The 72,089-nt window shown below is 45.2% G+C and overlaps 1 protein-coding gene across 1 annotated transcript; it reads left to right on the top strand.

Annotated features, from left to right (window-relative positions):
* Positions 1-14,918: 14,918 nt before the first annotated feature.
* On the top strand, positions 14,919-42,226 carry TFPI2 (tissue factor pathway inhibitor 2). The gene is made up of 5 exons (XM_086941877.1): positions 14,919-15,247; positions 16,893-17,072; positions 30,536-30,715; positions 36,156-36,329; positions 41,912-42,226. Exons 1-5 carry the CDS (start codon positions 15,172-15,174, stop codon positions 41,983-41,985), a joined length of 684 nt encoding a protein of 227 aa, XP_086798003.1. The 5' UTR covers positions 14,919-15,171; the 3' UTR covers positions 41,986-42,226.
* Positions 42,227-72,089: the final 29,863 nt, after the last annotated feature.

The following is a 72,089-nucleotide window of genomic DNA, read 5'->3' as shown; positions in this document are numbered from 1 at the left end:
AACAAGCCTCCGAGGACCGGTTTCTGGCCTTCCAGCCGTCTTCAGCCCGGCTTGCTTGAATCCAGTGGTGTGGAGAGCATGGGACTCACGTCTGAGCATACCCATCCCACTCGGGGTGACAAATGCAAAAACCACAGTTGATGGACAGAATGCAGAACAATGTCACACATTCACCCCAGTACAGAGATCTGGTCCTAAATCCATCATTTTTTTGCACTCCACACCACCCCAGTTCAGACATGGCCATATGCAAATCAGTCTGACCCTGTGCCTCATGGGAACAGTCCAGCCCGAAATTGCAAAGCCATGCCCTCCCTGGACCGGAAACTAGCCTCCGAGGACCGGTTTCTGGCCTTCCAGCCGTCTTCAGCCCGGCTTGCTTGAATCCAGTGGTGTGGAGAGCATGGGACTCACGTCTGAGCATACCCATCCCACTCGGGGTGACAAATGCAAAAACCACAGTTGATGGACAGAATGCAGAACAATGTCACACATTCACCCCAGTACAGAGATATGGGCCTAAATCATTCGTTTTTTTGCACTCCACACCACCCCAGTTCAGACATGGCCATATGCAAATCAGTCTGACCCTGTCCCTCATGGGAACAGTCCAGCCCGAACTGCCAAGCCATGCCCTCCCTGGACCGGAAACAAGCCTCCGAGGACCGGTTTCTGGCCTTCCAGCCGTCTTCAGCCCGGCTTGCTTGAATCCAGTGGTGTGGAGAGCATGGGACTCACGTCTGAGCATACCCATCCCACTCGGGTGACAAATGCAAAAACCACAGTTGATGGACAGAATGCAGAACAATGTCACACATTCACCCCAGTACAGAGATCTGGGCCTAAATCCATCATTTTTTTGCACTCCACACCACCCCAGTTCAGACATGGCCATATCTCGGAAGCTTGTTTCCGGTCCAGGGAAGACATGGCTTGGCAGTTCGGGCTGGACTGTTCCCACGAGGAACACCGTCAGACTGATTTGCATATAGCCATGTCTGAACTGGGGTGGCAGAGTGGGCTAAAGAACGGTGATGGATTAAACCCAGATCTTTTGACTGAGTGTGAGTGTTTGATTGATTCAGATGCTCCTTCCATCACCACCCCCTTTTGTACCGCTTTTGGCCGCCATATGTGTGGCAGTGTATGCTCAGACGTGAGTCCCTTGCTCACTTTGCCACTGGATTCAAGCAAGCCGGGCTGAAGACGGCTGGAATGCCAGAAACCGGTCCTCGGAAGCTTGTTTCCGGTCCAGGGAAGACATGGCTTGGCAGTTCGGGCTGGACTGTTCCCATGAGGCACAGGGTCAGACTGATTTGCATATAGCCATGTCTGAACTGGGGTGGCAGAGTGAGATAAAGAACGGTGATGGATTAAACCCAGATCTTTTGACTGGGTGTGAGTGTTTGATTGATTCAGATGCTCCGTCCATCACCACCCCCTTTTGTACTGTTTTTTAACTAAGCCTCATTCCCAGCACCAGAAAGAGAGCTTTTAACAGCTGCTCACGTTGTCTGTCCGAAGGAATCTGTCTGTCAGAGCAGTGGTCATAAAATACAGCTGAATAAATAATATACGCTTTACCAAGGCACAAGCTATAAATAAACGCAGTGGCAACTAGGTTTTAAGTTAGTACAAAATGGCATAAAAACACATGCATTAAAGACTACTAATTTTGAAAGTTAGAAATACAGCTTCATTATTGTGGATAAAAGAGAAAGGATAAAAGTAAGGACTTTCTTTCTTGTTGCTTTCCAAAAAAGCACACCTGTGGATCTGATGGCAAATAATTAGTGCTTTTTTAAAAAGTGAAAGAAACATTCTGTGTTTCAGTAAAGCTTCTGTGCTCAGTTTCAAAATAAATTTTGTAAGTGTTATAAATAAATGCATTTAAAGATAAAAGGAAAAGAATGAGGCTTGCTTTTCATATGTAGAAACAACAAAAGGGTTAGTTATCATTATTCAAAAAATGACTACATGAAAAAAAATATTAAAAGTCATTGCAATAAAATCGTTTTTGCATTACCATGATCTTTATAATGTCTAATAATGTCACTGTGAAAATTTAGTGATATTTAGCACTGTAGAAAATAACCCCGTGCAAATTGTACATTAAGATTTCAATGTTTAAATGGTTAAATACAAGTTGTACACTTAGTCTATAGCCCTTGTAATAATAATACAAATAAATAAATAAACACAGCTGTATTTGATTGAACGGGGAACATATTCCTTTTCTGCAGATTTGCTTCTATTTTGGTCTACAGCAAATAACATGTGTTAAGCAAACACACACTCCATTGCCACTTGTTCTAAATAGGAAAAACATAGATATTATACCTGCTTGTAATGTTAAAGAGTAGTTTAACAAATGAATTCCTTTGTATTAATTAAATTTCCTGATTCAAACATTGTAGGATAAAACACTACAGGTAATGAAAAATTTGTTCTAATGATGTCTGAGGCTATAATGTGTCTAGGAAAATTAGGGTCAAAATTAATTCACAATTCATGTTAATAATAGTTAGGATATCGTCATTAGTAATTTAACTACATTTAAGAAATGGAAGAATTTACTTAGTTGTTTCAATAAACTTATGTCCTTGATCTAGACTTCCTTGGAACAAGATTGGACACCACATATCAGTTTTAGGTAACATTGGCTAAAGGAAATATTGCATATTCTGTTAGGAGCAGATGGGGATATCACTGTTTTCTTGATAAATAATACAAGTGTAGGAGAAATGCAGGGTGGGGTTTATCCTATTGAATAGCATTATCAAGGGGCAGCAGTGTCTGTGGGCCATGTGCAGAGAACAGCTCTGCCATGCATACAGAAATAATGGTTTTAACTTAAGATTACTGTGCCAGGGCTAAGATAAGGAGGCAATAAAATTAAGCTTGCATTCATGCGCCATCATGTTAAAACAGTACAATAGCTAAAGAAATTATTAGCTGGTTATTGGATTAATGTTTTTTAGTTAGCTCATTGTGCTTGTATAGTCAAATTTACAAAGTGGTACAGTCCAATAGTGTTGAATATGGCCTCCTTTTTTTTAATTAATATTTTTATTGAACAAGGCAGTAGAAAGACATTGGTACAGAATTGAAAAAAGGGCATTGTTCACATCAAATTTTTAACAGTTAGACAATTTTTAACACAATTTACAAGAGACAAACTGGAGTAAAAAGAGAGGATTAAAAAGGAAAGAGACCATTATAAAAACTTACAATGATCCTTGTGCAAAAACCGCAATTTTAAGTACACAATACCACTGCAAACGTGCAAAAACTGCAATATGGCCTCCTTGATATAGATTCCCCTAGCTATTTACCTCCTACAAGTCTGTTTGTGCCCAGCTGCCAAAGGGGGTAAATATTGTCAACAGGAGATCACCTGCTTAGGTTACCTACTGTCAAAGGGGGGTTGGAGAGTAGCTCTTGGGCAAATTAAGGGTAAGCACAATTAAGTAACACACTGTATTTTTTTGTTTTTTGTTTGTTATTGTGTTCTTTATCTCTTTCTCTCGCTCTTCCCCTCGCTCTCTCTCTCTCAGGCCTGTCTAAGCTGTCTAGGAACGGCCATGAGACAATTGGTTGAGCTCGCTTTAGTCATTCATTTCACAGGATGCTGTGAATATGTTCTTTAATAAATAGAGACAAAGCACCTCACCAGTGCACGTCTAATTGGCTATTAAATAATACTGTTTGAACAAATTGTTAAAATTTTAAAAATGAATAAATAAATACGCCATGTTACTGCCCATCCTGTCTGTAAACTCATAAAATTAAAATTAGATAAGGATGAAAGGATGGGTAGATTAGACTGCTGTTCCCTTATTTGACCTTTAAGGGGAACTATATGACTGTTTTTTTTCCCAAAATTTCCAGGTGGCAACACCATTATTGTTGATGTTATTACAGCACTAAATAAGTCGCAGAAGCATCACGAGTCCCTCATTAGTTAGTCTATATAATAGGGCTGACAACCCTTGCTAGAGCTGTTGAATAGGTTTCTCCCCTGAATATGATATTACATGGCCCAGATTGGAAAAAAGTATGATACATATGGTTTACAATGCAGGAAAGAAGCCCATATGCCCTTAGCACACATTTTTAAGAACAACATCTTCTTTTGCTTGTTTTCTTGTCTGCCACAAACAAAATCTGCTGAAAAATTAATGTACCTACTAGGTTATGTTTAATTGATCAGTTATTCATGTAATATGGATCTCTGTTACATTCATAATTTTAGAGTTTCCAGCTACACCTATAATATGAGACCATGATCATAAGGGCAAAATATGGTTGTTCTTATGCAGGGAAAATAATGTTGGAGGTGTCTGCAGTTTTGCACAATAGTGAAGGTTCAGCTGTATCGGGATGACTTATAAGTCCAAGTTTGTTAAAAGAATAGTTGTTTTTAAATTCCTTTTCTAGGAGGTTCTTCAGAAAAATAATATAAGGGTATTTTTTAAATAGAATATCCTCTTTTGATTGATTATTTGTATGTTTTGTCTAACGATAGCTGTTCTGTTCACTAACAGATATCTGCTGCCCTACAACCATTGCCAAAAGGGCCCACCTGGGCATCAGATCCAGCCTGAGGATTCAGCGCAAGTCCAGCTTGGAGCCGAGGTGAAGGGAACCAGCACAGTCATTGCTGGCAACTATAACAGCGGTGAAGGTGGAAGATGGGGTCACAAATCAGGACGAGCAGATTCCTTGCTTTGTTCCTTTTTTCCTAATACCCAGCTGAAAGAGGCACAGACTGACAAGGACGGCAAGGAGGCTTTGCTTGAGGTGACTGTTATTCTGTGCATCAGGTCTCTGAGTTCTGGTCCCCAACTGAAAGTGAGCCTGCACCTTTGTTTGTTGATCAAGAGGTGCCTGGGCACACAGTACAATCTCTGGCCCCGACGAAAGAGCAGAGCGGAGCAACACAGGAGTTAGGGAAGGACTTAAGTTCAGGGTACAGGTGATGTGCCTCTGGTGTCTGTTAGATTGAACGAAGAATACTGGTGCACTGGGTGAGACACTGGACAGGATCATTGAGGGTATTTGCCCCAGAGGGTGATTGCCATATCCTGAAAGAAAGTTTTTTTCTTCAGCCTGAGCCGTGATTGTTTTCCTGAGTTGCAAGTTGAGAAGTGCACCGTATGAGAAGTGAATATTTGATGAATGATAGGAGCCTTCCTGTGAGGCTCAGACGGACACTGGTTGTGCAGCGGCTTCTATTCTCCAAGTACCTTTTAGCAATGTACCCCTTTGGTTGTCCCATTACTGAGGAGGAGTAGCCCTTTACGGCCCCTCATCCTAATTCCATTGGCCCCGTTTTGTCCTTTGTGCAGTCTTTGATAAATACTACTTCGCCCCTGAACATGTCATTGGTACGCTAGCCTTCCTACATCCGAACCCTTGAACTTGGAGTTGGATTGGGTGGTTTGGGGATTTACTTTCTGCTTGGGGTTGGAAAATATGGACAGTTCTGTTTGTGATAATAGCCATTATTTTCTCCTGCTATCTGTGTGTTCATTATGGCCCAATGCTCTGTTCCCTTTGTGCTCCTACCTATACTTTATATATACCCGCTTAACTAAATGTTTAGAATATAAATGCCCACCTAGCAATGGATCAGGACATTAATGAATTTTTGAGGATAGATGTGCAGGATAACTTCAATGCTCCTATTAATTCATAGCGGATGTCTTTAGCTAATGCTAAAAGGGCTATCTGTGGAAATCAGCAGAAATTACCATTAGCATAAGCTGAAGCCATTTTGTTTGTGGCATCCATTTGCATTAGCCATGTGATTCTGCCATCTTCACTGTTGCTTGCCTTTCTATTTCGCTTGAGTCATCAACTGTAGTTACCTCCTTCGGTACTGAACCAGAGCACTGTGTATGCTCAAAAAGGCCTGGAGCTGCTAGCATGCACTTGTCTCAGACTGTAACTGTCAGGCTGTTTCAACTGATGTAAGCAGAAATGTTTCCCCACCATTCTTCTGAGCAAGTGATTTCTGCATGCCCATGTTAGTCAATAACTATTCCTTTATATGCCTGTCCCTCCTCTTTCAGTCTCCATGCTTACTCAGTGGTAAATAGGGTATAAAAGACCCTTGGTCCTGTATTCTATGGACTACCTCATACAGTGCCCCAGGGTATTGTATTGATCTAGTCCCACTCATGAGTAATTAATATACCTGTTGTTTTGATATTCCAGCCTCTGTGCCAATTTCTATATGTTGGTTTACGGACCAGTGGACAGATAAGGGTGAACCCCTACACCACTGAGCCCCTAAAAAGGCTAATTTTTTCCACAACAGGAGTGCTTAAGAACTGGTGTGGATATCTTTTGTGATTTACGAGTGAAAGATAAGCATTCTTGAAATGAGAAGGTGAAAGGAGTGAGTTCTCACGGTCAACCCATAATGGGGAGTCTAATGAGGTGTCAGACATCCATTTGGATAATTGTCTTAATAGGAATGCCTCATGATATTTCGAAAAATCAGGGAAATTTAAACATCCTTCCGATTTTGGGCATGATAATTGTAATAATGACATTCTGGATTTTTTGTTATTCCATAAAAAGATAAAAGAATGGAATTAATCTTATGAAAGAACTACGTTGGTGTAGATAGTGGGATATTAGATATGGTGTAAAGTATGAAAGGGGCCAGCATAATTTTGCTAGGAAACTCCACCAGGACAAGTACAGAGGGTACCATTTTGTTGTAAGTGTAGTAAATTTATCCAAGCATTTATCAAAATGTGGGGAAATTTATGTTTTAATAGAAGGGGTGAACCATAAGGCAAAGCATTTCATATGTTGGGGACTCATTGTAAAATTAGAGATAGAAAATTCCTCTTTAGAAGTATCTGGTCAGAGGCAGTATTTCACCTTTCTTATTGCTTAATTCATAACCGGATACCACCTTATAGGAGTCAACCTCATTCAAAAATGCGGGGAGCCTGGATTGAGGTTGAGAAAGGAACAGTAGGTCATCATCTGCATAGGCCTCCAATTTGATCTGATGGGTGGTTGATGTGAATCTAGTTATGGATTTATTTTGTTGTATTTTAGATAAAAATGGGTCTAGTGCCAAAATAAAAAGAAAAGGGCATAGAAGACAACCTTGGCGCACTCCTCTGTGTAAAGTAAAATAGACTATTAAAGAAAATAGCAGCTGTGGGTTCAGTGTATAGTAAAGCAATTAGCGAAATGATTTTTGGGCCAAATCCAAACTACTAAAGTGTGTGAAAAGTAAATGGTCAATAAACTCAATCAAAAGCCTTTTTCGGCATCCAAGGAAATTGCCGCAAGGGATTCCAAATAATGTGATGTTTTGGACAAAATATAAAAAAATAAACGTGTGTTGTCAGTGATGCAACGCCCTTTGGCAAAGCCTGACTGTTTCTTGCCAAGTATTTGTGGAAGATAGGATTCAAGTCAGAGAGCTAAAACTTTGGAGAAAATGTTATAGTCAACATTGACTAGGGAAATGGGTCTATAGTTTTTTAAGTATCTCAAATCTTTTCCCTCTTTTGGGATGAGATTCTTGCAATAAGGCTATATTGACTTCCAATTTAGATAAATATAATAAAACAAACTGCCTTTTGATGAGAGTTTAAGCCTCTGACATTCCATGAAACAAGGTTTTTAAAGACATAAAATGCTCATACAAAAGAATGCATGTATTAATATATTAACATTGAAAAACAATACGCTGAGAGAAGAAAAAGAAAGAGGATAAAAGATATAAAGATGGAGGTAAGAGGTAGGGTAGAAAAAAGACTCGAAAAAAAGAAACAAAGATTTTGAAGAAGAAAAGAGTGATGTTAGAGTTAAAAGAAGAAAGTAGATCATATCTACAAAAACTCCAAAACACAGAGGGTTGACGGGGATGAGGAAACATGGAATAGATGACATGTCCAGACTCCATGGGGAAAGGCGGGAGGGACTGCAGCACATACAACATGAACAAGGGAAAGTCATATAATGAGGAGATGGTACCTGTAGGGGAGAGAAAAAGTGTATTATCACCTACTAACTTTTGTAAAGAAAAACATTTTCAATATTCCTATATAAGGGATCATTGAAAGATATCAGATATGACTTTAAGAGATAAAGGAGAATTGAACAATATTTAGTGTGTGCTAGAGAGGTGTCCATTGTGTCTATCCTGCAAGAGGTGAGAAAGCTTCTTAGTCTGACAATGTCTTCATAGGTAGTTGTCTTGGTATTGTCGGTTACTTTGAATAATCAGGGATGAAAGAGTCCAAAGTGTGCACCAATAGAGCGAAGATCCAGTCTCATAGCTAGGAACTCTCTGCGCCTGTCAGCCGTATCTTTGCGTAATCCTGTGAGAAGAATAAAGGATTGCCCGACCATGTAACCTGTTTTATAGATCTGACTGCTGACAAAATTTTATGCAGGTCGGTATATTCTAGTGAAAACATTATTACCCCTCTCAGTTTCCTCTTGTTGGAAGCAGCTCCATGTATAGGACCTAATCTGTGGGTGCACTGAATATTAAAAAGAGTACCTACTGTAAATTTAGAACTTTTCGAAGGAATGATTTTAAAAAGGTGATGAGATCAGAGCTTTCTGAGCCTTCTATTACGCCATATATTCAAAGATTGTTTCTTCAGTTCCTGTTTTCAAGGTTCTTGACCTGTTTCTGAAGAGATGATACCTGGGATTGAGGAGCCTCGACTAACGTCAACTCTGCAGCCAATGAACTACATAGATGGATCACCGACTGTGTAGACAAGCTCGCCCCCCTCCGTAACTCCGACAGACAGTGCCCCATGAAAGCCACCTGGTTCACCACTGACCTCCAAGAATCCAGACGCACCTGCTGATGTCTTGAGAAAGTATGACGAAACAGCAAAACCCTGGAAGCTCAGACCACCTACAAGAACACTATGACAAAATACCACCAATGCATCAAATCCACCAAAAGGACCTTCATCCAGGACAAAATCCTAGCCAATTCCAGCAACTCGAAGGAACTCTTCAGCATCATTCAGGAATTCACCAAACCTCCCAGCAAAGCCTCAGAAGTCACACCTTCCCAAGACCTCTGCAACAAACTTGACATGTTTTTCCATCTCAAGATCAAGTCCCTCTACAACAACTTCAACGACAGGCACCAGACACCGAAACCACTCCTACCTCCCTCAACGCCAGCCATCCTACCATCTCCACCTCGACCACAGTCATCACCGAAGACACTGCCACAACCATGAGGAGCATTCATTCAGGAGCCCCCACAGACCCCTGCCCGCTGCCATCTTCCACAGAACCGCCGCTGCCATAGCACCCGAGCTATGACGCACCATCAGCACCACCTTCGAATCCAGCTCATTCCCCAACAATTGGAAATGTGCAGAAGTCAAGCCACTTCTCAAAAAGCCCGCTGCAGACCCAACGAACCTCAAAAACTTCAGACCGATCTCTCTCCTCCCCGTAGCGGCTAAAGGCGCTGAGAAGATTGTCAACATCCAGCTCACGATCTTCATCGAAGCCAAGTCCATCCTCGACTCTTCCCAATCCGGATTCGGCAGCAACCACAGCAACGAGATCGCCCTCCTCACTGCCACTGACGACATCTGTACTCTTCTCGACCAGGGCCAGACTGCGGCCCTCATCTTACTAAACCTCTCTGCAGCCTTCAACACCGTCTCCCACCGCACTCTCACTGCCAAACTCCATCATGCAGGCATACAGGGAACCGCCCTTGACTGGATCCACTCTTTCCTCACCAGCCAAACCCAAAGAATCAGACTTCGACCTTTCCTCACCAAACCCACAGAGATCAACTGTAGAGTACCCCAAGGACCATCACTCAGCCCCACGCTCTTCAACATCTACATGGCCCCCTCACCACCATTGTCAGGCAGCATGAACTCAGCATAGTATCCCACGCTGATGACACCCAGCTCATTCTCTCCCTCACAAAGGAACCCAACACCACCAGACTCAGCTTCGAGGAAGGAATGAAAAACGTTGCATCCTGGATGAGAAGTAGCTGTCTGATGCTCAACTCAGAGAAGACAGAAGTCCTCATCCTCGGACCCACCTCCTCAGCATGGGACAACACCTGGTGGCTCACCACCTTCGGCGATCCCCCAGACCCACGGACCACGTCCTGAGCTTCAGCATCATACTCGACTCCTCCCTCACCATGACTAATCAAATCAATGCTGTCTCCTCCACGTGCTTCAACACCCTCCGCATCCTTCACAAGACCTTCAAATGGATCCCCCCGAATCCAAAAAGACCATCACCCACGAACTCATAACAAGCAGACTGGTCTACAGAAATGCCCTCTACATCCGAATCATCAAATCCCTGCTCCGAAAACTCCGACCATCCAGAATACCGCTGCCAGGCTCGCCCTCGGCATCCCACAACATGACCACATCACCCAACACCTATGTGACCTCCAATGGCTCCCAGTAGAGAAGAGAGTAACCTTCAAGCTACTGAGCCTCAAGACCTGGCTCTTTGTCTGATTCAGAGCTGCACGTCCTCAACTCCCCCAGTGCCTTGAGACCCTCACCGGTGTGTAGCGCGCTTCACAAATCTCTGATTGATTGATTGATTGAATGTTTTGCTCGGCTGTACTGATTCTTTCTTCCATCCATGTCCATCTGTGAGAATTTGTGATTTAGTATTGGTCTCTTCTACAAAGGGTAGTAGAGAACGAATCTCTTCCAAAAGAAAATCCATAGAGACGGTCGGGATCTGTTTAGGAGGGGAAGGAGGATCTTTTTTCAGGCGTTTAGTGGGTGACTTGACAGGCATAGGAGGTATATTAACATTGGATGAGGAAGCACCTTTAGGCAAGGAGGTCATAGAGTCCCCCATTGAGGTAAGATGTGTAAGAAAATGTGAGCGATTTCTAAATTTGTGAGTAGAAGGCGTCAGCATTTTTTTGTTTTTGTCAGCCTTCCCATATGAGGAGGAAATAAGAAGCAGGTTAGAATACTTTTAGAATACATATCACCTTATAATATTCTTACGTAGTAACTTAGTTGTAATATCACGTATATATTTAAGTTTCATAAAGAAAGTCTGTGAAATCCCTTATTCAGATAAGTGAAGAGAAACGACATATCAGCACTTAATTTGAGGAGGTGCGCCGTAGAATATAACTGCAAAAACCACAGGTGATGGACAGAATGCAGAACAATGTCATACATTTACCCCAGTACAGAGATCTGGGTCTAAATCCATCGTTTTTTTGCACTCCACACCACCCCAGTTCAGACATGGCCATATGCAAATCAGTCTGACCCGGTGCCTCATGGGAACGATCCAGCCCGAACTGCAAAGCCATGCCTTCCCTGGACCGGAAACAAGCTTCCGAGGACCGGTTTCGGATTCATAATCCTCATCAGCCATGTTCAGACATTGTTCTGAATGACTGATTTGCATATGGCCATGCCTGAACTGGGGTGGCTGAGTGAGCTAAAGAATGGTGATGGATTAAACCCAGATCAGTTGACTGGGGGAGAGTGTTTGATTTGCTCAAACGCTCCGTCCATCATCCCCTTTTGTAGAATATAACTGAACAGCGTCAATGTGAGCAAGCAGAAATTTGGAATGTTGTTAGTTCAAGCCGCTCTTTAGCAAGCAGTCGTTACCTCATAAAATGCAGCGTGTGAGAAGTCTCGCCAAAAAGGAGAGCCACTTTCCTCTTAATCCCTGGTAAATTACATGAAAAAGAATAATTTACGTTTTTTCCTTGCAGGGCCACTTTCAATTTCTAAACCTTCAGACGAATGTACAGACAAGCTGACACTTCTTTATTTAGTCGTGCAGCTCCTCAAGATGGCGGTCTGCGCCATGCTGAGGAGGATCCCTCGGATGCCGCCATCTTCCTTGGGCGCTAGCCACGCACCCTCAGCTGTACATCTGACTTACACCGGAGGGATTCTGACATATGTAATGCAGAAAGTGCAGGAAGGAGTTAAAATATTTGCAGCTTTTCAGTGCATGTAGGAAAATCAACAATTTAAAGAAGTTTAATGAAAATTAAAATGCTAGTCAAAAGAAATTACTCAAATGTATATCGGGAATTGGACAAAGCTGTTTATAATTCACAGCACAAGATCTGTAAGACAAAATGAAACAGGCTAAAACAAACGTGTATGCGACTGCATCAGTCCAGTGTCCTCATAGCAACGTCTCACTCTTCATCTGGGTTCGAAATGGGACTTTCTTTTGATTGAGCTACCACCACAGGACTATGTAGATGACTGGAGCTTCCCATGCACTCCACGGAATACTTCCTATTCAGACCATACTGCAAACACACGTCAAACTATCCACACAGAAACACAGGGATAGCCAGTGCTTTAAATGAGCCGGTACTCACTGGTACTGAGTACCGGCACTTGTTCATTTTCTCGCATTGAGTATCGGCACTTTTCCTTGAATAAGGAGAGTACTGGTACTCACGAGGGCCTGGTTTTGATGCAGATGGCGCTCCTGTGATCAATCACCTCGTACGTCGGCAGCCCCTTCCACTCTTAATCACAGTGGAAGCCTGGGCCGGGCTCATACAAGAGTGATCTGCATATGCTGCTCTGGAAGCCATTAGAGCAGAGGTGTGGCTGCAGGGAGGTTCGATTAGCCTTTGTTTTTACACAGCAGGGGCAGAGATGTGGCTATTAAATCTAATGGGCAAGGGTGTGAGAGGCATTGTTCAGGGTAACACGGTGCTACAATGACGCTTCTGAATAAGAAAGCCTATTTTTAAACTGCTACCTTTAGACTTTTTAACACAAATTCGCCAGTAGATCTAACACAAGACAATATGTTGAGCACTATGTAAAAGTCAATGGCTTGAGATTGTGCACTTTTAAAACACATACAAGCATTTTTCCAGTTAATGATGCCTGTGGTGGGCCAAGAATGATATGAGTGTCTGATAAATTGCTAGCTTTTTTGCAGCTAAGCATTTACTAATCGTATGACACAGGAAGACAGTGCCTTTCTCTTAAGTAAGATTGGGGCACAATAAGTAGCAAGAAAGTGGATAACTCTGGTGGTTAATGTGCTTGCTAGAAAATATCTGTGTGCATTCTAATCTAAGGTTCAACTCACAATAAAATTGCATTGAGGGACATTGTGCCTGCTGGAAAGCACAGCATGCAACATGTAGTTCAGAGATTTTTTTTATATATATATAGCTCAGTAGGATACTGTTTTTGTTGCATAGATCCTTGTCTTCCTTGTAGGTCACAAGTTAAAATCCTTGGCATATATCTTAGTGAATTATGTCCCTGCAGCACGGACCTGCATGCAAAAACAAGGCATATAAATGTATAGAACCTTACTGTTTTTTTCTCAATCTTTTCATTTTTTAAGGTTGCTAAAAAGGGGTTACTTTGGGTAGTAATAAACACTTAGTACGTGCTATATAAATGGTTATTAATGTAAAAAGCTAATGGACAGATGCATCTGATATTCTAACAATGCATCCATATTTATTGCATAAAAACCTTAGAAAGGTAAAAAATTGTAGCCCGCCCCTTGTTCCGCCTTTAGCACCACCCTTATGCCCGCCCCAAGCCCCACCACCAGTCTATCCCTCCTTTTGATGAGTACCTGCACTTATTTTTGTCCATTTAAACCACTGGGGATAGCCCCTTGCCAATCAGCTAAGGATAGTAGGTATGGTACATATGTGCAAATGTGGGACTCTATCTTACATCTCTCTGTCTTACATCATGCTTATGTACAGTTATGTGTTCACTGCACCCCTCCAAACCACACCCATGACACCAAATCCATTTCCACAGGGCCACGCTATAGACACACAACCTACAAGTCCTGCAACGCAAAGTAGCTTCTTACTCGAAGATGGTAAGAATACACAAATATGGCCCTCTCTGTTAGATATTTATGTTTCATGCCATACGTGAAAGCAATTACTAGCCCATTACAACATGTCCGGTGTATCTCTCTGAACTGCATGCCTTACACCAAACTGGTTCACACACAGGCCACTACACAAACACACACTCAACCAGTAATGCACAGAAAGTAGAAGCCCTTCTCGACCACCGAAAGCTCTTCGGAGACCTATCAAAGGTGTGAGGTGCAAGTGCTACCAGGGCCGGCTTTAGAGCAGTGCAACCGGTGCAGCCGGTGCAGCCGCACTGGGGCTGACAAGTGGAGGGAGCGCTGTGTTTAGCAATAACTTATGCTTGGAGAGTTGAGGGGCACTTTAGCCTGGTGGTAGGTAGTGCGATGAGGCGGTCATGGAATTGTGGCATCGCCAAAAATGATTGTGGCACCAGGCACCACCAGCACTTAAGGCGGCCCTGAGTGCTACAGTACAACTTGGGGGGTCTCTATGTTTATGGACAAAAGGGACATCTTGGTAGAAAGCACTCCAGATATAGTTCACCCTGCACCTTCCTTCGAAAAACTGTCAACGTGAAATATGGGAATGGGAATTAGGATAGGTGAGTAATAAATGTGACAATGGATTAGTATAGCGCCAGGTGGTAACTGGGTAGTGGGTACAGTTTGCCCCTCAAACCCCTGGGCTCCAGTGCCACTGCACCTGCTGCACTGATGATGTCTTCGCCCCTGAAGTGAGTAAGTCATTAGTAAGGACTGTATGGATGAAGACAGGTGAGGGGGGGTACTGGAACATTTTGAAATCCTGTGTTTTCGGGATTTTCCGGTGGTTTGCACACAATTATGGCGCAGGTTTTTCCATCCCTTTGGTGGGCTCCAGCAGCAGCCCTGTGCCGGCCGTACCAGCCCCCTGCTGGGGTGCTTCCCGAGTTCCCCCTGGTGTATCATAGCGCTAACACCCAGTCGTCATGGAGCGACCAGTGCCCCGCACAGGCACCGCGCGGTGTCTTAGCGGGCGTGGCCTCTTTGGGGGTGCAGCGTGCTCACGTAGGGACCCCCGCGCTGACCATTTCTGTAGAAATTCCTCCAGCTCACTCACTCACTCAGTGGGAGCCAGCAGTGCCCAGAAGTGAGAGTGAGTCACGGGCGCCCTCCCACGCATTGCGCACACGGGAAGGTGCGGCCGGGGCTCTCCCGGGCCCTTTCCCTCGATAAAAGAGCGGGCGGAGAGCGGAGTTTGTGTCTGCACTGAGCCTTCCGCAGCCAGCACCTCCCGTCGGACCGAAGATGTGCGCATCACTGGCTCCTGCTGGCGTCTGCCTCCTGCTCCTCGGGCTGTCCGCGTCCGGGACACCGCTGAAAGGTAAGGATGGAAACTTACGCGACTCTCATTGGGCCTCGTAAGAGATCGGCGCGAAGCACGGCGTAGTGCCGAAAGAGTAGTGATACATAATTTAGCACTGGTTCACAGGCTTAATGGTTTTTAGAACTTTCATCTTTCACAGACGACGAGAAAGGCGCTTTACGAACAGCTCTGCCTGTGATGTGTGCAACCGCTCTGGCTGCCAGGCGGGAAAAGATACACTTTTGAGTTCTTGAGTCTGTCTTGTGACAGGTTACATTTCTTACGTTATTAGACATAGGTATTTTGTACGCATTTTCTGAGTTGGTAAGCACTATATCAATGCAAAGCACAATAAAATACAACACAAGTATGTGCGTTCTTCACACTATGTGAAAAGTCAAATTTTGAGGCTAGCACAAGTGAGGTCTCTGTTATTGCTTCGTGGCCTGCTTTGAGTCAACGGATTCTATGTCAGACACATCTGGGTGAATGACATCGGGGTGAAAAACAATAGGAAACCTCCTTAAAGGAAGGGGAGTGTTTTTTTAGGCTTCAGTCAGAGGGATGTGACGGACGAAGCAGATAGATCTCTGTCCCCTTGTTTTCCTCACATTGCTGTCAGAGCCGGCCCTTCCTGGAATCACCCCTGAACAGAAATATCCTTATTTTTCTTGGCACTTTCCTTTTTTCTAACACGTGATGATTTTTTTCCCAATCGAACACTGCCATCTAATTGAACATGTGTATTGTGGTCCACACGTTCGATATTAGGAATGTTACCTCGGCGCCCTTTAACTACTGTCGTTTTTAAAATATCTAACCTAAAACAGCGCCAAGTTATGATTTTTGTTTGTCCAAATCTATGGGAGCCTGTGGGAGTAAAGCTCAAACCAGTACCGTGCTTACATTAAAAAAACTGCACAATAATTGTTATCATCGTGCTAATAACTTTTCATGCCTCGCGTTTGCAGTTTCTAAGCGCTGTAAACCTTTACTGACCTCAAAAGAATAACAGGGCGAGTGTACTCGGCAGATTGCCACATCTGCCTGTAGCAAGGCGCTCGGCTGCTTGAACCATACTGAAATTTAAAGAAACTTTCAAATGAAATTTAAAGTTCCATTATAGCACGAAGGTAGATTCTTTTAACCAACTTTATAAACATCACTCGTTGCTAAAACTTCTGTCCAATATCAGATATATTTGTTTTTGTACAGCTCTGGGTTCTGCATCAGGAGGATAGGTCTGTATACAGAGGGGTAGGGGTCTGACTATATTCAGAGTGCCTCACTGTCAAGCGCGCAACACCCATTGGGCTCAGGGGGCTTCAGCCCCCCCCCCACCCCCCTCCTCGTGTGAGTCAGCCCGGGCTGACACAGCTTTGTGGGCTGGGGACAATCTAATTGTAGCCGCTCCCAAGTACTTAACAGGTCTTTAAAAGACCATCTACTTGTAAATGAAGCTTTTGTTGTGTTTTCACCCCATCTTACAGCCACTCTGTCTATGGTTCGAAGAATTAGCACCCCCCCCCCCCCGAAATATTTTTCAGTCTCCCCCCCCCACCCCCCGAAATGTAGCTCTAGTTGCCTGCCTGCTCACTGTCGCTGTTGGTAACATCCCCTCTCCGAGGCCTCGGACTATAAAAACTTTTGCCTTTATTTCCAGGCAACAGAGCCACGTGCCTCCTCCCGCCGGACGAGGGGCCCTGCAGGGCGCTCCTTCCTCACTACTATTACGACAGACACACTCAGAGCTGTGAAGAATTCTCCTTCGGCGGCTGCGATGGGAATGACAACAATTTCGAGACGCTCGAGGACTGCGAAAAGGCTTGCTGGATGATCAAGAGTAAGTCACACTTTTCTTGTTACCTTATATAGCGCTAGAAACTCACTGGGGCGAGGAAGCGCTTTACTAGTTTCCCAATTACAGGTCTTAATTTGCAACAGCTTGGTGATGAATTCTCAGAGATATCCATGTAAACTTAGATGCCATCTGCTGAAAATTAATTTATTCGGACATACATTGGAGAAGAACCATAGAATCGTGTGAGTGATTTCCCACCTCTTGGCACTGAGTGATGTAGCATCCCTTCTGCTGGATATTGGTCCCCCTTACTTTCACATTATATAACTTGGCACAATTGTGTCCTTTTGAATTGAGAAGATACCTGAAAGAGAAGGACCACAGACTACACCAAAAGAGTGCAGGGGTACAAACATCTCTTGCTTTCTTTGTCCCAGAGTTCTTTAGGAACCATCTATGCTGTGGTTGCTTTGTGCCTATGCAAAGCCAACTATGCTTCAAGTTTTATTTATTTCAAGTTTTATTTATTTATGATTTGGAATTCCAAGGAATTCCACATAAAATACAGAATAAAAAACAGCTTATACACCACATGTTAGTTAAGAATCATTCTCAGAGTTACACTTATTAGTACAAAAAAGTTAATATCAAAAACCCCATTACAAAAAGAACGAAGAATTTTTTACCCACAATTTTCCTTACTTATATCGCAATTATTACTAATCTATAGTGTCACGATAAGGGGCTTGATATAGCATTAACCTTGATTTTAACAGAACAGGTACACTTATCACCAGAAAAAACAATTTCAAGAGTCCCAGAATGTCAATATTTGATTTGCTTTAGAGGAGACCATTAAAAAGAGAGAACCATGAATAATTTCCAACAGTACTTACTAAAGTACAAGCGCATCAAAAGGAAAAGAAAGAGTGTTTAAAATACATCATAAAAAACATCAAACAGAATCAAACATCATTATTACAGGTACAGTAGAAGTAGTGTAGGCATGATTGGGATATTACTCTTACGGGTCTTTTAAAGTGTCTATAGTGCTTCGGAATAAGTCACCTTAAAAATTACATTCCTTAGAGGTCCCGAACTTCTTACAACCCATACCATTTTCAATAGACATTTAAAAATTCTTTAAAAAAACAAAATATTTTATAACACATTAATTCAGATGGAGGAAACATAAGGAAATTGCGAGCCTGTACTGCCGTAGCGATATTATACTGAAGAAAACCAAGCCTTAAGTATTTGCGACGGACAAAATGGAGTGCCGGACATATAATTAGAACATGATTAAGATCTTGTACACCACAATTACATAGATTACAAAATCTTTCAGTTTTGGGGATATCTTCCCAGGCACCTGTCACAATCCTTAGTGGAAGAATGTTCAGTCTCAATAAAAGAAGCACTCGACGTGCTCCATGATGCACATTCCAAAAAACGTATGGCTGAGGTTTTTTAACAATATAGCTCCCTGAGATGCAATCAAGTCTTCCATTCATATTACATGATTGCTGATCTCTTTTGCATGAGATCATGTATATAGATTTTTTAAGCCAACTAGGAGCAGCATAGAACTAGAATAGAACCAGACCCTGAGCTGAGGCGGATCAAGGCCTCCATGAGTATCACTTTATCCTGTGACCCAATGGGCCTGTTTCACGACGTAAAATAGTAAATCCGCACCCATAGTTGAACTCCTACGAAAGGATGCAGTGTTTCTACTCTTTTTTAGAAGCATTCCCGGCAGTAAACGCAGAAATCAGTGCCAAGTGCAGCTTTTCAGGCCTACCCCATGGAATGCCATTAGACATGGCCTAAGAGCTCCCATTTCCTGAATGCAGAATTTATTTATTTATGTGCAGTCTTACGCAGTGCGAGTCAGAACTAAGGGTGGGCGTAATGCGTAATTCTGTGTGGCATAACCATGTGGAATTACCCCCCAAAAATTTAAGCAATTACACAAAATTACTCAAAAAGAGCAATTCTGCAATTAGCGCTATATTCTTAGTGCAAAAATGCCCCCTCCCATCCCAAATGGACGTAGGCAGCGTCGGATTGGTAACTGGGGCATTTGGGCAATGCCCAAGGGGCCGGGGTCGAAGTTCCAGCTGAAGGCTGCTTTTGAGCAGCCTGGGGGACGATTTGAGCGGTGTTTCTGTTGTTCGACTATATCGCCAGCAGCCCAGTGGGTGTCTAAGTGGCCTTACTGGAGGGAGATGGGCGCTCATTACCTCTCGTATAGCAGCAACAGGTAGAGGTGTCACACCTTTTCTCTCGCTGGGCCTCCCATTAATGTAGGCATACTGAGCGGGGCAGGGGGGCTGAGCAGAAGTGGCCTCACTTATTTTCAGGTCTGTTTCACAAATGTAAACTGATGCGTGCATTTCCCCCCCCCCTTTTTATGTAAAAATATGCTGAAGCAGTGATTTGTGGGAAAGCTTTATGCTAATGTGGGCCGATTTTTTTATGCGTGCCCGGGCCGATTTGTAATCCCAATCCAACCCTGGACGTAGGGATGCATTTGTTTGAAGAAATAGCTCTAAATGCAACAGAAAATGAGTAGCGAGCACAACCAACTGCTCACACTCGCTAAATGTGCTTGAGCAGTAAGATTTTTTCCCCCAAGTTACTCCCTAATTACGTGAGCGGGTGTAATCACAGTACTGGTAATTCTGTGTCAAAGAGTAAAGCAGAATTTCCAAAATGACTCTGATTACTCTGGTGTAATTAAAATTACTTCTGGGCCTAGCCAGATCCTCTAGGGTAACAGAGTGCTTTACATAATTAAGTCAAAGGTATGCAAAGAATCTAGAGAGGAAAAGATTTGCATTGCACAAGATATAGGGTTTAACAGCTGGTCTGGGTAAATGTCCATCTATATTTTGAATGCTGTGGTTTGTAAAAGGAGTCACGAATGTGGTGATAAATGGAACAAAGCTTCACCTTAGAAACTTAAGTTGCAGTGTGATCTAAGCAAAAGAAAGGAGGTCATAAAAGTCACATTTTAATTGTAATAATTTTACGACTTGGAATGGAATGGAATGGAAAGAGAATTTATAGAGCGCGATGGCTACCCAGAGGCGTCCCAGCGCTGCAGAGGAGAGTAGGTTGAACCGGAAACGCTGGATTTAGTGAAGCTGAGATTTAGGTAGAAGTTTTATGAAAGAGCCATGTTTTAAGAAGCTTTCGGAAAGTCAGTAGATTGGATTCTGATCTGATTGGGAGGGGGAGAGAGTTCCAGATCTTGGCCAGATTGTAGGAGAGTGACTGGCCTCCACATCTGGCTCTTCTGCTGGCGACTCCTTAAATAACAGTGTAACAACAAAACGAGAGATAGGGAGATTTTAGACACACTCTTAATCCCCGGTCAAGGTACTCAAACAAAAGAAGAGGGCCAGTGGAATAAAAGTAAACCACAAAAAGGACCAAGAAGTTGAAACCAACCTGACTTAGGTTAGTTTAGAAAGCCCTCACTCACCGACCTGGTCGGTGACATGCTTCATCATCGGGCCCGAGTGCCTCTTTAGTGTGCTGCGACGCTGTGATCCATTTCCCATCCAACTGTGGTGAAGGAGTTACTCCAGCCCTTTGCTGGTGCAAAACTTTGACAATTTTCTGGGTAGGAAAGGCTCAGATTTTAGTTAATTAATACCTACAAACTTACATGTTTGTGTCCATTTGCAATTTTTTAAGGGAAAACACACCTTAATGTACCCAAGTCAGGCGAGGGTATTTAATTGTCAGTGAATTCCGCAGTACTAAAACCAAATATGCCCTGCTCAGAATCATTATGCGAATTACTAATCGCCTAAATGAAACATTTTTCGGTTGTAATTTCTATGACTGAAAATGGCTTTGTGAACTGGACCCATACATTTTATGTTGGTCATAGCCTTTTTCGTTCAAGCAACTAAAATGTGTCTCGATAAACTTTGCCTAATTTATCGATTTCTCTCAAAAAATGCCCGCTTGCACGCACCGCTGTTCGAGCTGAAGACAATGGGAAACTCGCCTTTCCCATGACTAAGGGATATGACATTGCAATGCAAATACAACACTAAATTTGTTTCCGCACATAGGATAAGCATAATCCATCATGGGACTTAATGCCGATGATTTGCCATTGAGCAAAGTAAGCACTCAGGTGCAAAGATGACGTCTGACTCATCGTGCTCGTCAGCGGATGTTCACGCTGTACGTCACGTCCTGGTCGTGCCCGCGCTCCTGCGAGACACCCACCCAAACATTCTGAACGTTGTGTTGTTAAAGCATGGGGGAAAGCGGCCTCACATCCTCCATTAGTAAAGTGCCATGAGGCCTAATAAATGTCTAACGTTGCGCTATGAAAATTCTCATAAACATGAAGCGATAGCCTGCTAGTGCATCCAAGTCTTTGCCGGTCCTAATTTTGAAACACAAACCGCAGTCCAATTAGCTGAGAGAAAATGATTTTGGAAGCAGAAAAAAAGCAGGGCGCAGAGTTCGTATTCCGTGAGGAAGCCTCTCCGGATCATTGGCAGATTACCAGGAAGCACATACTTGTTTCATTAGTAAGTACAGGAGGCTGCCAGCACTACAGCAATGTGTCAAAGGGTAATAACTACCACTGAATACTATTACTGTGTGATCCACGGCAAGTCTGCACAGAGTAAGCCCGTTTATCTCCTAAAAGGCCTGCGCTGTTCAATGCTGAGCTGAGGGCACGGTGTCTAGAATGCGCCTGCATCTGGCCGCAGACAGGCACCTTCCTTCCAATTGGAGCACTTCATTGACGATGGCAAACAAGAATTCCAACGTGTCCACTGCGAAGAATGCGCGCCTATCATATACATCCCACAATATTAAACGTAATGTCGGGGTTCCAAATAGACTTTTGAAGTAGAACTTTCTTCCTTACGTTTTGAAGTTGGAAATTAAATACTTATTTAGCGGACTTAGAAAGTGATTCTCAGTCCAGTTAGTAGATGCTTATGCTGCTTAAAAAACGAAAAATGCATTTTTCGTTTTAACCCACGGGTAGTCAGAGGCGGCCGGTGCAGGGAAGTCGGTGGGGCACTGGGGTGGGGAGAAGCAGGAGGAGGGGGAGGGGGGGGGGGGTCGACAGATGACAGACTCGGGAAAATAAAATAAATAAATAAATCCTATTCCGTCTTTTGTCTTCATACACCAACCCGCCCGCTGCCACACTGCGCTTCCCTGCACCAACTGGGGCTGTGGGTAGTTCCTTTTTATAACCCATGCTGTGCATGAATAATCTCGTGAATGATGTCATAAACAGCTCAAAAACCCAACCTGACTTTGTCAAACAAAATAACATTATAGGATGACTATTGGAGGTGACTTTCAGTGATGCAAGAATGAGCAAATTGGGTAAAGAGTTTATTCTCTAAACCAGATGACCCCTTTGACTTGTAGAAGGAGGTTCAGGTAATCATTGTTTGCCCTAAAGGCCCTTTTCAGTCCAGGTGGCAAGAACATTAGAACCAGTGCTTACGTTGTAAAACAAAAGTGCAGGAGGTCAATGGAGATAGTTGTTTGTGCTGCCAGGATTGCTGAATACCAGGGATACATGGTCTAGAGATTCACCTCATGCCTTTTTCATCCACCACCCCACACTTCGTGCCTCTTTATCTCACTCTTTCATATTCTTTTTCATATCTCCTTTCTCCCTTTGACACCATTTTCATATCTTTCTTCTCCCCTAGCTTTCTGACTTTTGCTTTTGTTCTTGGCATGTCTGCTGATGAAAAATAGGCCCCCAGTTCCCAAAAATATTTCGTATGTGACCCACCTGCAAACAGTGGCACAAACTGAGCATTGAGAAGGGTGCTTTGCCATGGCACAAAGTATATGACGTTATTGTCCTGGGCTGTTTTAGAATGGTGGGGGTGGAAGCTTGGGGAAAATTATGGATATCTGTTACTCTCTCTTTTTTTTTAATTTCAAGAACATTTGACTGATTATAGGGATTATTAGAGGGCAGTGTAGCACTCATCTGCTGGGATGCATTCTGTTAACTAGTGACAACATTTAGGACTCTACTATAGCCACAGTGGGTTACTCCATGTATTTTCCTAAAGTGAGGCTCATCAAAGCACCTATAATGTTATTTAACCTGAAAGTTACAGAAGCAACATTGTTGTCAAATTGAGTATACTCTAGCATTCTGTTTTCGTAGAACTCTGTCAATATATTATGCAGGCTTTTGAAAAACGCACTAGAGTAACTGCTTTTAGTAAATACATTTGAAGAATCTTGACTTTTTTCTCGGTCTAGGCACTATCTAGCTACTCGTTCCCTTCCTGTTGAATGACTCGTGGTGATGTAAATGTCTACAAGTTTGGTATCCAAATGTATTTTCTAGTGGTAGGAGTGTAAAGGGCCTACGTTATAAAATACTGTTAATTACCAGGCCTCATCACAAGACTACCATTTGAGATCTGCAAAAAGAAAAACCTGATACAGCCTGTTTTTTGTTTCAATGTGTGTGGCCTTTGTTACACATTTAGGATTGCGCAATATTCTTTTGGTCTTTCAGATTCGTACATCATTTTTAAAACTATAATTTAGAATGAATCTGAAACCCCTTGGTAGCTGTAACGCATTATGATACAAATAGCTTAATAATTAGATTTTTGTTTTAATTATAGAATAGATCTCACGTTCTGCTATGTTCTTGTTATGGGTTTTTATTGAGTGGCTTAGCAAGAGAAACGAAATGTATTGATGCTCACATGTGCACCGCATAGGAGATGTTCACGCTAAAAGCTGGAAAGTGTCAGCACATATTATGTCTAACTGCAGAACAGAGGTGCTGGAACTCTATAGAGTTTTTTGATTCAGCACACACAAAAGTGCACTTTGCTTTAATTATTTTGATGTGCCTTTCACATAGTCACATGTTTTTTAAATATATTGCTGGTAATTAGTTTTGTTCTCACAAAATGAATACATTTCTTAGGGTGTAAACCAGTGCTGCCCACATTATTTGGACCCAGGACCCACTTTTTAGTATGACAAGCTTTCGCGGCCCACATAGCTTTAATGGACTTAGGGGCCGATTAGGATGGCGGATGGATCGCCATCACCATGCACTCACTGCACCCACCTGCAAGGGGATCTCTTTAAAGCAGCGCCCCCATAGTTCACCTGAATGCACTGCCCCCAGGGCAGCACAAGTTCGCGGTTGCCCTGGGGAGAGCAAATTCATGGTAATAGTGTGCACTTTCCCTGTTTGCACATGTCACACCTATTTAAAGGCTCCAGATTTTTACCCTTGCATTTGCAGAATGAAATAGCAGGCCCTGTCAATTAATGGGACAAAGGTTTCCTAAAAAAATAAAAAAATATGTGAGTGCACTTCAGAGTGAATGGAGCAGTCCCCCAAACCTCTGATGCCCTCCCCCCCGACCCCCCCCCCCCCCCCCCCCCGGCCAACTCCCAAAAAACATCAGCTCACAATCACAGAGTGGAAGCTGTTTATCTTATACATTGATTATTATCAAAATCAGGGTAGTTCCTCATCTGCCAAGTGGACCCAAACAGTAGAGCCAGGTGGCTAAGTTATGTGTCGCTGGAAGATCTGAAAACAGATCTTAGTGCCCTTACACACCCGTTAGGGTGTCATGCTTCATCATTGGCCGCTCCTCGTCTGGCCGGCGCTGCAATGCCTGATGTGCCTAGGTGCTTCTTTTCGGAGATCTTTTGATTGGAGATGCCATAAAAATGAATGCAGGTGAGGGAGTTAAGTGAGTGCAGTGATTGATAAGTGACTAAAATAGGCTCTGGATAACTTTTTTTTAAAATGAGAACAAGGTATCAGGACTAAGTAAAAACAGTAGTGCTATCTTGTAGTCTTTAGGTACCAGGATAGCAACTAGTTAAAAGTGGTCACTTGAATGGTGTGGTCAACATGTTTCATGCCATGGAAGCCCAATCTTCGGGCGTCACTTCGTCAGGATTAAAAGTCAGTTAATCCCCTATCTGGGCTGACGGTCTCCTCTAGAGTAAAGAGAGACCTCTTAGTATTTGCCGGTGTCCCCTATATGGGTGCCCGTCAGCGATTCCACCTAAGAGAGGGAGACATCAGGTGGAGAGGAAAATGCAACACACACTTTTAGATAAAGGACAAGGTGTACCGAACAGGTGCAATAATTGGCATACAGGTGCAGTTGTGTATTTACAAGTCCTATCGATAGGAGTGAGATGTATCTGATCTGTTTTCCAGTGAGGTAATCAATCCTCAAATTGCAGAATTCAACAAATATTAGATTAACAATGTCTTATCTGCAACATGTAGGTGGAGACATCAAAATGTAGTATTGGAAACGCTGGCCTTATACACTTGACGTAGAGGACGCAGCCTTTATGGCATTGTAATGACTTACCTCAAAGAGGCTTGGTAATGCTCCTTAAGCGTAATGGAGGGTCCCGACCACAATGAGGGACACCTTCATAAGACATAAAAGGAAGAAGTAACCGTGGTCATCATTTTTAAACATTATCTCATTAGTCCATTGCGAGTGTCATCATTTCCGATAAGATACATGCGCTCTTTTTGTTCTACTAAATGGGATGAGTAGTACATGAAGTGTAAAATCCCTATAGTGCATTGTGATAATTTTCAATAGCCAGATACAAGTGGGTGTGTCAAAAAGTGCTAGTGACTCATGCACTGTTTCCACAGGACGTGTTTACAATGTACATGCAGATAGGATGTCATAGCACATTTTAGGAGCCTTGTGCTAGGGCATTAATGCCAATAATGTGTAGAAGCCATCTAGTTGTACTCTAGGTGGTTGATTTCCGAGGCCAGGTTGTTGAGGAAGCGTCCTCTCCTGCTGGTCTTGCTGCTGTTCATGGGAAGTGTGCAGTCCTGCCAAGTATCACGCATTAGACGTGACTCTAATGTGTTCCGCATCACCGCACTGAAATGCATTGTCACGCATTTTGCCCACTCTACTGACAGTGCTGAATCTGGCTAAATCATAATGCCAGGGTGCTAACGTGCGGCCTGTGTGTGCGCAGGCTGCTCTGCAGAGTGCTCAGATCGGCTTCCCGCAGACTTGCCAGCACTCCAGGAGACAGAGAGCAAAATTGACATGCTGCTCCCACAGAAAATTGCTTCTGCTACAATGTTACAAAAATAAGTATGGGGCACTGGCAGGCAGGCTGCTGGCTCTGACTCACCACCTGCCCAATAAGACCCGGCGGGGCCTGCTCAAGTCGTGCGTTAACTGGCTCTGTGCGGGCAGGCGCCTGGCGCCCATGACCTTACATCCTGTTACAGAAAGCAGGGAGTCTCAGTGAGTGAAGAAGCGGCGGGCGGGGACACTGCCTGGACCCATTTGTGCTGTAGTTTGCCTGGCAGCTCAGTGATGATCATGTTGTCCCCGTCTGCCGCCGACAGCCGTGCCAGAGAATCTCTGACTGAGTCTCTGTCAGGCGCTGGCAGTGGCCGCAGCCAGCCTGACTTGGTGCCATGGTGATGCGTGGTAAATACCCTGGCTGGCTAGTTGGACACCGGCGCAGCCGGGGCGAGGTCAGTCACACTCAAAGGAGGCACTGTGACTACTAGTGAGGTGACTGAGTCAAGTCTGCAGTCACTAGTGACAGCATCGCATCGACTGCGTGTCACCCATCGGTGAGACTCACTCAGTTTCACAATCATCATGCAGATGGCAGACAGCGCTGGCGCGGCATCTTAATGAGAGGCCAGGCTGCCTGGCTGCATCGGGCGCTGCGTACATGGCGGAGAGAGCACACAGAGCCTGCAGCTACAGTCACTGACGCTTCGCAAAGAAATGAGGTACTCTGCCTTATTCTTTAGTTGTACTTTAACTTTATGCATTTAAAAATTCCCAGCGGTCATCCGGATCTGCCTGCGGCTGTGAAACCGAGAACTAGTGTGCAGTGACACAATCTGCCTCAATAGATTTGTGCAAAAGCGCACAAACTTGTATTGGACCGCGGTGACTTAGCGCGACTGATTATGGAGCCACTGAACTTTCAGGTAGTGGGCAGCGTGGCCGACCTGTTTGATGCCGGTGGCCGGTCACCAGGCATAGAGAGAGGTTAGCCAGGCCACGTCCATGCATGGCCGCCGGCTGAATCGCTGCAAAAAAGTGTGCCTAGCCCTGAATTAAGGACATAACATTATTTAGCTGCCGGCGGGGTAATGCAAGTAAGTAAAATTCAAAATGTACCTGCTTTTCACACACACGTGACACACCTGCAATTTGCAGCCACAAACTTGCACATAGCCAGTAACACGCAAGCACGGCATGCCGACCCCTATCTCAGGCTGTTACAATTATCACGTGTAACATTTCTGTGCCGGCCTAAAAACTCCCACTGATACTTCTACCAATGCCACCGGTAAGTAAAATTCAAAATGTACCTGCTTTTCACACACACGTGACACACCTGCAATTCGCAGCCACAAACTTGCACATAGCCAGTAACACGCAAGCACGGCATGCAGACACCTATCTCAGGCTGTTAGAATTATCACATGTAACATTTCTGTGCCGGCCTAAAAACTCCCACTGATACTTCTACCAATGCCGCCACACTGATGATCTGCCCATTCTATTTGCCCACATCATTGTGCATTCCATTCAAGGACAGCCGCGTGCACTGCCCATTATTGTACGCAGTCACCCCACTTGTTTATATTTAAGTGACGCCCCCTCCGACTTCAGTCACCATACTAACAATAGGAAGCTCTGGCCCAGCTCATATGGACCTGGCGCCTTCTGATGCTTTCCGTTGTATGCTGCAGTTCAATTGTTTCCAGGAGACGCGAGTTCTTCGGTTTCTTTTTTCCAGTGCTGCACATTTAACTTTATGGTGGTCTGGGCAGTGGGCATCACCCCTTTTCCTACTTTCTCACATTTCCTGGTGAATAGTCCTGGCGTCGTGTGCGAGTTGAGCACTTCTTACAGCGGTTTATTCCCTCCTCACTAATGGTGTCCCAACTGGAGCAGAACAGCTTGTCACAGGCGCGGAGGGAGAGTGAGTCCAAGACTCTGATTGCCTCTGAGAACAAGAGGAGTTTACAATATATGGTTTAAGGAAGTGCTTCGCACCCGAAAAAAAGCAGTGAACTAGCATTATAAAGAGAATGTGCCATCAGTCAGCTACTGACTTTGGAACTGAGGTGCAGAAACAGGTTTGACTCCCGGCATAGGCTCAACATCCTGTGATTTTGGGCAAATAACTCCCTGTGTTCATAAAATGTAACTGGTGCTCATTTAAAGCCGTTCTATACCTTTTGGCAGGGCCGGACTGGGAACCAGAACCGGCCCTGGCAAAGTGCTCGGCCGGCCCCCCTCCCCTCCTCCTCTGAGCCAGCGTTACATAAAACTGCAAAAAGGAAAAACATTAATTTGGAGAAGCCAAGTCTTGAACAGGCCAGTGACATTTTTTGGCCTGTTTAAATCTCTTGCATTGGGTTTTACTGTTGATTTCCTGAATTAAAAAAAAAACTGGCCAGCAGCAAGCTTAAATACACGCACTCTCCCATCCATACTTCGTTGAGACATTGAGGCGGTAGCTTTCTTTTCATGCCCGCCTCCAATGCAACCCCTGAAGTGACAGTTTTCGGCTGATTGTTTTGGGCTGTTTGTGGATGTGTTGGGTTTGCTGCACTGGGTTTTACTCTAAATTATTCTGATATTACCACAAACCTTTCCTGCAGTAAACTCACATGTGCACTCTGTCTCCCAGTACAGACTTGAGGTATATGTGTGACAGGTTTAGTGCATGGGCTGAATTTTTGGCCAGCAAATTCTGGTGCTGTGCAGCAGTTTTAAGATCTTAGAGGTCCTAGCTGCTCAAATGGGTGTAGTTTCTGATATTTATGTTTCTCTTGTCTTCTTTGCTTGATTTTTGGCTCGCGAGAAAGTGTCACTCATAGTCGCAAAATGTCTCTCATAATTACACTGAAATTATTAACATGTCACACATAAGCAATCTGAAACCTTGGCAGCTATGAGTGTGATCGTATATTTTTCACACGAGTCCCTATATCGGTTCGTTGTTCGAGTGACTAAGGCCTCCCCTTGCCCTCGCCTATAGCCTCCCCCGTGGCACTATTCATTTTGGAGATGTGTGTGTTAGTTGAGGAAGAACCCCATAGAGTAGTGTAGTTTCTTGTGTGGTTAAACCACGGACAGGGTATGCGAGCTGTTTCAGCCCCTAGACTGATCTTATACATTGCACTTTTCAAATCGATACCACCACATTATACGTTTTAATATCCAATCAATGATTTATTGCACTTACCGATGCAACATTTTAATATATGGAATTACAAATTGGAACGAGGTTGGGGAAATTCTTTTAATGCCATCTGCACCCTCTGAAGAGTCATCAAGTGCAAATCGCGAGTTGGAAATACTTCTCTGACTTGCAGTCCACCTTTAGTCCCTTGCGACTTGGCTTCTTCTGATCTTGAAGCCCGCCAGTATGCGAATTCCAGGTTTTGTACCGCAAAAAGGCTCCAAACATCGGTCCACTGTTCCTACTTACTGTCCTCACAATCCATGTCTCTTTGGGATTTTTTTCTGTACATAGCATTGCTTTGCTCTTATAGCAGATTGCTTATCTGAGTTGGACGCCAGTGTTTGTAGAATCCCGCGGCCATATTCCATATTAAAATCACTGTTGGAAAAGGTGTCAGATCAAGAAGGACAGAAAGATGGGGGCAACGCAGGCCCTCTGGCTGTACCCCAAACGGGCGCTGAATATGTGGAGTCTGGCCTTGACTCAGCGCCAGGACGCCCCTTTGCTGGGGCATCTGTGCGCTCAATAAATCCGGATAACTTAACATAACATAACTCAGGAAGCGGGGGGAGCCCGTCAGAGGAGAGATGCAGAGTTAAGAGCAGGGTGTGCGTGTGTCTAGGCGGCAGGGAGCTAAACAAGGGAAGAAGAGACGCAGATTGAAGAAGAGAGGCAACGAAAGATAAAATATAGCTTGAGATGGAAGCACCAGACGAGAACAAAGTCAAGAAAGGCCACTGAGAATGAAAGAGCTGGAAAGAAATGGGGACACTGTATCCTGTGGCAGGGCAGGACCATGGCCGCTTGTGATGCATATTGTTCCACCATGAGACAATGATGCTCAGTTCAAACCCCTCCCATTCGAGCCTCACTATTCCATGGACAAGTTTTGATAACTGAAATATATGTTCCTATAGGATCCTGATGCTAGTCCACACACTCACTGCTGAGCTGCAGTACTCTGGAACCCCACCACAAGCTCACACTGTAAGTCCGGCTGCAGTCTGCTAACGCCTTCGCACGTTTTTCTGATATGCTGCGAATTATTCAGCTCTATTGTTAACAATATAATTAATTCACAGGTAATTAGGCGTCTGTGCTAAAGCAATATATAATTCTAAAGTGTCTATGTTAAAAAGAGTGTACGGTGTTTTTCATCCACCTGCATTAGTTAATGCATTGACATGTTTTTTTCTCTGTAGAAGTTCCCAAAGTTTGCCGGATGGAGGCTGATGAAGGCCCTTGCCGAGGCTATTTTAAACGATATTTCTACAACCTAAATTCGCAGAAGTGTGAGGAATTCGCGTACGGTGGATGCTATGGGAACGACAACAACTTCAAAGACGAGGCCGCCTGCATGGAGTACTGTGCTCCGAAAAGAAGTAAGGATTTCAGCCAAGGCTTTCTCGGGTTACCATTAACATAAGGGTTGAAGGCTGTGACTATTGGTGCTGAGTTACTAGGGAGCCCCTCAGCCTGTGTACTGCTGACACTCAGGATTCTGCACGTCCACACGTGCATAAACCTGCATGTCTTTGAGGTTTAGGCTCTTAGGGGCCCCACCAGTGGCAATAATGAGCCACACAAATGACACATGAGAAAATTTTACAAGGGACCTCTCTTGCACTGCACAGGTGGTAAGCCCTCCTTAGTACCAGACCGGAGTACTTGATAGGACACTCTAATGGCAAATTCATTTCATATTTCCATTCGAAGCATGTTCGTAACCATAAAAGACAGGCAACCTCGAAATCTCGTACACGCTCTTTGTAGGAATGGGATCGGTTAAAATAAAACGAAAACTTTGACATTTGAGCTACAATACGCTTGTCTAAAGGCATCCTGCAGAATTCTCTTCCAACATGCACAGTACTGCCACCTATTTGTAAGTTTTCCCAGGATTATTGGACAGTTCTTATAAATGTGTTGTTTCAGAGGGCCCGCAAGTAAGATAAGCATACATGTGTTTGTGTTTGTGTGTGTGGTTGTGCATGTTACACTATGACGCGGTTTACAAAGGAGGACGAGTTTTCTCTTGGCTTTTGGGAGGAGAGACGAGAAGGTGTGAACAACATCCTCTTTCTGACTCAGTTTGCCTCAGGAAATGGCTCGTTCTTGTCCCAGCTGATCAGATCCAAACCCTGTTTCTAATGAAAATACCCCATAACAAGTTTGGCCTTGTTCACAGTCTTTCACATGGTAGGATATCGCGTTAGACTGCACGACGGGAGAGATCTTGGACTAGGGGAAGGCAACTTGTCCTGGTCTATTATTGTGCAGTTCAGCAAAATACAGCATTGGTGTAAAAGGTGCCCCATGTGTGAACGTATTCCTGGAGTTTTGGGGCTGTGACACTCACAGTGCTTGAGGATTTCTGTTTTTGACATTAGGCCATGTGCCCCTGGCACACTGCCCTACAAAGAGAGTAGGGTCTTGGGCAATGAAGACACGCCCTCTCAGATGAAAGCTGCCTGAGCTGAACCGGGAGGGAGGCTTATGGTGGGCAACCCTACAGTCAAACCAGAATCACATGTCTGAAATGACGTCTCAGAATGGAGCGAATCCCTACTGCACACATAGGTGTTTTGTGCACATGTTGGCCTAAGGGAGCCAGTGGGAACCACTACAGGCTGCACCTCCAGGAAGTCATTCAGAGAGGCTGCACACATATAAGAAGCATTTGCAATGCAATAGGCCTCGCATTAGTGAAAATGTGAGCTTTTGGTGTTGCAAATGTTAATGTTTTTTTTTGTTTAAAATTATGCCAGCAGCATCATACATAATAAGAAAGAAATTCCAAATGAAGGGAAGGGTGCAGTAGCACAGGCTGTTACTAGGTGTCTGGGACACCTAGTAACAGCCTGTGGTACTGCACCTTTTCCTTAACCCCTTCCATGCTGATGACGAACCCCAGCCGTCATGCACTACGGTGCTCGTGTGCTGATGACGGCTGGGGTTCGTCACGGCCCGCCCCTGTTCGTGTTGTTTATAGCACACCAGGGGAATTGCGGCCGCATGGAAGGGGTTAAGACATAATATAGGAATTCAATTACCCTGAGGCTTAAGAAACGAGTGTGAGCTTTTTTCCTTTTTGAAGTGGAATTTCTATTCTTACCGCAAAGGCTACAAAAGCCTAAAAGAAATTCACAGAAATGGTCATGCTTGTTCCTTAAGCCTCATGGTAATTAAATTTATATATATATATATATATATATATATATATATATATATATATATATATATATATATATATATATATATATTTAGCGCTGCCAATTCTGTTAGTTTTCAACAATATATATATATTGCATAAACAAGGAAACAAGCGGCACACTTCTTGGCAGTAACAATGTTAGTTTATTCACAGGTCAAGCGCAAAACTCCTACTAACGTTCTTGGTCACGGCAATATATATATATTTGGGTTTCAAGAAAAGGGTGCAGTACCACAGACTGTTACTAGGTGCTGCACCCTTTCCTAACAAAAATGAATGTGTCCTCATGTAAGCAACTGGTGCTATGTAAAGCGCTCTGATACCCTATTCAGGTCAAGTTCGCGCTATATAAAACTCTAAAAAAAAGTCTCCTAGATTCTCTTTACGTATCACTGGGAGATTTGCGATTGGTGTGTAATTTTCTGTTAGCATGTGATCTAGCCTTGGTAAATTATCCGGAGTAGTTAAAGTATACAACCTTTTCGAGAAGCTGTCACAGACTCCATTTCAGAGAGATACTGACCTGGGCAGTGAATTCTTGTTTTGGGTGACTGGATGTGCACTGTGTTTAAAAACCCAGAGAGGATCAGCTGCGGTCGGCTGTAGGGCGGTGACGTGGGGATAGGGAGGGGCAGGCTGGAGGGTAGTAATGTATGGATTACGGAGTTTAACAGGTAAGTAAACATATAAATAAAACTAATTTTGTTGCGCGCACTGCATCGCATTTGGTGATGCAGTGCACGCAACGAAATTCATTGTATTCATTTATATGTTTACTTACCTGTTAAACTCTGTAATCCATACATTACTACCCCCCACCCTGCCCCTCCCCCTCCCCACGTCACCGCCCTGCAGGAACTCCTACTGCCGACCGCGGCTGGAGAGGATATAGTGTTGTGGGGAAGCTCTCAGACATATTGGATTGTAATTGCACTTATATAGCGCTTACTACCCCTGACGAGGCGTCAAAGCCCTTTTCCGGCGAGTAGCACGCTACTCCGGGACCCATAGAGGATTAGTGTTGAATTAGTATGGTAAAACATGCAAGTACATTTTAAGTGGTGGATAGGTTAGTCAGTTATTTGGATTTGGAATGATAGAAGGAGGATAGAGGAGGACAAAGGTTTGTATTTATATAGCGCGTGTTACCCCTGATGAGGTGTTAAAGCACGCTACTCAGGAAGCCCATATAGGATTAGTGGTGAATTAATATGGTGAAATATGAAAGTAATTTCAGTGGTGGATATTAGTCAGTTATTTGCAGTGAGAAGAAAAGCGGAGAGATAAAAGGGTAAGAAAGGTTTGCATTCATATAGCTCTTGTTACCCCTGATGGGTGTTGGAGCGCTTTTCTGGCAAGCAGCACGCCACTCCGCAACCCATAAAGGATTAGTGTTGAAAATTAGTGTAGTAAAATATGAAGTAATTTGAGTAGTGGATATGTTATTCAGTTATTTGGGTAGGGAAGGGTAGGTGGTGGGATAGAAGAGGGAAAGAGGTTTGTATTTATATTGCGCTTGCATTTCACTTGAAAGAAAGTAATTTTGCCCTTCTCTCAGGAGAAGCAAACGGTATCCCTATTATTACTGTCTGCACAGCGCATGTTCGAGTACTGTTATACAAGAAAGTAAGCCCTCACTCCTAAGTACCCATTTTTGTTCTGCCTCCTTTAAGTGGTTTACAATTAAACATATTCCAGCATATCCTTCCATTACATCAGAATAATTTGGGAAGTACTTTCTCAGAGTCTGTCAGAAAAGAGCTGCCATCTGAAACTCTGTTGCCAAGTCGGTGCCACCTTCTTTCTCTTTCATTTACGAACAGGAGATCCGCGTGTGCCACCAGGCTGCATCATGCTGGGCAGAGAATGTATTTTCTACATAGTTGGAAGGCAACCTGTGTTATTATTGGCCAATGCTGTGGCACCCTAGAGGGCCTCGTAGGAAGGTCATACCAGTGGCGAACTGCTGCTGATTTCTAAGCTTGGGTATACCCCCCTCCCCCAGTCAGAAAAAGTATCAAAGAAAGGCCTGGCAGAGGGTGGAGTGAAAGACGCTTTAAAAAAATATATATTCGTGGGCTGGAGTTCAGTAACATATCTTAATGTTACATGTGTGTTTCCTACACACCAGTTATATCTGTCATGGAAATAGTAATTCGTTTTGCAGTTGTTTACACGGAAGGGCAGACAATGGGAACCAGAAAAAAATATACATTAGTGAATAAAAGGAAGTATGCACAACATGCCCTTGCCTATGCCTGCATGACATTTCAGCCTAGAAGATAATAGCATCTGTTCGTCACAGCATAACACATTCGGGAACACAATAGAAGGATTCATGTACATGGCCGCTCCGGGTACGGGAGGGGCTCTTGCCAAGTGATTTTTAATAGTATGTGTGTGTGTGCGTGAGTGCGTGAGTGCGTGAGTGTATGCTTGCACATATATTTCATTCTTCATATTACTGGTTGTGGTTGAAACCTTAGCCACACCACTATTCATGGCCACATCCTGAAAAATCTAGAAATGGTCGCTTGGGAAGGAGGAGAGATATGCAAACATCTTCACACACACATTCCACCACCCTTCTTTTGTATCTGGAAAGGTTGTAAGCCATGTCACATCATTATTTGGGAGAACAAACATATTCATTAATGAATAGCTGAAGGCACTGCTTCTCGACTTCGGAATGTGTCCTAGAGGGATTTTTGGAGGGAAAAGCATGCTGTCCTTTTTGATAGTGCACCCACTTGCACAGTTCCTTGTCCTTCATTACCCACCCTGGAAATGCACAGTTAAGTGTGCTGCATTCATGAGTCGTGAAATCACTTTGCACTCTTTAAGTCAGCATAGTTGACTTTGTGAATGAATGCAAAGTGCTAATTCACGACTGCCATTGCAAATACAGTGCACAGTACAAAGGATAAGTGGGTACAACACGTATTTTATCCACTATGCGATGTCCAAAGCAGTGTGCCTGTGCAGGTGACTGTTATGGCTTCTTGCTATCTTATGCATTCTCCCCAGTCTTGATGTTCCCTGCTGCTCAGCCAGTGAGTGAGGTCCTTGTATGGTTGGATTGTTGAGAGTGTTTGTGCTTGGATGAGTGGACAGTTGGATTGAGATGGGCTGCTCCTGCTGGGGATTTCTCTGATTTACCTGTAACCTCATCTAAACCTGATAAACCTACATCTTTTGTAACCTACGAGACTACATCTTTGATTGTAACAATGACTGCTCCTGGTATCTCTGAGCACTGAGTGTGCCTCCCTCATTAATATGAATCAGAGCGGCGGGCACTTCACAGCACGCTGCACTTTCTGCAGACCATCGATTGTGCAAAGCTTGAGGCTGCTTACGCGCACTCTACCTGCACCAGGACAAAGATATATGAACGAATGATCATGGGCAATATGCATGTGTGCTGCAAAGCCTCCTAAGAGCAGCAAGGGAGTTCATCGCAAGCATAACCTTTATCCATGCAATGCTTCATTTGCCATTCATTCATTCATTCATTCATTCATTCATTCATTCATTCATTCATTCATTCATTCATTCATTGCCATCAGTGGTGCCTTTAGTTTACCTAGGTGATATTTCTTTTTCAGATTCGCCCTCCTTTTGTCACAGCCCAAAGGAGGAGGGGTCTTGCTCCGCCTCGGTTACTCGGTATTACTACAACCCACAGAGTAAGGCCTGTGAAGAGTTTGCTTACACAGGATGTGGAGGCAATTCTAATAACTTTGTGTCTTTGAAAGACTGTAACAGTGTGTGCAAAAAAGGTAAGCTTCTATCCTGAATATCTTTATCACTAAAGACACATACTGGCACAAAGGGGCACACGTTCGTCATGTTACAAATGGAAGTGGATGGACAATTTAAAAATATTTAAAAGTAAAACTTTTATGGACAATGTGTTCGCTTTAAAGCAAATTGTCGTGTGTCACATTCTCAATATTCAGAAAAATAGTTGACAAAATGTGGAATGTCTACAAGTCTGTTTGAAAAGCATGCTTTAAGTTTAAATATTTGAAGGGCAAAACTTTTTGTTCAACATATTCCAACATTTTTGAAACCCATAGTTGAAAGCTCATTTAACACAGTACTTTTTCCTCTTTTGGCTTCTTTGTCAGTTCGTCAGCCCCCCTCTATATAATCTCGCGCTCCTCAATTTTATCGTTGGGTATAAGCTTAATATCAGCAAAAACAGGAGTTCTGGTTTAGCCACAACTGCACAAGGGCCCGTTCAGGGCAGGTCAATGAAGTGTAGCAGAAGTGTTTTATGTGAAAGAAATATGGCAGAGACTACTAATGTCTTTGTAATAAAGGCTCATAACTGCCTATTTATGTGCATAAACTGTGCCTAGGTGTGCAAAAATGTTTAAGAATCTTGAGTCTTAAGTCCTACTCGGGAGTAGCAGTGGTGCCATGGATTCTAATGCAAGCACAGAAATTGACCCGCAGACCCTGTTAGGGAAGTGAATGATAACCACAATTGGCGTGCGCAGGATCCTTCACACCCCTGAGCCCTGGTGCTACTGCACCTCCTAAACTATTGATAACCACGCCCGCAACTTCTTCCATCTAAACTGCTACAGCTCCTCTCCTTTGAACACGTCATAGATACTGTGGAGGGGTGTGCGTGCACACCGTCCCCTGTCTCTTGACTGACATTGCTGATTGGAGGAAGCACTCTGTACGTACTTTCCACTGTAATTCATTTTGAGCAGTTTTAGTGAACAGAGAAGAGAGAACACAATCTTTTGTTAGTGCAGTTCATTAGCTAAATGTGCACAGTTAAGAATGAGCTTCACCTTCGCTCAGTTATTGAAGATAAGGACCCACCAGGAGCATGCTGTAATGTCTTCACTTTTTAAAGTAAAAGTAGCAAGGGATAAGAAGCCACACAGTGCTTAATTTGAGCCAGTGATTGTCCATGCTCAATACCGACATGTAATGTTCACCACAGGAAACAACCTTTACAACACAGTCATTACAACGCACTACCTTTACAACGAAGTTGTTACAACTCAGTTGCCTTTACATCGCATGCCATTACAACACATGCCATTGCAACGCATGTCACTACAACGCCTGCCATTACAACGCACACCATTACAAAGCATGCCATTACAATGCATTATAAGGTAAGTAATGGGGATTTTTTAGTTTTAGGCTGGGTATGGGTTTTGGGGTACATGGGGATAGCATTTTTACCCCTACACTATCCAACACTTACCCTACTATTGCACTCACTGAAGAGGGAATAGTAATTATTACCCCTACACTATCCAACACTTTACCTACTGATGCACTCACTAGAGTGGGAATAGTAGTTTTTACCCCTACACTTTCCAACACTTACCCCACTATTGCCCCAAAAGTATTATGCTTTGTAATGGTATGCGTTGTTCTGGTATGCGTTGTAATGGTAGTTTCTAAAAATTCATTGTAATGACGTGTTGCAAAATCATGCGATGTAATGGTAGTTGCGATTTAAAAACTGCGTTGTAAAGGCCTGCGTTGTAATTGTTTGCGTTGTAACATCATATACTCGCTCACCATCGACACTCATGACAGTCCAACACATGGTGGCACTGTTTGTCTTATTTGAGAAGAGCACAACAGAGTTTAATAATTCATTAATAATAAAAAAAAAAAAATGTGTAATACCTGCCGCCCGGCCATTCTTATAACTTAGGGTGGGCTGGAATTGTCACACTTGCAGGAGTGTGATGGTTGTGCTGGTACTTGTACTGGCAGCGTAAGCTGGGGCAATGGGTGGTGCACGCGGCAGTGGCCTTCTCAGGAGGGGCCTGGAACCTTTTTTTAAAAAAAATTGACAAATTAGGCACTAGCCTCATATGTTAAAACCCTGGACTTGGCAACTTTTGGAAAAACTTCCTGCTCTGGGTGTGGGCCCCGGTCCGCAGTGAAGCTATTGTATCCGTCATATTTGTCAGTGATTTAATAAATTACATAATTTGCAAGGCCATGTGTTTTAGCATTCATACCGTAAACTATGCCCATGGTGTGTCAGATATAATAATCTGAATTTTAAGCACTCCGCTCAATTTGATGCCTTATTAACTGTACAAAACTCTTAACTTTATGATAAAAGAGTTATACGGTCTATTTGCGTCACTGCGTCAATAGCTCTGGGGGTGTCGTTTATTCAGTTGCCTGAACTTTCTGATCTAATTTTCAAGCAAAAAAGCCTAAAAGATTCACAGTTCCTCAGAACTTACATTTTCTGACTCAACTGCTGTAACTTTTAAAGACAGAACTGCGGAAGCTGACTGCATGCCAAGACCCAGGAGTTCAATTAGCCATTAACCGACAATATTACATGGACGAACTCACTCCACTGTGGGCTTAGGAAATGAAGCAATCTTAAACCGGATTTCAGAAGAGCGCGGCTGGCTGCCTTTAGCACACTGGGCAGACTCACACATTTTAACTTTGATCCTTAAGCACTTTCTATAAACGGGAAATCACATCTTCCCGACACAGGCTTCATTCTCTGGCTGGAATTTGCCACACGAGAGTCCAGTTTTAATCTTTGAAAACAGTTTTATTATTTAGGGCAGTTTTTTGTGGTCCCTGGAGTAAATTGTGGAGCCCAGAATCTTCCTTCCCAGATCTATTTACCTTCAGAAAACCAGTTCTACGACGAGTTTCATATAGCTCATGTATTAAGTTTTGTTTATAGTAGATATTCTCCAGCTCCATTTGCTACAAGGCAGTTTGGGAATTGTTAGTAGTCAGAAACGTGTCAAGTAATGAATACAATATGTAAGATATGTTACATTTTTTAGCAGGCCTGAGTTCATTTTCTAGAAAGCACGTCCGATGAGCTTCTTCAGGTAGACTTTTACACTCACAGTTCTCTTCCACTGAGATGTTCTACCTACTTTAAAAGGCAAGTTGCCAATAGTTCGGGAAAATGAGGGAGTGGAATTCATTGAACAAGTTATTTGCATTTGAATGTGGGTGTTTAGAGCTCTGGTTATACGGATAGTTGCTTATTTCATGGGCACAAGGGTACATTATTTTCATGATATTTTTAGTTGTAGATTTGTATCATTTTCTCGGTTGGGTGCAGTTTGATCTTGCAGAGTAGTAGTACCATTTTCGAAACTCTCAGATCTCTTGTTTAGAATTCTAAGCGTCATGTATAGTCGTCCTTTCCTGGCATGCCATCTACTTAGTTTTGGGTTACAAGCATAACGTTTCTTGTGGGATATGCAGTTTGAGCTATTTGGGAGTGTCAGAGAGTTTATAGTTGCTTGTTACTTCTCCCACTGCAGCAGTTTGAGTCTTGAACAGCAAATACTTAGGTAAGATGAGGTATTGTATGTTGATGTAGTTGTTATTTCCCCAATGCTTGCCCCTGTTATGGTGGCTGTTTCTTTTTTAATTTCACATACATTGATTTGGAGTATGGGTCGTACATGTTCTGCCTAATTAGCAAACGTGTATATCTCTGGGTCGCCATTCTAATATCTTTAATTTAAGGGATACACCATTTTGCTACAAGTTCGAAACAGTTGTGTTTTTGGTGCTTGATAAATATTGGACTAGAATGGGAGGTAGCCATCAAAAAGTAAATTTAAGGTTTTAACATAATAGATGAGGATAGTACATCAACACACTCTTGGAAGCCAAACCTATGGAATAGTTTCTCTCTCTCCTTTAAATGTATGCATCAATTAAGACATGAGCCATATCGTTCTATTATAGGGACATACCCTATCAAATTGCTTGAATGTCGTCGACTAATACACATAACGTTTTGACTTACTCCCAGCTTAATGGTCTTAATGCAAGTAGGTGTGTGTGCTGTAAGCATGAATGTTTAAGGCGAGAAAATAACTTTCAAGTACATGGAAGAGTGTAAACATTGTACATTAAAAGAGAGCTAGGAAACCAGACAGAAAGATCAGTAGAAAAAGGACGGTATTAAATATGTTCTATGGGAACCAGTCCAATGCACTTCCTTCATAGCAGGGTATCAATTCTAAGCAAGAGTGTCTCTTAATCAAATCTGCAAAGAATCAGAGGTGGCCAAGATGCTTATGGCAAGTGAAAGCAATATCTAAACCTTGGCCAGGCCAGAACCCAGATGAAAACAATACTGTACATTATTTTGTTGTCAAACACTGATATGAAGCATTATGTACTCATAGCATTAAGGTGCACGATAAGCTGCACGAGAGTCAAAGAACTGTTTACTGGTGATCCAAAAAGATGATAGATTTGTGTCTACTTGCCATTTCTCAGTCTTTGCCCTTGTGTTTTTAGATTTCAGTTGAATGGCAACCTGAAGGATTCAGTCTTCTACAGGCTTCTGAAGCAGAAGTGGTTCAGTTCTGCCCTAAGATTAGGGCCTAAGGGATTCCACAGTGTAGGACTCAGGACATTCAGTGATCAGTCTCTATGTTTCTGTTGCTTTGAGGTTTGTTGGTGGATGAGGTGCAAGATAGATGAACATGCTTCTGGGTAGTGCTTCAAGGTTGAATATGATTATTTGCTAGTATGGGACCCAGTGGAGTGCTTTCAGTACCAAAAGTAGGCTCAGTCTGGCAGACTGATTTTGTAGACGTTGCAGTATATCAGTGACCTCTGTTTACAGATCCCATTTACATTATTTGAGCAGCCATCCCACTGAATAGTTCCTTTGTATACCAGATTTCTTGCATTGTGCAATGTGACTAGAAGTGTTGATGTGAACCAGATCGAAAGAGGCCTGCCATGCTTTGACTGCCCCAGCATCAGGATCAGTGTTTTCACTCCCATTAGGCAGAATACATGTTCTTTCACCCACTGGTGGTCAGTGGTGCTTGTCTGGCTCCTGGTCTGATGTACAGTAGGATTTTAATGTGGGTCTGTAGTTTAATAAACTCGAGTTATCTACCCAGGCATATTTCGTAGTATCAATCTCTAAAAATGATCCTTAATGACTCAAGTGTGGTAGACTACTCATAAAGTTGTGACACTATTCATTAGGATATACACTTCCATATCCATGGGAACAGCCACTGCCTGTTACATTTTTTGCTTAATCTTGGAAGAGATGCAGGACTTCCAATGAGAAGTGCTAATCTATGTGTTTTAATTGAAAACGGGACACTTCCAGACAAATACTGATCTGTTTTGCTCATAAATTTAGTAAGATGGTTTCTGTTTTGAAGTGGGATATTGATGTGACATACTTCTGGGAAAGGGTTGAATTCTAATTTAATTGTAAATTTAAATTAGTATTTTGAAACATTACCGATTTCACTTGGGGATTTTTACAAATCTGTTGAGAATGTTTTTCGTAGAGTTCTGCCATTCATGAACTTGATTTTTCACTTTCTAGGATCCAGAAAGCCAAAGATTAAGAACACCTACAGAAGTTTGAGGATGACTACGCCACAGAAAGAATCTAAATGATAAAAGCACGATTTTCTCAAAGAAATATGTAAATTACAGTGTAGTTTTTTTTATTGAATATTTATTTTTATAACATGATTCATGTGTATTTCTAATATATATTATACATGAAAATGTATTTTATTTTTTAAAGGATTTTGTACATTTTGATATGGCACTCAATTGGAAATTATGTCTAGTGTCAATTGTTTCCGCTTTCAGTGTTATTTTTGACTGTATGGCATTAAAGTGACTGACACAATCCGCCAGCTTCCAGTTCTTTTTTAAACACTTTATTTGAATGTGCAGTAAAAAAAGACTTCACTGGTCTGACGAACCCAAAAAACTCTCTATAGAATCATTAAAATATTACGTTTATCAAATGTTCATTAGAACTTCGGAGGTAATCTGTAATGAACGTCCCTTTTGCTGTTAAAATGTAAAGTATGGGAAATCAATTGTGCCAATCATTTCTAAGAATTCTCTGAATAGACATCATAATTCCTTTAGCCCTCAACAGTTCAACATGGCAATGCTGAATTTAATTCAATATTGATTTGGAATTTTGTATGTTTCGAAAATTGTGTGCAGAAAAAATAAGAGGAACTTATTTCCTTGACACCAATTATTAAAAGAACCCTAATAGTGATTATATGATTTCCTTGTAAGCTGTCTTCCTGAAGCCAGAATTGATGTGTATACTGATAGAGATAGGGATATCTACCAAACTCTAACAACACCTCCCCATTTGGTTTATATACCATGTATGGACTCTAAATACGGCAGAGGGGACATCCGCCAATTTTTGGCAGATGCTATGCATCCGCCAAAATGTAAATAACCCCCATAGTCCAGTGTGAGAAGCCTGCCCAGTAGTAATAATTTATTTTTTCCGTTCTACAGTAGGCCTAGTTAACTGGTTAATTGCTTTATTTTACATTCATCTGAACTAGCCTCTAACATACCCTTTGAATTTGTCGCTCTGCGAGTACTCCCATGTCATGTGTGATAAATATGTATAATCTGCTACAAATTTAGGGCGTCACCCTTTAAACTCTGAATCAGGTGCAGGAATTTTAACTGGAAATGTTATGGATCTATAATTTGGGGTGGGCATGGTTTAGGCTATGCAATATAGCATAATCAGGTGGAATTACCTAAAATCAAAATGTCCCTTGCATCAAAATGGGGTGAGAATGCATTTTGAGCTAAGACATAGAGCTAAATGGAACAGAACATAAAACAAGTGTGGGCAGCCGCTCTGCGTGCGTTTGGGGTAGGATTTTCACCCAACTTATCACTGGCATTTAGCACTATTTTCGTATCACAAAATGCTCCACTCATGTCCAAAATGGGTGCGAGAAGGTATTTTGTGCTAAGAAATAAGGCTAAATTTACTGTGTGTAGAATTTCCCCCCAACTTACTCCTGGCATCTAGCTTTAATTTCTTAGTGCAAAATGCACCCTCACATCCACAATGGACATGAGGATGAATTTTACGTTAAGAAAAAGCTCTAAATTTAGCAGAACACAAAAGCAAGCAGTTACTCAAGGTAGTTAAAGGTGCTCTTGCAGTAGAACTGTTTTCCCCAAATTATTCTTAATGACACGAGCAGGCATAATCGCGTTATTATCAGTAATGCCATATCAAAGTATCACAGAATTACTCAAATTACTTCGATTACACCATCGTAATAAAAATGTTGTCCCCGCCTACATATAATGTACAGAAGTAGTACAGGCCAATGCTTACATTTCTATTTCCCTGTTAAATGTTGGAATGCAAGTCTGTACACCGCCACTCATGTACTACAAGAACAGTAACATTCAGGGTTAGCAATATACAAAGGAGTCCCCCAGAAGTAGCTCTGCACTAGGTCAGGACTGCCCGAGATAAAGGGGGGATGCAACATGCACACATTTTAACCTATCCCTTCGTGAATTAGGATTAACCCGGGGTGGAGTTCGCAGAGTTGCACTATGCGGAGCTACAGAGAGTGCAAAAAAAACTCCATTGCACTACGCGGAGCTCCGCAAGTGGCGGAGTACGGTAGAAAAATGCAATTCGCTGTGATTGCATAGTACCGGATGCTTGTCCGCACTGTACAATCATTGCAAACAGCACCATGCACAGTGCAAACTTACCTTTCCTGCTGCTCGAGTAGATTTTAACTTGAGTGGCAGCTTTCTCAACGCGAACGGGCAATTTCTCAACACAAGCGGTTGCGAGCATGCGCGACCACTCGCAATGAGAAACCTGACCCCCTGCTTTGAGAAATCTAGTCGGGAGGTTTATTTTCCACACTTGCGCTCGCCAACTTGATGTTGGCGATCGCGAACGAGAAAATATCTCGCCGGGGGGTGGATTTCCCTTGCTCGCGCTCGCCAACTTGATGTTGGTGAAGGCGAGCGAGGAATAAAACTCTGCTCCGCTGCGCGAAGCAGAGTTTTTCAGAACTCCCCGAGCTCCACGTAATGCGGAGTGCGGGTAACTCCAAAAACTCTGTGGGTTAATAAGGATACCCTCGAATCTACACATGCCAAATCTCTTGTCATGTACCGGTACACAAGCTTTGTGTGAGAGTCAAATTGAGCACAAGCAGAGCATCTTGCAAACTGCAAATTGATTTAGTGAATTAGTACATGTACACAGTTCTTCTGTGCACAAGCACTAATTCATCTCATCAGTTTGGTTTGATGAGGTAACATGGAGCCCTTCATTGTTTAAGTGTATCATGACATATTGCTTATAACATACAGCTTTTTTGTAAGCATTGCTTTTTTGATGGTAGGATCTCACTGTATTTCATGACTAACCAAGAGTAATCATTAGAAAAAGCATTAGTTGTAGAATTAGCATTTCCACAGAACCGGTCAGGGTCGATCACATGGCAGAAGCTATGCCCTTAATATTAGCAGTGCTCAAAATTGTGCATTTCTTGTCATTTTCTGAAATCCCATTAAAAAAGTTAGCAGAATTATGATTCTAGGGTGGAATGTTGTCACCATGTATATCACCTGCCATTTTTCACATGAGTTTACATTTCATGCAAACAAAAGTCTCATGAGAAGCCAGAAGAAGACTGGTTGGATCAGAAGATCTCTCAACAAAATAGTAAGCATGAACAGAATTAGAGAGGAGAAGAAAATATTGCAGCCACTATTACAGCACTTGGGAACTTACTCCGTGTGATCTGAAAAAAGTATGGAAATGAGGCATAACAGCATGAGTTATGAACACCCTTTCTCCAGACCCTTATGGGGACACACAAGAATCCCAAAAAACAAAAAATTGGCCTGGGTGTCATGGTACACTCTGGGAGTCAGAGTTGCCCTCCTGCAGTACTTCCATTGCAGGCACTGCTCAAGCTTCACCCAGATGGTACCATGGTATTGTGTGTATGAAATTCACTGAAAAAAACAAAGGTTAAAGTGATATTTTAGTTAGGCGCTGAACTGATATAGAACTAATGTTTGAAAAACCAAAAAACACCGACATTTACAAGTTATATTTTACTGAGCTAACTATACCTTGCACTTCACCATGCACTGCTTGCTACCTCACCTTTTATATGACTCATGACTTGTTAAAGAACATCAGTGATGACATCACTGATGACATCATCCAGTCATTGTGACAGCGTACTATAAGGTTTCAGGACCTGAATTAATTCAACACACTACAACTATGGCCAATTTTCTATTCACCTTATACTTGACTAAAAATTGTAAATCAAGAGGTTGACAGGTATGCATTTGCCATTGAAAAGACACCATTTGCCAGGCCTATGGACAGCCTTCCATAATTTGGTAACATACACTACACACATTCCTGAGAAGGGCGCAATAGCATACAACCTTACAGCCATAATTAATTGTAATTCTGTTTATATTACGATTACTACCCATGATGCGGCATTGAAGCACTTTTTTTTTCAAGTAGCACACCACTCCAGAACCCAGAGTATTAGAAGTGGATTAGTATAGGGAAATATAAGTTGTTAATTAAAGCAGTGGACATTGAGTCTGTCAGTTTGATTGAATAGGATATAAGAGGGATGTAGGAGGGAAGTGTCTAGACAGTGTTGTTTGGGAGATCATATTTGTTAGATTAAGTTTTTGAAGATTGAAAGGAGGGATATAGAAGGGAAAAGTCTAGGAAGTGCTATTGTGGAGATCATAGTAGTAACAAGCATTTACAATGCAATGGTTTTGCCTTTGTTAAAGTTAGAGCTATTGGCATTGCTCTTGACATTATTTTTATTTATGTTTTTTTTAACATAAATGGCATTGTCATTTACAATAGCAAATTCAACCACTCATCTAACCCATCTGAACACCCAGCCACTGATCCACCCGCTCATCTATCTACGCATGGGCTTGCCAATCTCTTCATTCACCCACCCAGCTGCCCACTTGTCCATTCCGGTACCCACTCATCTATCAAAGCAGGCGCCCGCCGACCTCATCATACATCCGCTCCCTCGTCCCTCCCTCCAGCTGCCCACCTACTCATCCATCCACTCATCCTTCCACCTATTCATCCATCCGCTCACACATCCATCCGCCCACTCATCAATCTGCTCATCCTTCCACCCACCCATCCGCCCGCTCATCCTTCCACCTACTCATCCATCCACTCATCCTTCCACCTACTCATCCATCCATTCACCCACTCATCCATCCGCTCATCCTTCCACCTACTCATCCATCCGCTCACTCATCCATCCGCCCACTCATCCATCCGCCCACTCATCCATCCGCCCACTCATCCATCCGCCCACTCATCCATCCGCCCACTCATCCATTCGCCCACTCATCCATTCGCCCACTCATCCATCCGCTCATCCTTTCACCTACTCATCCATCCGCTCATCCTTCCACCACCTCATCCATCCGCTCATCCTTCCACCTACTCATCCATCCACTCATCCTTCCACCTACTCATCCATCCGCTCACACATCCATCCGCCCACTCATCAATCTGCTCATCCTTCCACCCGCTTATCCATCCTCTCAATCATCTATCCGCTCATCCTTCCACCCACGCATCCATCCGCTCATCCTTCCACCTACTCATCCATCCACCCACTCATCCTTCCACCTACTCATCCATCCACCTACTCATCCTTCCACCCACATAGCTACCAAGGTTTCAGATTGCTCTGTGTGACATTTTCAGAATTGTACTTTAATTATGAGTGACATTTAATGACTACGAGCGACACTTTCTCACGCGCAAAATCAAGCAATGAAAATGAGGGAAATAGGTATAGGCTGAATAAATAAGACTTTACGCAAATGAGTACAGCGTCTTGTTAACAAAACTGTAAATATCACAATCGAACTGCACTTTAACACTATTGAAATCATTAACCCCGAGCGGCCGCCCCTGTTGGCGCGCCGCTACCTGCCCAACCCCGCAGGCATCGGCACACATCAACATGACCCACCGGCTATCACAGAGGCTTTGCTGACAGACTTTGGCGCCACCACTGGCACAGAAAATAATTGGACGGGCAGCGGCACCACTCATAGTCACAGAATCCATCAGTACTGTGACCCCGACCGTCTCAACAGCATTTGTGGGCTTAATGTCACTTAAGTCAGAGAGTAACTTCAGAATAGGTATAGGCTGAATAAATAAGACTTTACGCAAATGTGTACAGCGTCTTGTTAACAAAACTGTAAATATCACAATCGAACTGCACTTTAACACTATTGAAATCATTAACCCCGAGCGGCCGCCCCTGTTGGCGCGCCGCTACCTGCCCAACCCCGCAGGCATCGGCACACATCAACATGACCCACCGGCTATCACAGAGGCTTTGCTGACAGACTTTGGCGACACCACTGGCACAGAAAATAATTGGACGGGCAGCGGCACCACTCATAGTCACAGAATCCATCAGTACTGTGACCCCGACCGTCTCAACAGGAGTTTGTGGGCTTAATGTCACTTAAGTCAGAGAGTAACTTCAGCTGTAACAGGGCACATGTACCAGGGCACACTGTACCCTCTCACCCCTTAGTTGAACCAACAGCACGCATTTTATGTGCAGACTTCTTTCTGGCATCCTGACGCCCTCAGACATCCCGAAGACTCTACCCGCTAAACCCCGCAATGGAGCAGCACCGACAAAGGCAGCAGTTAGGGTTATAAGAAGCAACAATTTTTAAGTTAGGAGGGGCACAGTTTACTAGTAATCCATTAGGGTAAGACACAGTTACCGCTTTCTTTCTTTCTTTCTTTGCGATGTGTTCCGACCACCGGCCGCTGCAATCGCGGATCACTGTGTGACGTGCAGCTCAGCTGTAACTGAATTAGGCGCGGTGCTGGTCCATTAGATTTTGACTGCACGCAGCAGCCCGGACCAGTGCGGGAAGCAGAAGGAGGCAGCGCTGCATGCGCCATGATTAAAGCGCCATCGCAAATTTGCCCGTAACAAACCCTCCGCCTTTGGAAGCAGGACGTGACGGCCCGGGCGCCGCGTGAGACAGGAGCAGGAAGGCGGGTGCCCTCAATCCCGGACCAGATTCGGGGGCGTTGACGAGAAGAGGCTTTCGGCTGACGTAGCCAAAAGCCAAAAATTCTCGGGAACGCCCCCGAATCTGGTCCGAGATTGACGGACAGAGCCCTCTCCCAATGGCTAGCCTCCATTTATGGAGCTAGCCAATGGGAGGAGGGGGCGGATACCTGACCCCACACAGAAATCATAACGTGAAGGGACGGTGCAGGGAGAGGCTGAGGAGAGTGCATCAGTGAAGGGACAGTGCAGGGAGAGGCTGAGGAGAGAGTGCATCAGTGAAAGGATGGTGCAGGGAGAGGCTGAGGAGAGAGTGCAGCAGTGAAAGGATGGTGCAGTGAGAGACTGAGGAGAGTGCAACAGGGAAGAGACGGTATAGTGGAGCTGAGGAGAGAGTGAAGGGATGGTGCAGTAAGAGGCTGAGGAGAGTGTATCAGTGAAGCGATGGTACCGTGAGAGGCTGAGGAGAGAGTGCAGCAGTGAGTGATGGTGCAGTGGAGGAGTGAGGGCTGCAGCCTGGATGGGGGGGCTGAGCAGAGAGTGCAGCAGTGAAGCGATGGCGCAGGGAGAGGCTGAGGAGAGAGTGCAGCAGTAAAAGGACAGTGCAGTGTAAAAATAAAAATATGCCTTACCTCTAACATAAACTAAAATCAACATACATACCTGTCTGAACAACTCCGTGCACAGTGGTGCACATCGCTGAAGGGAATCGCCACGGGCCATGTTGAACCTAGAAAAGAGAGAATAAACATAAGATTAGCAAAAAAAAATGGCTTACCTCTGAAAGAAAACAGAGACAGAGAGTGAGGTAGTGAGAGAGAGAGTGAGGTAGATAGAGTGAGACAGAGAGAGTGAGGTAGTGAAAGAGTGAGTTAGTGATGGAGAGTGATTTTTGGTGGTAGTGAGATAGAAACAATGAGTGATGTTGTGACATAGTGAGATAGAGAAGGACTGAGGTAGTGTAAGAGAGAGTGAAAGTGACTTAGTGAGATAGAAAGAGAGAGAGTGAGTTAGTGAGATAGAGAGTGGCGTAGTGAGTTGGAGAGAGAGAGTGAACTTGTGAGCTAGTGAGATAGAGAGTGAGTCAGCGAGAGAGTTTTGTAGTTATTTTTTGAGAGAGTGACTTGTGTTATAGTTAGGTAGTGAGAGTGATATGGAAATAGATAGAGTGATGTTATGGAGAGAGTTAGTGAGAGAGAGAGTGAGATGGTGTTATAGATATAATTTGAGTAGTGATGTATTTATTTTTGTTTTGTGGGAGAGTGAAGTAGATATAGAGTGAGGTAGTGAGAGAGAGTGAGGTAGTGAAAGAATGAGGTAGTGAGGATGAGAGTTGTTGTGCTGTATTGAGATAGAAACAGAGAGATGTTGTGAAGTAGTGAGCTAGAGAGAGAGTGAAGTTGTGTGGTAGTGAGAGAGTGATGTAGTGAACTTTAGAGAGAGTGTCGTGACATAGTGAGAGAGAGATAGTGAGATAGAAATAGAGTGAGGTAGTATATAGAGAGAATGTGAGGTAGTGAGATAGAGAGAGAGTGAAGCAGTGAGCTAGAGAGAGAGAGAGAGAGAGAGAGAGTGAAGTTGTGAGGTAGTGAGAGAGTGTTGTAGTGAATTTTTGAGAGTGTCATGATATAGTGAGGCAGTGAGATAGTGAGATAGTAATAGATAGAGTGAGGTAGTGATGTAGAGAGGGTGAGGTAGTGAGATAGAGAGAGTGAAGTTGTGAAGTAGTGTGTTAGAGAGATAGTTACTGTGGTAGTGATATTGTGATGCTGTGAGAAAGAGAAAGTTGAGTAGTGAGGTAGAGATTGAGGTAGAGAGAGAGTGAATGAGAGATAGTGTAGTAGTGTGAGAGATAGTGAGGTAGTGAGAGAGATAGTGAGTTAGTGAAAGAGAGAGTGGGGTAGTGAGAGTGAGGTAGTAAGAGAGAGACTTTGAAGGGACGGTATAGTGGAGCTGAGGAGAGAGTGAAGGGACGGTACCGTAAGAGGCTGAGGAGAGAGTGCAGCAGTGAGTGATGGTGCAGTGGAGGAGTGAGGGCTGCAGGCTGGATGGGGGGCGGGGCTGAGCAGAGAGTGCAGCAATGAAGGGACAATGCAATGGGGGGCTGAGCAGAGAGTGCGTCAGTGGAGGGATGGTGCAGGGAGAGGCTGAGGAGAGTGCAGCAGTGAAGGGACGATGCAATGGGGGGCTGAGCAGAGAGTGCATCACTGAAGGGACGGTGCAAGGAGAGGCTGTGGAGATTGCAGCAGTGAAGGGACGGTGCAAGGAGAGGCTAAGGAGAAAGTGCAGCAATAAAGGAATGGTGCAGGGAGAGGCTGAGGAGAAAGTGTAGCAGTGAAAGGATGGTGCAGTGAGAGACTGAGGAGAGTGCAACAGTGAAGAGACGGTATAGTGGAGCTGAGGAGAGAGTGAAGGGATGGTGCAGTGAGAGACTGAGGAGAGTGCAGCAGTGAAGGGACGGTGAAGGGAGAGGCTGAGGAGAGTGCAGCAGTGAAGGGACGATGCAATGGGGGGGCTGAGCAGAGTGCATGAGTGAAGGGACAGTGTGGGAGAGGCTGAGGAGAGTGCAGCAGTAAAGGGACGATGCAATGGGAGGCTGAGCAGAGAGTGCATCAGTGAATGGACGGTGCAGGGAGAGGCTGAGCAGAGAGTGCAGCAGTGAAGGGAGGGTGCAGAGTGCAACAGTGAAGGGACGGTATAGTGGAGCTGAGGAGAGAGTGAAGGGATGGTGCATCAGTGAGAGGCTGAGGAGAGTGCATCAGTGAAGGGAAGGTACCGTAAGAGGCTGAGGAGAGAGTGCTGCAGTGAGTTATGGTGCAGTGGAGGAGTGACGGCTGCAGCCTGGATGGGGGGGCTGAGCAGAGAGTGCAGCAATGAAGGGACGATGTAATGGGGGGCTGAGCAGAGAGTGCGTCAGTGAAGGGATGGTGCAGGGAGAGGCTGGAGAGAGTGCAGCAGTGAAGGGACGATGCAATGGGGGCTGAGCAGAGAGTGCATCAGTGAAGGGACGGTGCAAGGAGAGGCTGAGGAGAGTGCAGCAGTGAAGGGACAGTGCAGGGACAGTGCAGGGAGAGGCTGAGGAGAGAGTGCATCAGTGAAGGGACAGTGCAGGGAGAGGCTGAGCAGAGTGCAGCAGTGAAAAGACGGTGCAGGGAGAGGCTGAGGAGAGTGCAGCAGTGAAGGGACGGTGCAGGGAGAGGCTGTGGAGAGAGTGCATCAGTGAAGGGACGGTGCAGGGAGAGGCTGAGGAGAGAGTGCAGCAGTGAAGGGATGGTGCAGTGAGAGACTGAAGAGAGTGCATCAGTGAAGGGATGGTGCAGGGAGAGGCTGAGCAGAGAGTGCATCAGTAAAGGGACAGTGCAGGGAGAGGCTGAGCAGAGAGTGCAGCAGTGAAGGGACGGTGCAGGGAGAGGCTGTGGAGAGAGTGCAGCAGTGAAGGGATGGTGCAGTGAGAGACTGAAGAGAGTGCAGCAGTGAAGGGATAGTGCAGTGAGAGGTTGAGGAGAGTGCAGCAGTGAAGGGATGGTGCAGTGAGAGGCTGAGGAAAGTGCAGCAGTGCAGGGACGATGCAATGGGGGGGCTGAACAGAGTGCATCAGTGATGGGATGGTGCAGTGAGAGGCTGAGGAAAGTGCAGCAGTGAAGGGACGATGCAATGGGGGGCTGAACAGAGTGCAGCAGTAAAAGGACGGTGCAGTGGGGGGCTGAGCAGAGAGTGCAGCAGTGAAGGGACGGTGCAGTGGGACTGAGGAGAGAGTGTAGCAGTGAAGGGATAATGCAGTGAGAGGCTGAGGAGAGTGCAGCAGTGAAGGGACGGTGCAGTGGGGATGAGGAGTGAGTGCAGCAGTGAGGTGACGGTGCAGTGAGAGGCTGAGGAGAGTGCAGCAGTGAAGGGGCGGTGCAAGGAGAGGCTAAGGAGAGAGTGCAGCAATAAAGGGACGGTGCAGGGAGAGGCTGAGGAGAGAGTGCATCAGTGAAGGGCCGGTGCAGGGAGAGGCTGAGGAGAGAGTGCATCAGTGAAAGGATGGTGCAGGGAGAGGCTGAGCAGTGCATCAGTGAAGGGACGGTGCAGGGAGAGGCTGAGGAGAGAGTGCAGCAGTGAAGGGGTGGTGCAGTGAGAGACTGAAGAGAGTGCATCAGTGAAGGGATGGTGCAGGGAGAGGCTGAGGAGAGTGCAGCAATGAAGGGATGATGCAATGGGGGGCTGAGCAGAGAGTGCATCAGTGAAGGGACAGTGCAGGGAGAGGCTGTGGAGAGAGTGCAGCAGTGAAGGGATGGTGCAGTGAGAGACTGAAGAGAGTGCAGCAGTGAAGGGATAGTGCAGTGAGAGGTTGAGGAGAGTGCAGCAGTGAAGGGACGATGCAATGGGGGGCTGAACAGAGTGCATCAGTGAAGGGATGGTGCAGTGAGAGGCTGAGGAAAGTGCAGCAGTGAAGGGACGATGCAATGGGGGGCTAAACAGAGTGCAGCAGTAAAAGGACGGTGCAGTGGGGGCTGAGCAGAGTGCAGCAGTAAAGGCCGGTGCAGTGGGAGGCTGAGCAGAGAGTGCAGCAGTGAAGGGACGGTGCAGTGGGACTGAGGAGAGAGTGTAGCAGTGTAGGGATAATGCAGTGAGAGGCTGAGGAGAGTGCAGCAGTGAAGGGACGGTGCAGTGGGGATAGGGAGTGAGTGCAGCAGTGAGGTGACGGTGCAGTGAGAGTCTGAGGAGAGTGCAGCAGTGAAGGGACGGTGCAAGGAGAGGCTAAGGAGAGAGTGCAGCAATAAAGGGACGGTGCAGGGAGAGGCTGAGGAGAGAGTGCATCAGTGAAGGGCCGGTGCAGGGAGAGGCTGAGGAGAGAGTGCATCAGTGAAAGGATGGTGCAGGGAGAGGCTGAGGAGAGAGTGCAGCAGTTAAAGGATGGTGCAGTGAGAGACTGAGGAGAGTGCAACAGTGAAGAGAGGATATAGTGGAGCTGAGGAGAGAGTGAAGGGATGGTGCAGTAAGAGGCTGAGGAGAGAGTGCAGTAGTGAGTGATAGAAATAAACATAAGATTAGCAAAATAAACAAAATGCCTTACCTCTAACAGCAAAACAGCAGCATACATACCCGTCTGAACCACTTCGTGCACAGCAGTGCACACAGCTGCACGGAGACGCCACGGGCCATATTGGACCTGAAAAACAAAGAAATAAACATAAGATTAGCAAAATAAACAAAATGCCTTACCTCCAACAGCAAAACAGCAGCATACATACCTGTCTGAACCACTTCGTGCACAGCAGTGCACACAGCTGCACGGAGACGCCACGGGCCATATTGTATCTAGAAAAGAGAGAAAAAAACCTAAGATTAGCAAAATCAAAAAGATAGATTACCTCGAACATCAAAAGAGCAGCATATCGGAACCAGTTCGTGCACAACGGTGCACGCAGCTGCACGGAGACGCCACGGGCCATATTGGACCTGAAAAACAAAGAAATAAACATAAGATTAGCAAAATAAACAAAATGCCTTACCTCCAACAGCAAAACAGCAGCATACATACCTGTCTGAACCACTTCGTGCACAGCAGTGCACACAGCTGCACGGAGACGCCACGGGCCATATTGGACCTGAAAAACAAAGAAATAAACATAAGATTAGCAAAATAAACCAAATGCCTTACCTTAACTGAAAAACAGCAGCATACATACCTGTCTGAACCACTTCGTGCACAGCAGTGCACACAGCTGCACGGAGACGCCACGGGCCACATTGGACCTGAAAAACAAAGAAATAAATATAAGATTAGCAAAATAAACAAAATGCCTTACCTTAACTGAAAAACATCAGCATACATACCCGTCGGAACAAATTCAAATTTAAATTCAAATTTATTTATTATGTTTTGGCTCTCAAAGAGGGCCACATAAACATATACAATACACAACCGCAAATACACAAAAGATCCAAAAGTTTGAAGAACAAAAATCAATCCCTAATAGATATACACCAGCAAATCAATCTAGCAAGGCCGGACAGACAAGATATCTCCAGTTGCATATTAATAAATAGCTAAAAATCCTTTAAAAAAGTTAAAAATATAGGAACAGAACATTTCGTTCGGAGGGCAATAAAGTGCATGAAGAAAATCCTTTAAAGTGACAATGCTAAGGCGGAGACAAATTACTTTTAGCCATCGATTGCGCAAATTACGTAGCATAGGACAAATCAATAGTACATGCATACAGTCCTGGGTGTTCAGTTTACATAAATTGCAGATAGCAGAAGTGCCATGCCATTTGGATAACAGTAGATTTAGTGGAATTAAATCATAGCGTAGCAAAAACCAAAATCTACGTATCCCATGCGGTAGATTCCATAGGGCATAGGGTTGTGGCAGCTTCAACCTATAGGAAGAGATGAGAGGATCCACGTTCCTTTTGTCACCAACTGACTTTTTATCAGAAAGGAAACAAAACTCCCACGAAGCCTCCTTAAGGACATGTTTTAACTGCGTGAGGGAGTAGGAGAATAGAACACTCTCATCAAGTTTAAGTATCGTTACAGCCCTTCTAAAGTTGCTTACGAGTTTAGAAAACTCTTTAAAATTGCCCAATAGTTCATTTTTGAGGAGAACTCGCAAGGTGCCATCTCCCGCTCTAGCCAAACTGGCCACCCATCTTATTAGGGCGCATAGACCCTGAACCCAGGTACTCCTGAGACCAAAGTCCAGCCTACAAGCGGCTAGTGGGCAAGCATTGTTTAGAGTAGAGAGGGATCTTAAGAGTTTCCCCTCAATCTTATGGCAAAAGTCCCAGTTTTTCACCTCTATTAATTCAATACCATACAAGATAGTTGCGGGGATTTTTGCTCTAAAAACTTCTAGAAGACTGGAAAAATGCCTTCTCCCCGTTGCCTGGTATAGGGACTTTAACCCATTGCCATGGGCAAGAGCTTTGCGGGAGCAGTGCTCTATATGGAGTTTCTCACTCATATTGGCCGAAAATATTTTTCCCAAGAAAATATAGGAGGTTACAACCTCCAATCTGTGCCCCCCAATCGCCCAACCGAAATTTGTAGAGCGGCACTTCTTCTTACCAGCTATACACATCACTTTACTTTTGGTAATATTAATCTTCATGTGCTGATCACCAGCAAAGGCCTGGAGAGCCTGTAGTCGATTTGCAAGACCGATTGGAGTCAAGTCAAGAATAAGAACATCATCGGCATACATCAGGCAGGATATTGGAGTCCCTCCTACCATCGGGGCAATCCCCTCACTAGCAGACTCGGCAGCAGGGAGATCAGCCGTATATAAGGAGAACAAAAGGGGAGCCAATAAGCAGCCTTGTTTAAGGCCATTCTGAGATGGTATTTTGGCCGAAAGCCCCCTTTCGCCCCCCATTAGGACCCTGCACCAGGTCTCAGTATGCAGAGCCCGAATCAGTTCCAACAGGGGGGTAGGGACACCAAGCGTCGCCAGTTTTCTCCACAGCGTTCCACGATCTACTTTATCGAACGCTGTGGAGAAATCAATAAAGGCGGCATACACCACTCCTCCTCTCACATGGACATATTTATCTGTAATCACCTGAAGGGCAGTGAGATTATCTAGTGTCCCATGATCCCTACGGAAACCGGTCTGTTCAAACGGCAGAATATTGCCTTCCTCGACCCAATCGGAAAGGGACCTAAGGAGGCATTTCGCAAAGACCTTTCCGATGGAGTCGAGGAGTGCAATCAGGCGGTAATTACTAGGGCTATCCCTTGTACCCTTCTTAAAGATGGGGACCAAAATACTTCCTCTCCAGGAAGCAGGAACAATTTTGGAGAGATGGCACGCCTTAAACAAGGGGTACAAAATTTTACTCCAACTTAAGGGATCTTGTTTGAGGACCGTCATAGGGAGTTCGTCCGGTCCCATGGCCCCAGAGGGCCGCATATTTTTTATAGCCATCTCGATTTCTTTCTCTGAGGGATGGAATACAAGGTCTTCAGGGGCGGCATATATGGAGTTATCACTACCTGTAGTCCCATTCCCTGCATAGAGCTCTCGTATATGAGAGGACCATACCTCTTCTGGTATAGGAATGGGGGTGGGGCTATGGCGCGTACCACACCCCTTCCCGATTATTGCCCAAAAGTCTTTAATATTACCATGTACAGCAGATTCCCTCAGTTTAATCCAAACTTCATCCTCCCTTTCCTTTTTAATTTTTTGCTTGAGTCTGCTTCTCTTTCTTTTTAACCTAGCAATTTCTTTCCCACGTTCCAGGACTCTTTCTAAATACTGTTCGCGAACTAGTTTATTTAATTCCCTATTCAGAGTATGCAATATATTGGGGACTACTTCTCCTTTCCTAGGGGGAACAGTTTTTTTTGCGTACAATAAAATCTTTCGCATGAATTCTTCAAAATAAACTAATTCGCTGCCATTCCACTCGTTTATTACCATTAGGGTATCGGCCAAAAGGTCCTGCACCCCATTAATGGCGGTAGAGTTCCAGAAGCACCTTCCAGAAGAGGCGTGGAAGGTAGCCTCGTTGCCATTAAGCGACCAAGACGCAGTATTCAAAGAATTTAAAGACATTGTTAAAAACAATATACTATGATCGCTGAGTGACGTAGATATAATCTTAAGGTCCTGAATATGGGGAAACAGGCCATAGTCTGCAATAGCATAGTCCAAAATAGACGACCCAAAGGGGGATTTATGAGTAAAATTAGCGGGGACGTCGGATGGAAATCTTCCATTTAGAATAATACCATCCCCAGTCGCTAGTTCTTTTAACAAAATCTTCCCTCTTTTATTTGTCACCAGGTTCTCAGGAAAAAGCGTCTGGGGGATAAAATGTACCTCTTCCTTAACTTTGTTCCTGAAGAGTTTCAGACTAGCATTAGAAATTTTGCAATTCAGATCACCTACAAGCAAGATTAAAGGGGAAGATGGGGAATTTTTTATCTGTTGAATGTATCGGAGAACCTGCTGCAGACTAGCATTAAAACACTCCTCAGGGGGTATATACACATTAAAAATTACCATAGGATATTTTTTACCATTATGGAACAAATTTTCTAGGGTTATTGTGTGGAAAAGTCTACTAGGATCTATATAATGGGAGAATCTCCATTGCAGTTTATTTGACAATAAGCAGGCAATCCCCCCCCTGGCATGCCCTTTCTTAGAGGGCGCAGCTGGTACTTCCAGGACATAAAAATCTTTTGATGGTGTTAGCATGTCAATGCACCATGTTTCCTGAATGCACAATATATCCGCACCCAGAGAAGATAAAAAGGCAAGTTTCTCTGGGCTGCTGTGGAATCCAGCCGCATTCCAGGAAATTATTTTTAATGAGGTGTTAAAGATGGTGAAACAATTTGGGGTTATCCTTTGTTTTTGTTGATAATGCACTATGGAGCCAATTCCAACGGTTATTATCATCTATAAGTGAAAAGTTCTCAGTTAGTGGAAGTGGCTTCACGTGCGAAACTGAGCGTTTTCCCCTGGAGACCCAGATTTTTAGGTCTCTGAGGGGGGAGGTTACCCCGTTTTTCTCACCACCCCCAAACACCTGGTTACATAAAAGATTTGGCTTGCCTGGGTTGGAGATAGGGAGAATGTCAATACCTAAGCGCTGAAAGTTTTCGGCTTGTTCTAGTATCAAGTTTACTATAATAGGCGAATAAAATTTCACCCGTATACTCAATACCCTACTTCCACCCAACAGAGACACCAGTTCTATGTCACTAGATTGAATTAGGTAGAGACTTTCAATCTCACTAAAACGTTTGAGAAGCCAAGCTCTATTTAACAAAAGGTCAGTATCAAATAAAGGTACAAAATCTAACACACGCACATCCACCGGGGCCTTAGTAATATTTACAGATCGGGCAGGAGGGCAGTAATTTTCAGACTCTAATGCTACAGCAAAGGGGGGGGCCAAAGGGTTAAGAGCCCCAGGTGAATATGAAATTGGCACTCCTAATGCGCTCCGTGGAGGAGAGCATAGGAGAGAGCCCCCCGCTTGCGATATAGCTTCCTGAGAAAGCAGACTACGTTGTTCATTTTCCCCCTTTACAGAGGTTAAAGTAGTTAAGTTCAAATCAATGTCCACCTTTAAGGAAGTTAAAGAGGGCTCCACATCAATTTCATCATTCTCCCTTGACGCTGTAATATTTTGGAAAATAATCCTCCGCTGCTTTTTCTTTCTGTATTTTCGAGTTGGTTTCCTCTTGTTACCTTTATTAATTTTTTGTTTACCATTTTTTTCCCCTTTCTTCTTTTACCTCCGGTTTATCGTCCAGGGGTTCTTTTCCGCTCTCAGGCACGAAAATAGGAAATAACTCCTGGACCGCTTTAGGGCCAGGCAAAGGTTTATCATCCTCCTCTATCTCCAGAACTGAGTTTTTGATGCAGTTGGGAGCTGCAGTAAGAGGCATGTCCTTGTGTGATTCCAGAGTAGGAGATTCAACCTTCCTATCAAGTTCCCCTCCGGTGTCTCTGGTTTTCCCCTCAGACAAGTAATGCTCAGTCTTGGGGGGAGCAACATTCCTCATATCAGGCGATTTCTGCAGCAATGTCTTTAAAATTTGAGTGACTGATTCCAAAATACAGTCCGAGCTGCCTACAAATTTCCCCAACAGCAGTAAGATTGAGGCTAGGAGTTGTTCCAGAGCGATCATGGACTCTGAGATCGGCTTTTCTCGTGCTTCCACAGAGCAGCAATTATCCAAGAGATTAAGATCGGGGCTCCTGGAAACATTTAACAAGTTGGATATTTCATGGTCATTTAACGAGGGGGTGCTACTATACAGCTGTAACCCAGAAGGGGTGGCACCCCCTGACGCTTTAAACTGCTCCAAAGTCTCCACTTTAGCTGGGCTTACGTAGCGATCCCAAAGTTCCAGGTCAAAAGATAGTGCAGACAGGTCGCCCCCCGGCCTATCATTCAAAGGGGACTGAGGGATCAGTGGTATATGCGCTGGATCACCTACGACCATCACCTTCCCCTCTGTGAAGTCCCGTAAAGAAGACCCCCCTACCATTAATTGTAGGGCCCCTTGCTGTACCAGAGGCAGTTGGGGGTCTATGGGGGCTGGTGTATGAAACTCCAGGGCTTTAGTATCCGATCTTTCAGGAGTAGCAAGTTTGAATTTTTTTACACCAGATAGATCCCACAGTTCAGATAGTTGGCATTGACCTTTCAGCGGTGGGTTATTCACTGATTTATTTCTTGTGCGGGTAGTAGTTAATTTTCGGCCAGGTTTTTCTCCCACTACCCTTCCTGAGCGTAGAGTTTTAGACATTTTCCACACTATTTTCCACAGAGATAAACTTAATCAAAATGGACAGTCCCCCGAGGAGAATGTACAGTCGTAAAATATTATTATGTGAAAGAATAAAACTTATAAGAGCCTGGAGTAACGTCAGTCCCTGACCGGCCAAGTTAGTGTGAGAAACAGAATAATAATATCAATACGCGGATTGTTCTCAGTCCTACAGAAGTAAAAACATGTTCATCGAGGCAAAAACGAAATGTAAATTACCGGGCCCAGCCCAGCCTACCTCGGTCACTGAGGGCCACAGAGGGCCCGCCCTTTGCCCGGGCTTAGCCCGGCGTCGCCAGCGCGCGTCCCGCGCGCGTCCCGCGATGCGCGTCCCGCGCGCGTCCCGCGATGCGCGTTCCTACTGCTCAATTATCGCCAGGTGAGGGGGGCGTGTCAGGGCGGTGCTCCAGGGCTAGTTGAATTGTGGATCCTGAAGTCCTCTTGTGAGTCCGCCGACCAGCAAAGAACTGCGAGTGTTTCCCGCGAAGCGGGAAACGCGAGCAGTAGTGAAGGATGTTACAAATACTGCACGGCTCAGCTCCGTAGCGCCTTCAAGAACCAAGCGCTATCCTTTTTCAACAACAAGGGCTCTGCCTCCTCGTACAGCAGAATGGAGGTCAGAGTATCAGCAGTATTCAGCAGCAGGATGTTAGAAATACTGCACGGCTCAGCTCCGTAGCGCCTTCAAGAACCAAGCGCTATCCTTTTTCGACAACAAGGGCTCTGCCTCCTCGCACAGCAGAACGGAGGTCAGAGTATCAGCAGTATTCAGCAGCAGACACCTCGCTCCAGCGCGCCTACTGCTCAATTATCGCCAGGTGAGGGGGGCGTGTCAGGGCGGTGCTCCAGGGCTAGTTGAATTGTGGATCCTGAAGTCCTCTTGTGAGTCCGCCAACCAGCAAAGAACTGCGAGTGTTTCCCGCGAAGCGGGAAACGCGAGCAGTAGTGAAGGATGTTACAAATACTGCACGGCTCAGCTCCGTAGCGCCTTCAAGAACCAAGCGCTATCCTTTTTCAACAACAAGGGCTCTGCCTCCTCGCACAGCAGAACGGAGGTCAGAGTATCAGCAGTATTCAGCAGCAGGATGTTAGAAATACTGCACGGCTCAGCTCCGTAGCGCCTTCAAGAACCAAGAGCTATCCTTTTTCGACAACAAGGGCTCTGCCTCCTCGCACAGCAGAACGGAGGTCAGAGTATCAGCAGTATTCAGCAGCAGACACCTCGCTCCAGCGTGCCTACTGCTCAATTATCGCCAGGTGAGGGGGGCGTGTCAGGGCGGTGCTCCAGGGCTAGTTGAATTGTGGATCCTGAAGTCCTCTTGTGAGTCCGCCGACCAGCAAAGAACTGCGAGTGTTTCCCGCGAAGCGGGAAACGCGAGCAGTAGTGAAGGATGTTACAAATACTGCACGGCTCAGCTCCGTAGCGCCTTCAAGAACCAAGCGCTATCCTTTTTCAACAACAAGGGCTCTGCCTCCTCGCACAGCAGAACGGAGGTCAGAGTATCAGCAGTATTCAGCAGCAGGATGTTAGAAATACTGCACGGCTCAGCTCCGTAGCGCCTTCAAGAACCAAGCGCTATCCTTTTTCGACAACAAGGGCTCTGCCTCCTCGCACAGCGGAACGGAGGTCAGAGTATCAGCAGTATTCAGCAGCAGACACCTCGCTCCAGCGCGCCTACTGCTCAATTATCGCCAGGTGAGGGGGGCGTGTCAGGGCGGTGCTCCAGGGCTAGTTGAATTGTGGATCCTGAAGTCCTCTTGTGAGTCCGCCAACCAGCAAAGAACTGCGAGTGTTTCCCGCGAAGCGGGAAACGCGAGCAGTAGTGAAGGATGTTACAAATACTGCACGGCTCAGCTCCGTAGCGCCTTCAAGAACCAAGCGCTATCCTTTTTCAACAACAAGGGCTCTGCCTCCTCGCACAGCAGAACGGAGGTCAGAGTATCAGCAGTATTCAGCAGCAGGATGTTAGAAATACTGCACGGCTCAGCTCCGTAGCGCCTTCAAGAACCAAGAGCTATCCTTTTTCGACAACAAGGGCTCTGCCTCCTCGCACAGCAGAACGGAGGTCAGAGTATCAGCAGTATTCAGCAGCAGACACCTCGCTCCAGCGTGCCTACTGCTCAATTATCGCCAGGTGAGGGGGGGTGTCAGGGCGGTGCTCCAGGGCTAGTTGAATTGTGGATCCTGAAGTCCTCTTGTGAGTCCGCCGACCAGCAAAGAACTGCGAGTGTTTCCCGCGAAGCGGGAAACGCGAGCAGTAGTGAAGGATGTTACAAATACTGCACGGCTCAGCTCCGTAGCGCCTTCAAGAACCAAGCGCTATCCTTTTTCAACAACAAGGGCTCTGCCTCCTCGCACAGCAGAACGGAGGTCAGAGTATCAGCAGTATTCAGCAGCAGGATGTTAGAAATACTGCACGGCTCAGCTCCGTAGCGCCTTCAAGAACCAAGCGCTATCCTTTTTCGACAACAAGGGCTCTGCCTCCTCGCACAGCAGAACGGAGGTCAGAGTATCAGCAGTATTCAGCAGCAGACACCTCGCTCCAGCGCGCCTACTGCTCAATTATCGCCAGGTGAGGGGGGCGTGTCAGGGCGGTGCTCCAGGGCTAGTTGAATTGTGGATCCTGAAGTCCTCTTGTGAGTCCGCCGACCAGCAAAGAACTGCGAGTGTTTCCCGCGAAGCGGGAAACGCGAGCAGTAGTGAAGGATGTTACAAATACTGCACGGCTCAGCTCCGTAGCGCCTTTAAGAACCAAGCGCTATCCTTTTTCAACAACAAGGGCTCTGCCTCCTCGCACAGCAGAACGGAGGTCAGAGTATCAGCAGTATTCAGCAGCAGGATGTTAGAAATACTGCACGGCTCAGCTCCGTAGCGCCTTCAAGAACCAAGCGCTATCCTTTTTCGACAACAAGGGCTCTGCCTCCTCGCACAGCAGAACGGAGGTCAGAGTATCAGCAGTATTCAGCAGCAGACACCTCGCTCCAGCGCGCCTACTGCTCAATTATCGCCAGGTGAGGGGGGCGTGTCAGGGCGGTGCTCCAGGGCTAGTTGAATTGTGGATCCTGAAGTCCTCTTGTGAGTCCGCCAACCAGCAAAGAACTGCGAGTGTTTCCCGCGAAGCGGGAAACGCGAGCAGTAGTGAAGGATGTTACAAATACTGCACGGCTCAGCTCCGTAGCGCCTTCAAGAACCAAGCGCTATCCTTTTTCAACAACAAGGGCTCTGCCTCCTCGCACAGCAGAACGGAGGTCAGAGTATCAGCAGTATTCAGCAGCAGGATGTTAGAAATACTGCACGGCTCAGCTCCGTAGCGCCTTCAAGAACCAAGCGCTATCCTTTTTCGACAACAAGGGCTCTGCCTCCTCGCACAGCAGAACGGAGGTCAGAGTATCAGCAGTATTCAGCAGCAGACACCTCGCTCCAGCGTGCCTACTGCTCAATTATCGCCAGGTGAGGGGGGCGTGTCAGGGCGGTGCTCCAGGGCTAGTTGAATTGTGGATCCTGAAGTCCTCTTGTGAGTCCGCCAACCAGCAAAGAACTGCGAGTGTTTCCCGCGAAGCGGGAAACGCGAGCAGTAGTGAAGGATGTTACAAATACTGCACGGCTCAGCTCCGTAGCGCCTTCAAGAACCAAGCGCTATCCTTTTTCAACAACAAGGGCTCTGCCTCCTCGCACAGCAGAACGGAGGTCAGAGTATCAGCAGTATTCAGCAGCAGGATGTTAGAAATACTGCACGGCTCAGCTCCGTAGCGCCTTCAAGAACCAAGCGCTATCCTTTTTCGACAACAAGGGCTCTGCCTCCTCGCACAGCAGAACGGAGGTCAGAGTATCAGCAGTATTCAGCAGCAGACACCTCGCTCCAGCGCGCCTACTGCTCAATTATCGCCAGGTGAGGGGGGCGTGTCAGGGCGGTGCTCCAGGGCTAGTTGAATTGTGGATCCTGAAGTCCTCTTGTGAGTCCGCCAACCAGCAAAGAACTGCGAGTGTTTCCCGCGAAGCGGGAAACGCGAGCAGTAGTGAAGGATGTTACAAATACTGCACGGCTCAGCTCCGTAGCGCCTTCAAGAACCAAGCGCTATCCTTTTTCAACAACAAGGGCTCTGCCTCCTCGCACAGCAGAACGGAGGTCAGAGTATCAGCAGTATTCAGCAGCAGGATGTTAGAAATACTGCACGGCTCAGCTCCGTAGCGCCTTCAAGAACCAAGCGCTATCCTTTTTCGACAACAAGGGCTCTGCCTCCTCGCACAGCAGAACGGAGGTCAGAGTATCAGCAGTATTCAGCAGCAGACACCTCGCTCCAGCGCGCCTACTGCTCAATTATCGCCAGGTGAGGGGGGCGTGTCAGGGCGGTGCTCCAGGGCTAGTTGAATTGTGGATCCTGAAGTCCTCTTGTGAGTCCGCCGACCAGCAAAGAACTGCGAGCGTTTCCCGCGAAGCGGGAAACGCGAGCAGTAGTGAAGGATGTTACAAATACTGCACGGCTCAGCTCCGTAGCGCCTTCAAGAACCAAGCGCTATCCTTTTTCAACAACAAGGGCTCTGCCTCCTCGCACAGCAGAACGGAGGTCAGAGTATCAGCAGTATTCAGCAGCAGGATGTTAGAAATACTGCACGGCTCAGCTCCGTAGCGCCTTCAAGAACCAAGCGCTATCCTTTTTCGACAACAAGGGCTCTGCCTCCTCGCACAGCAGAACGGAGGTCAGAGTATCAGCAGTATTCAGCAGCAGACACCTCGCTCCAGCGCGCCTACTGCTCAATTATCGCCAGGTGAGGGGGGCGTGTCAGGGCGGTGCTCCAGGGCTAGTTGAATTGTGGATCCTGAAGTCCTCTTGTGAGTCCGCCGACCAGCAAAGAACTGCGAGTGTTTCCCGCGAAGCGGGAAACGCGAGCAGTAGTGAAGGATGTTACAAATACTGCACGGCTCAGCTCCGTAGCGCCTTCAAGAACCAAGCGCTATCCTTTTTCAACAACAAGGGCTCTGCCTCCTCGCACAGCAGAACGGAGGTCAGAGTATCAGCAGTATTCAGCAGCAGGATGTTAGAAATACTGCACGGCTCAGCTCCGTAGCGCCTTCAAGAACCAAGCGCTATCCTTTTTCGACAACAAGGGCTCTGCCTCCTCACACAGCAGAACGGAGGTCAGAGTATCAGCAGTATTCAGCAGCAGACACCTCGCTCCAGCGCGCCTACTGCTCAATTATCGCCAGGTGAGGGGGGCGTGTCAGGGCGGTGCTCCAGGGCTAGTTGAATTGTGGATCCTGAAGTCCTCTTGTGAGTCCGCCGACCAGCAAAGAACTGCGAGCGTTTCCCGCGAAGCGGGAAACGCGAGCAGTAGTGAAGGATGTTACAAATACTGCACGGCTCAGCTCCGTAGCGCCTTCAAGAACCAAGCGCTATCCTTTTTCAACAACAAGGGCTCTGCCTCCTCGCACAGCAGAACGGAGGTCAGAGTATCAGCAGTATTCAGCAGCAGGATGTTAGAAATACTGCACGGCTCAGCTCCGTAGCGCCTTCAAGAACCAAGCGCTATCCTTTTTCGACAACAAGGGCTCTGCCTCCTCGCACAGCAGAACGGAGGTCAGAGTATCAGCAGTATTCAGCAGCAGACACCTCGCTCCAGCGCGCCTACTGCTCAATTATCGCCAGGTGAGGGGGGCGTGTCAGGGCGGTGCTCCAGGGCTAGTTGAATTGTGGATCCTGAAGTCCTCTTGTGAGTCCGCCAACCAGCAAAGAACTGCGAGTGTTTCCCGCGAAGCGGGAAACGCGAGCAGTAGTGAAGGATGTTACAAATACTGCACGGCTCAGCTCCGTAGCGCCTTCAAGAACCAAGCGCTATCCTTTTTCAACAACAAGGGCTCTGCCTCCTCGCACAGCAGAACGGAGGTCAGAGTATCAGCAGTATTCAGCAGCAGGATGTTAGAAATACTGCACGGCTCAGCTCCGTAGCGCCTTCAAGAACCAAGCGCTATCCTTTTTCGACAACAAGGGCTCTGCCTCCTCGCACAGCAGAACGGAGGTCAGAGTATCAGCAGTATTCAGCAGCAGACACCTCGCTCCAGCGTGCCTACTGCTCAATTATCGCCAGGTGAGGGGGGCGTGTCAGGGCGGTGCTCCAGGGCTAGTTGAATTGTGGATCCTCAAGTCCTCTTGTGAGTCCGCCGACCAGCAAAGAACTGCGAGTGTTTCCCGCGAAGCGGGAAACGCGAGCAGTAGTGAAGGATGTTACAAATACTGCACGGCTCAGCTCCGTAGCGCCTTCAAGAACCAAGCGCTATCCTTTTTCAACAACAAGGGCTCTGCCTCCTCGCACAGCAGAACGGAGGTCAGAGTATCAGCAGTATTCAGCAGCAGGATGTTAGAAATACTGCACGGCTCAGCTCCGTAGCGCCTTCAAGAACCAAGCGCTATCCTTTTTCGACAACAAGGGCTCTGCCTCCTCGCACAGCAGAACGGAGGTCAGAGTATCAGCAGTATTCAGCAGCAGACACCTCGCTCCAGCGCGCCTACTGCTCAATTATCGCCAAGTGAGGGGGGCGTGTCAGGGCGGTGCTCCAGGGCTAGTTGAATTGTGGATCCTGAAGTCCTCTTGTGAGTCCGCCGACCAGCAAAGAACTGCGAGTGTTTCCCGCGAAGCGGGAAACGCGAGCAGTAGTGAAGGATGTTACAAATACTGCACGGCTCAGCTCCGTAGCGCCTTCAAGAACCAAGCGCTATCCTTTTTCAACAACAAGGGCTCTGCCTCCTCGCACAGCAGAACGGAGGTCAGAGTATCAGCAGTATTCAGCAGCAGGATGTTAGAAATACTGCACGGCTCAGCTCCGTAGCGCCTTCAAGAACCAAGCGCTATCCTTTTTCGACAACAAGGGCTCTGCCTCCTCGCACAGCAGAACGGAGGTCAGAGTATCAGCAGTATTCAGCAGCAGACACCTCGCTCCAGCGCGCCTACTGCTCAATTATCGCCAGGTGAGGGGGGCGTGTCAGGGCGGTGCTCCAGGGCTAGTTGAATTGTGGATCCTGAAGTCCTCTTGTGAGTCCGCCGACCAGCAAAGAACTGCGAGCGTTTCCCGCGAAGCGGGAAACGCGAGCAGTAGTGAAGGATGTTACAAATACTGCACGGCTCAGCTCCGTAGCGCCTTCAAGAACCAAGCGCTATCCTTTTTCAACAACAAGGGCTCTGCCTCCTCGCACAGCAGAACGGAGGTCAGAGTATCAGCAGTATTCAGCAGCAGGATGTTAGAAATACTGCACGGCTCAGCTCTGTAGCGCCTTCAAGAACCAAGCGCTATCCTTTTTCGACAACAAGGGCTCTGCCTCCTCGCACAGCAGAACGGAGGTCAGAGTATCAGCAGTATTCAGCAGCAGACACAGCAGTGCACACAGCTGCACGGAGACGCCACGGGCCATATTGGACCTGAAAAACAAAGAAATAAACATAAGATTAGCAAAATAAACCAAATGCCTCACCTTAACTGAAAAATAGCAGCATACATACCTGTCTGAACCACTTCGTGCACAGCAGTGCACACAGCTGCAGGGACACGCCACGGGCCATATTGGACCTGAAAAACAAAGAAATAAACATAAGATTAGCAAAATAAACCAAATGCCTCACCTTAACTGAAAAATAGCAGCATACATACCTGTCTGAACCACTTCGTGCACAGCAGTGCACACAGCTGCACGGAGACGCCACGGGCCATATTGGACAACAGCAGCATTCATACCTGTCTGAACAACTTCGTGCACAGCAGTGCACACAGCTGCACGGAGACGCCACGGCCATATTGGACCTGAAAAACAAAGAAATAAACATAAGATTAGCAAAATAAACAAAATGACTTACCTCTAACAGCAAAACAGCAGCATACATACCTGTCTAAACCACTTCGTGCACAGCAGTGCACACAGCTGCACGGAGACGCCGCTGGCCATATTGGACCTGAAAAACAAAGAAATAAACATAAGATTAGCAAAATATACAAAATGGCTTACCTCTAACAGCAAAACAGCAGCATACATACCTGTCTAAACCACTTTGTGCACAGCAGTGCACACAGCTGCACGGAGACGCCACGGGCCATATTGGACCTGAAAAACAAAGAAATAAACATAAGATTAGCAAAATAAACAAAATGGCTTACCTCCAACAGCAAAACACCAGCATACATACCCATCGGAACAACTTTGTGCACAGCAGTGCACACAGCTGCACGGAGACGCCACGGGCCATATTGGACCTGAAAAACAAAGAAATAAACATAAGATTAGCAAATTAAACCAAATGCCTTACCTTAACTGAAAAACAGCAGCATACATACCTGTCTGAACCACTTCATGCACAGCAGTGCACACAGCTGCACGGAGACGCCACGGGCCATATTGGACCTGAAAAAAAAAGAAATAAACATAAGATTAGCAAAATAAACCAAATGCCTTACCTCCAACAGCAAAACAGCAGCATACATACCTGTCTGAACCACTTCGTGCACAGCAGTGCACACAGCTGCACGGAGACGCCACAGGCCATATTGGACCTGAAAAACCAAGAAATAAACGTAAGATTAGCAAAATAAACAAAATGGCTTACCTCTAACAGCAAAACAGCAGCATACATACCTGTCGGAACAACTTCGTGCACAGTGGAGCACACAGCTGCACGGAGACGCCACGGGCCATATTGGACCTGAAAAACAAATAAATAAACATAAGATTAGCAAAATAAACAAAATGGCTTACCTCCAACAGCAAAACACCAGCATACATACCCATCGGAACAACTTTGCGCACAGCAGTGCACACAGCTGCACGGAGACGCCACGGGCCATATTGGACCTGAAAAACAAAGAAATAAACATAAGATTAGCAAAATAAACCAAATGCCTTACCTTAACTGAAAAACAGCAGCATACATACCTGTCTGAACCACTTCGTGCACAGCAGTGCACACAGCTGCACGGAGACGCCACGGGCCATATTGGACCTGAAAAAGAAAGAAATAAACATAAGATTAGCAAAATAAACCAAATGCCTTACCTCCAACAGCAAAACAGCAGCATACATACCTGTCTGAACCACTTCGTGCACAGCAGTGCACACAGCTGCACGGAGACGCCACGGGCCATATTGGATCTGAAAAACAAAGAAATAAACATAAGATTAGCAAAATAAACAAAATGGCTTACCTCTAACAGCAAAACAGCAGCATACATACCCGTCTGAACCACTTCGTGCACAGCCGTGCACACAGCTGCACGGTGACGCCACGGGCCATATTGGACCTCAAAAACAAAGAAATAAACATAATTTTAGCAAAATAAACCAAATGCCTTACCTCCAACAGCAAAACAGCAGCATGCACAGGCTGAGCAGCACTCTACAGGGGGACGGGACTTGGGGGTGGGGGGGGACGGGACTTGGGGAGGGGGGGGGGACTCGCGCGGGGGGGGTAAAAAGTAAATTTTTAAAAAATAAGAAAACTTACCTGACTGCCCGTGTCCGCGTCAGAGCAGAGGAAGCAGCTCTAGTGATGACGCGACGGAGGCTCGGCCGGCTGGGCCAATCCCAGCGCGGCCAAAAAAAGTTTAAAGCAAATTGTGAAGTAACGAACGGAAGAGGAGGACGAAACTACAGAGATATGGGTGGGAGATCAAGCGACAGACCATGTCTGTGGGAGACAGAGTAAAAGTACCGAAGATAAATTGCATTTCTGGAATGCGGGCAAATTTGGAATTGGACGTATGGAAAATGTCCACCTACCATGTACGTTTCAAGATGCCCAGGAGGCAAAATCTAAATGGAAAAGGTGACAGGGCAGGTATTTTCCATTTACCGTGACGAAAGTATGAGTCAGTTAAAAGAGGACAAAACTAAAATGTCAACACCTTTGCTGTACGTGCGAGTGAGAAAAAATCCAATTTACTCCAGAATCTTCGAATATTCTGCATGGTTAGAAAATCCATATATGAATAAATAATGGCGCTGCTGCGAGGTTCCTTGGTGGTCCCCGTTGCTGATTTCACCCTAAAAAGAAGCCTTTCAGATCCAACTTTCTTTAATCGTTTAAATGTTCAATGCACCATTGTTTCAATTTTGTTTGCTGACATTTGTGCCTGCTTTGTGAAGCACTGCGTTCAAAAGTTGGAAAAGTATTGCTCTAGGTATCACTCTATGCCTGTAGTTGATTTCTGGCTTGTTGGTGATTTACAGATCGTGTCAGGAGGACAGCATACATGCTACAAGAGTGTTTCACATTTTACCGTCTGTGGAAAGGTGCATTTGCTCAAGGCGGGTGCCGGCTCAATGCCGGACCAGATTCGGGGGCGTTCCCGGCTTTTGGCTGACGTCGCGTGACGTCGCCAAAAGCCAAAAATTCTCGGGAACGCCCCCGAATCTGGTCCGGCATTGACGGACAGGCCCGTCTTCCAATGGCTAGCCTCCATTTATGGAGCTAGCCAATGAAAGACGGAGGCCGTTCCTGTCTCCCGTATAGATCTCAAGAGGTTTTCGCCTGCGCGAAAAAGATGCGCAGAGCGCATCTTTTCGCCAGGCAAAACCTAAAAATAGCAGTAAAATGAGGTTTGGGGTGAGTCTAGGAGGGAAGAATCTAGAAAGAGTTATATGGGAAAGTCATAAATTCAACAAATATAGGATATGTTTGGAATTGTGTATGAACTATCAAACCTCAACAGAGTTACTGTAACCATTCCCCCTACCCAATCCTTCTGTGATGCTCTTAATTCAAAGCAATTAAAGCTAGCATCCCCGCCAGCTCTCTCCCCGGGGAAACATTCATCAATGATATGAATCCAAAGTTACTGTCTGAGCTGCCCTCTATCAGCAACAGGCACCTCATGGGCCTACTGACAAAATTGAGATTGGGCACCCCTTCTGACACCTGCGCTCTAAAAGTGTTAAACAAAGTATTGCCACATTTTCCAGATCCTGTCTTATCCCTACTTAATAACTCTTTACCTCAAGGTCTGGTCTCTAGCTCTTTTAAGTAAGTATTATCATAAATAAATACATCTCTTTGCTTCCTTATTTGGCAAAAGTCTTGGAAGCACACGTTTCTAGTTGTCTATGCTCCTTCCTCGAGGACACCCACTTTTGTGTCCCCTCCACATGAAGTGGGTTTTTGGCCAACCTATTCAATCCAAGCTGTGATCCTCTTCGTTGTGAATGAGATAAGGGAAGAAGTTAACAGGGCCGCCATCCAGGTGTTGGTGCTACTGGACCTCTCTGTGGCATTCGATACGGTCAAACATAAGCTTTTTTGTTGGAGCCTGTCGAGGCCGCATGTTTCCTTGGCATGGCGCTTGACTGGTATATCTCCTTTCTTAAGGACCACTCTCAGTCAGTCCGTTTATCTCCTTTTGGATCTCCCAAGGTCCAACTCACCTGTGGTATCCCCCAGGGATCTTCTTTGTCCCACCACCTTTTTAATTTGTATGTATGTCCCCGGGTGCACTTCCTGCAACAAATGAAGCTGGGAATCTATAACTATGCAGAGGATATGGAACTACTTTTTGCTATCGATAATTCTCCATCTTCAAAAATGACCTTCCAAAAATACGATGCTATTCATCCGTGATTTGATAAATAGTAATCAACTTAAACGCTGGAGATTTTTTTAAGCTAATAATACGCATGACTCATGGAACTCCACATTCTGACCAGCGGCGGGGCTCCCCCTAGTCTAAGACTCAGTTAAGAGTCTCAGAGTTCTTGTTGCTGCCCTGAAGCCTGAACTAGGGGCAGTGGTCTCCTACTGCTTTCTGCATCTTCGGAAAATCAGAAACATTTGTACATTCTTTACCCCAGAAGCTCTCATCCAGGTCATCCTTGCATTAGTCATTCTGTGGATAGACTATGCTAGTTTGCTTTGTGTAGGTCTCCCTGAAAGCCTCACTTGGAGATTACAACTGGTACAGAGTCAGGGAACCAGATTTATTCACCATCAACCTAGGAGGTGCCACATCACCCACCTGATGAGGAAACTACACAGGCTGCCAGTAAAACAGTGAACAGAATCGGTATATTTACCGATTCGGTAAATTTACTGATTCTGTAAAATACCGAATCTGTATATTTACCGAATCGGTAAATGCAGATGTAGGTGGCACTTCAAACAGTGCCACAGGCCATTACCGATTTGTTATTTACCATGTAATACTATTGCATGGTAAATATCGAATTCCTGTGTACATGCACATCTGTGCATGTACACCTGTGCCATGTGACACACATACATGCCCACATGGCACACAAGCCAAAATCAGGGGTGCAACAGGGTGTCAAAGTTGACACCCT

This window comes from Lissotriton vulgaris, chromosome 10 (assembly GCF_964263255.1).
Source record: "Lissotriton vulgaris chromosome 10, aLisVul1.2, whole genome shotgun sequence".
Taxonomy (NCBI): domain Eukaryota; kingdom Metazoa; phylum Chordata; class Amphibia; order Caudata; family Salamandridae; genus Lissotriton; species Lissotriton vulgaris.
The sequence above is the reverse complement of the archived record's forward strand: the minus strand, read 5'-3'. Positions and strand labels throughout refer to the sequence as shown.

What these genes read in the sequence shown, in the direction of transcription:
- TFPI2 (XM_086941877.1), top strand. Translation starts at nt 15,172, where the DNA reads ATGTGCGCATCACTGGCTCCTGCTGGCGTCTGCCTCCTGCTCCTCGGG. An exon ending in GTACTGTGCTCCGAAAAGAA is followed by an intron (nt 30,716 to 36,155) that starts GTAAGGATTTCA and finishes TTTCTTTTTCAG; the next exon opens with ATTCGCCCTCCTTTTGTCAC. An exon ending in TAACAGTGTGTGCAAAAAAG is followed by an intron (nt 36,330 to 41,911) that starts GTAAGCTTCTAT and finishes TTCACTTTCTAG; the next exon opens with GATCCAGAAAGCCAAAGATT.